Below are 72089 nucleotides of genomic sequence, written 5' to 3'. Positions count from 1 at the left end.
TGGGTCATGCCATGTTGTTGCCCAAATTCGGGTCCAATACCCGGCCCAATTTCCAACATAACATGTAAAAGTCAACGGTGGAAAGTGAAGTGGTGGAGTGTACCTCTTTATCCCACCCATTCAGTTTTAGCACCTCAAATTATGCATCGATTGCCTTTGCTTTTGACCCCGGCTTAGCTTTGTGAGGAGACAAAAGATTGGGTTCTTTGAGCAATGAGAAAGTTGGATAGACAACAACCAATGCTGAGTATAGACTAATACGGGGATGAAGAGATTAATCTTACAATAAAGGGCTACTAAAAGATGAAATGATAAATGCAGACAACTGACTAATAGTAGTCTTTAGAGCTATGTCGATAAATTTCCCTACATTAATCTTAGTTCCTATTATAGGCACAAACATCATTATGTGATTTCCATAACAGATTTGATTTCCTATGTAACAAGTATTACCCAAATGAAAAAAAAAAAAATAACAACATATAACTGTACTTTTTTTTTTTTATTGGCAAAGCAAAACTTTATTGATTATGGCAATGTAGAACATAGATACAATCAATAAAGAGGAGTGAGGCAAAAGCATTATAGCTCTCAATCGGATTCCAACTAGGTTGGCACCAACGAGAGAGCCTCAATCATATGCATGCACACCACCAAGTTGGTAAGGGACCAACCAACCGAGAAAGAATAAAAAAGGAAAAAACAAACTCAAAAGCAAAGCCTGATTTGCCTCTAATTGAGAACAACATCATCAACTGAGAAGGGGAAGTCCTTAAAAGAAGCTTTGAGCCAAAGAGCTAATATGATCTTGATGAGTTCCCACAAGTCAGTAGAATTAGAATGGGCATCAGTGAAAACACATTTGTTCCTATGCTTCCAAAGAGACTACAGAACTACTAGTAGAATAGCTCTCCAAAATTTTCTGAGAAAACACTTGAATTTACCACCCATCCACCAATTGAGTAAGCTTACCATAGATTCTGGAATACACCAATGAAGCCCCCAATCAGGTAACATAGATGACCAGATGATCCAAGAGAATAGGCAATGAAGCAAAACATGAGAAATAGATTTAGGAACTGATTTATAGAAAATGCATAAAGGGGAAACATTGTTGCCAAGAATGCCAAGATTGAGCAGGAATTCAACTATTTTAATTTTGTCTTTCTAGGCCAACCAGCCAAAAAAATGGACTTTGGGTAGTAAGATATTGCTCCAAACAAACTTGCTAATTCTGAGATGAGGCCTAAAAAGAGAATTGCAAAAAGAGTATAAAGAAGACATTGTGAAAGAACTTGAACTTGTGGCTGTAGATGCCCAAACCAAACTGTCAGCACTGTCTTGGCTCAAGGGAGGAGTAGAGGATAACAAAGCAATCAACCGAACTTCATAGTCAATTCCCAAGCATACAACACTCTTCTATAAAGGAAGTTCCAATCACTAGAGTTGGTTTTCCTAGAATAAAAGTGGTGAGGAGAGCCATTCTTATCAGTAGAAGGGTTCCTTCCACACCCTAGAATGCTTGTAAGAATATTTCACAAGAGGATGCCGACATTCTACCTCAATCTTATATTTACTGCAAATAACTTTCCTCTAGATTGCATTAATTTGATTTCCAAATTTCCACCACCATTTGAGTAGCAAACATGCATCAACATCCCTAATCCTTCTAAAGCCCAGGCCCCCTTAGGCAACACTTTTTGTTACCTCTAACCATTTTACCAAATGTACTTTTCTTTTTAGGTCATTACCACCCCACAAGAAAGAAGCCTCAATCTTTTCAAATTCGTGAGCCACACATTTAGGGATCTTAAAGAGGGAAAGATAGTATATAGGTAGACTTGATCAAGGTTAACCTTTCTGCAGAGGATAGCACTTTCAGCATCCAACCTGATAGTCTAGATCTAATATTGTCAAGCATAGGTTTCCAGGTTGATTTTCTACCTGGGTTAGCTCCTAAAGGCAGCCCAAAAAATTTCAATGGCAAGCTTAGCACCTTACAATTCAAAAGTTTTGCAAAGGTATGCAGTGTCTGATCAACCACACCAGCACCACATACAACACTTTTGTGGTAATTAATTCTTAGTCTAGATAGAATTTCAAAGCATCTAAGAATTCTTTTGATAATTACCACATGGTCTATAACAGCATCACAGAAGAGAATTCAGTTATCAGCAAATTGAAGATGCGATATAAGAACCTCACTAACCTCAACCAATACACCTTTAAGAATGCCAAGATTAAGAGTTCTGTTCAGAGGAAGAAGAGTAGAGCATAGAGACTTAAAGAGTCAACTAGCAATGAATGCAGACGTAGATGGCTAAACCCAAAGAAAAATTAATATTTCAACATTTACAATTGTTAGGTTTTTATTCTTGGAAATCCCGTTTGACAAAACTGCTTTCAGTTGTACTTGTATTCGCACTTTTTATTTTAGTGAGTCTATGAGTTTTTAGATACAAATCCAACCTGAATTGTGCATTGCAGAGAAGTTTGTGGTGCTAATTCTTTCATGATTGCCACTTCGCTGACTATGACGGGGATTGAGCTGCCCGGTCAGCTCGTGTGGGTCCAGGGGCAACGCCCTTTGGCAGGTTTGGGGCAGCGCCATGGCTGGTTGAGGGGTAGCGCCCCCGAAGCAAAATGAAAAAATGCATTCAAAAGTTGCCTGTCCGCTCGAGCGGCCGTTTGTATGGTAGAGCGAAGAATGTTGGGTTCCAGTAGTTTAACCTGTCTGTAAATATACTATGAGGCATGTTTTTACGCTCGAGCGTCTATTTCTCCGCTCGAGCATACATCCTGGTTTGGAACACGTGATATAGAGTCCCCGCTCAAGCGTCCATTTCCACACTCAAGCGGACCTCGTGATCTCAGCTTCTATAAAACCTCAAGTTGCTCCAAATCTAGGGTTACGATTCCAGATCTTTTTCTTGGATATTAGGGTTTATATTTGGGGCTATTTTGCTAGTTTTCTTTGATGTTTTATTGAGTATTTAACTCATGGTTTAAAATTGATACATAATCACAAATCAATATCTAGAGGATTTCTAGATTTTTCAATAGGTATCAGAATAGGTCGCTCTATTTTTTTTAAAAAAAATCTATTAAAGCGAGATCTTGTTTGATTTGTGATAACGGATTCAATTCGTGAGGGAAATTCTATGATTCGACCACCGCTACTTGACGGATCCAATTATTCTTTTTGGAAAGCTTGGATGAGATCGCTTTTAAAATCTATTGATGAAAAAGTTTGGCAATTTGTTAGGTTTGGGTGGACCAAACCGACGATTACCGTTGATGGAGTAACTTTTCTCAAACCAATTAATAAGTGGGACATAATTGATTACCAAAATAGTAGCTGGAATAGTAAAACTATCAATTCTGTCTTTTGTGCTATCACACCTGAAGTGTTTAGTCGTATTTGCAATTGTGAAGTCGCAAAAGAGGCTTGGGATATTTTGCAAACTATTCATGAGGGCACTCATTCTGTTAAATGCTCAAAACTTCAAAGGCTCATGTCTAGTTTTGAAAACCTTTCAATAAAAGATAGTGAGACCTTTGATGAATTTTATGCGAAGTTAAGTGACATTTTAAATTTCAGCTTCAATTTAGGTGAAAAAATACCGGAATCCAAGATTGTAGGAAAAATTTTGAGGTCCTTGCCCAATCGGTTCCAACTAAAAGTTACGGCTATTGAGGAGGCTCAAGATGTTGACAACCTCAAGTTGGATCATTTGGTTGAAAATCTCCAAACTTATGAGGTACATAGGAATTTCAAAAAGAAACAAAAAGATGCTATTGCTTTTAGTAGTGCTTATAGAGTTGGAGAGGAGTCTGGTGAGGATTGTGAGATAGATTCTAAGATTACAGATACTTTTGTAAAATAATTTTAAAAATCTTTTCTGAAAAAGAATCTTAATCTTTTGAAATCTACTCATACTCATAAATCCAAAGACAACGATAAACTCAAAATTAATTCTATAGCCAAGAAGGAGAAATGAAAGATATAAGAGAACTCTGAAAGAGTCCAATGCTATGAATGCCAAGGATTTGGCCACTTTGCTTAAGAATGCCCCACTCATTTGAAGAAGAAGAAAGCCCTCGCTATTATTTGGGATGATGAATCAGAATCTGATAAAGATGAAAGTGACAGTGAAGCTCAAGGCGAAGATGGACATAAACAATTCCTTGCTTTCATGGCGGCTTCCGAAACTGAAGAAAAAATAGAGTATCCACAGAGGCCGGTTAAGAATGACACTAATGATGAATCCTCAAGTAGTGATGATGAAGAGCTTCAGCAAGCTTATGAAAAATTGTATAAAGAATCTCTTAACTTATCCAAATTAAATGACAAACTCACTATGAAACTCAAAGCATGTGAAAGTGAGAATGTCAAACTAAAGGAAGAGATTTCCAAGGCTAGGAATGATGCCATCAAGATATCTAATGACCGACAAGTCCTTTATGCAAAACTCTTGACTTGTGAGACAGAGAGGAATGAGCTACAGCAAATCTATGCAACATATAAAGAAAAGATTGAAACTCTTGAGATGTCTCGAGATGCCTTCAAAGAGCTAATCATCAAGAAAGAGGAAAAGCTCAAGTGTGCTATGGCAACCATTGGTCTTTGGAATAAAGGATCAAAGACTTTGGATAATATCATTGGGTTTCAACCAATTTGTTCTGACAAGAGTGACATTGGCTTTGGTGGTAAGAAAGAGCAAAAACAGAGTGCTACCATATCTCATAATACAAGAACTCAAGGACAGGGGGAGCATAAGATTCAACGAGAGGAAAGACTTCTCAATCTTCCTAAAGTTGGTAAGGTCAAAGAAAAGTAGGTACACCCTGTTTTTATTTGTCATCATTGTGGTATGTATGGTCATATTCGCCCTCATTGTTAAGAGTTGCATGGGAGAGTGTCTCATAGAGATGAAGAAATTCTAGCATCTCGTGGGGTAGGAGACACTTCATTGGTGGTAATGAGGTTAAAGATCATGTTAAACCTCGTTATTTAGATTTGCTTAAGACCAAACATGGATCGAGTTTGCTTTTGCCTAGATCTAGGAATAGGAAGTTGGAAACCACATCGAGACGCGTTCCATTGAAGGGGAAGGGAGCCACAATGTCAAGACACCACCCAAGAACCGCAATTCTCACAACTTTGTTCATACTAAAACGGTTTGGGTGAGAAAACTTAACTTGTGTTAATTTTTTTATTCGTTTTAGTTTTTGGGTTTCTGTGTGTTTCCTTTCTTTTTGGGTCATTTAATGTGTGGTATCATTTAGTGTGTACTTGTTCATTTTATGTCTTGCTTTAATTTAGGGAGAGGAAAAAAAAAAAAAAAAAAAGATTTTCTTAGTATGGTTTTGCAAGCTTGAAATTTTTTAGAAATCCTTCGTACATATTAGAATTGATGAAAATATCCATTACATTTTAATATGTGTGTGCTTTCTGTAGTCATTACTCATTTCAGAGTGTGTGTTCTTTGATTAGTATGTCTCATTCTGGTACACACTCTTGAATTAGCAAATATTGGAGTCTTCCGCCTTAGTGTTTTTTTTTTTCTCTTCTATGGACTTCTGGTATTGTATCTTTTACTTTTCTAGAGGAATTGACCTATACTGGCACATCATGGGTGATGTTGAGTCTCTTAACCACCTTCCATCTTTTTGCATCTCAACGGCTTTCGCCTCAATTCTTTGTAGTCCAGCCATGAGGAAAAGGCTACCTCAAAGTCACAAACCAGGCTATCCTTATTGTATCTATGCTTCTCTAGTTCGGTTTCCACACTCTTGAGTGTGTCAGCCGCCAATGAGTGTGCAAAAGAAAGGGGAAAAAATGTGCACAAGAAAGAAAAGAAAAAAATGTGCAAAAGAAAGAAAAGAAAAAATGTGAAAGAAAAAGATTCATTAATTGAGGGGGAGCCTTCGCTTTTACTCACAAAATACCACTTGATTCCTAGTGGTTGACTTTCCTTTGTCGTGCTTAGCTTCTCTTACTGGAGGTCCAGCTTTCAGATTACTAATATGATTTAAATCTTGTGTTTGTCGAATTCCAAGAGTCACACATACACTTTTATTATGGGATCTATGCTTTTCACATAATGTATCACTTTCTTTTATAAGGAATCTTCTAGAGGCTGTGCACATTGTGTTTTTATGTAATTGTGTTTCTTGGATAATCTTGTGTGTTTGAAGGTCTAAATTAGAAATTCCTTGCTTGCTTTATCATATTTTATTTTCGTCTTTTTTCTTCTTGTTCACTGTTTTCAGTGTTTTTGGTTGCTTTTAGTGAGGGAGAGATTGGTTAATCTTGGATTAGTTTGGTAAGAGAGTTTGGCATTAGTTGGTTTGTGTGTTGCTATCCACTGTTTGTTTACTGCTTACTTCTCGCAATTTAATAATTTTTCCATCATCTTGTCTCTGCTTGTGTGGTTTTTTATCTTACTTTCGTTGTTTGAGTTTTCTTTGTCAATTCGTGACAAAAAGGGGGAGAAATGTTGTCGGGTGCATGTGTCTTAGGATTTTATGTATTCATGCCATGTGTCGGGGCCATGTGTCTTAGTTTTCATGTTTTCATGCTATATGTTCTTAAAATCTCCAATTTATATGTATTCATATTTCCATCTCATGCTTCAAGATAATCTTGTCATATGTCTATTTTTTTTTTTTTCATATACTCCTGTGGCACTAATAGTTGTTTTGGAGATTGTGGCACTAATAGCTGTTTTGCAGATCATGACCTTGAGAAAGAAGTTTGCGTTTGTTGGTCATAATGGGTTGGGGTGATTAGGATTTTATTTGTTAGGTGTGTTTTGTCACGGCATTGCCAAAGGGGGAGATTGTTTGGTTTTTATTCTTAGCAATCCCATTTAACAAAACTCCTATCAGTTGTACTTGTATTCGCACTTTTTATTTCAGTGAGGGTATGAGTTTTTAGATGTGAATCCAACCCGAATTGTGCCTTGCAGAGAAGTTTGTAGTGCTAATTCTTTCATGATTGCCACGTCACTGACTATGACGGGAAATGAGCTGCCCGGTCAGCTCGCGAGGGTCTAGGGGGCAGCGCTACGGCAGGGTTGAGAGGCAGCGCCCCCGAAGCAAAATGCAAAAATGCATTCAAAAGTTGCCTGCCAGCTTGAGTGGCCGTTTGTACGCTCGAGCAAAGAATGTTGGGTTCCAGCAATTTGACCTGTCTGTAAATATACTGTGAGGCGTGTTTTTACGCTCGAGCGTCCATTTCCCCGCTCGAGCGTACATCCTGGTTTGGAACACGCGATATAAATTCCCCGCTCGAGCGTCCATTCATACGCTCAAGCGGACCTCGCGATCTCAGCTTCTATAAAACCTCAAGTTACTCCAAATCTAGGGTTACGCTTCTAGATCTTCTTCTTGGATGTTAGGGTTTATATCTGGGGCTATTTTGCTAGTTTTCTTTGATGTTTGATTGAGCATTCAACTCATGGTTTAAGTAATATACATCAAAGGATTATTTGTTTATTCAATAGAAAAGAGAGTGTTGTTTTTCGGCGGATTCCAAGGAATTTGAGCCTGAACCTTTGGTGGATTCTAGAGTGGTTCATCGTCGTGGATTCGACATCGGCGTTGTGGATTCAGCGTTGGGCAAGATAATTCCAAGGTGAAGACGGGACTGAAAGAGACACATAGCGGTTGGTTCAATTTGGGCGTGGATTTGCTAGGTAATTGAGAGTATACCTGTAAAATTCTTTTATGTCTTTTTAGTGGATTATTTTGTGACTTTTGCCCGTGATTTTTTTTATCACAATTGGAGGCTCTCCAATTGTGGGTTTTTCATGTAAAATCGTTGTGTTGATTTGTCTTTGATTGTTTGATTGTGATTACTATTTACTGATTAAAATTGATACATAATCACAAATTAATATCTAGGGGAGTTTTAGATTTTTCAACAATAAAAAGAAAAGCAAGAAATTTAATATTTAATGGGAGAAATAGACCAAAACTATGAACCATCCCCAGATAAATGCAATTAGATTCCAACATAATGCAGCTAAAGCATCAATTGAGATGGTATGATCAACATGTGTAACGAACATACAACACAGTTCCTGACAGGATGGACAAGTATTGGATATCACTGCAAAAGTTAATTTCCAGAACAATGCATTGGGCTAGGATACCAAAATTTAGAATTCAGCATCAGCGACATGTACCGGAAGGAAACGAAGCGGAGAACAGCTACCAAACCAAGCACCACTCATCAACATAAAAAATGGTAACACCAGATTCAATAGCTATCAACAAAAAGTGCAGCAACAACAGACCTACGAAGATATCGGCTATCACTTTACATCTACAAGTCACGATCTCAAGTGCTGTAACAATATGCAACTGTTATCAGCTTAAAACCATATCCGAAATGTATTGACACATGCTACAACATAGGTAATAAGCTAACAGCCAAATAGTAAATGTGGAGTCTAACCAAACACTAGAAAAAATAAAAATAAAAATAACAATAATAATAAGCAACTATGTCTATCACCATGTCAAACCTCATCTAAGATTTGTCCAGCCCAGCAGAGCAGGTTCTATTAGAATCAGCACTACGGTATGTCCATCCCAGCATAGCACGTTCATATTAGACATCATAGCATATCGGGTTCATATTAGAATCAGCATTATGGTATAATCTGGTCCAGCTGTTTAACTGCATCGGCTACATGTTAAGGGATGTGAACTCCAACCCTTGTCACCCTGCTACTAAGACTCCTTTCCAGACCCAAAATTTAAATTCAGCAAAAATAGGGATGGTCAGGTCGTCAAAAGTTAGAATCCCAATGGGACTTTCAACAACATTCAAAGTTTTAATCCTTACCAATGATACACCATTAGAGTAAATTTGTTAAAACACGGTACTTGGCAACCAGCAAGAAAATGATATCAACCAACCGCACAGTAAAAAACAGCATCAACCAATAGCTCCTGCTACATCATCAGCTAGTCAGCCAGCTACATTCAATCTTCCCGGATACAATGTAGAAGGCCAGTACATGGTCCATCACAAGTAAATATAATCCAGTTATCTGAATTTGCATTACCCAACATGCAAAAGAAATTAAATAGGATTTAGAAAAGAGTAATGCTAGAGACCCCAAATATTCTACTAAAAGTTTTACTAAATGTTGGGTCCCACACCCATGTGAGACATTTGGTAAAACTTTTGGTAAAATTTTTGAAGCCTCTAACATTTTTGTTTAGAAAAGGGGTAGAAGAACCAAACAATATTAAATGAGCCAAGCTATAAAGATCAAAGTGCAACAATACCATCAAACTAAAGGATGCATCAAGCACAACAACAAAATAGTCAACCTTAAAAAAGTCTTATTAAATGCAGCCAAGCTATAAAGATCAAAGTGCAACTGTTGGCACTATACAATATTCTTATTATTATTATTGTTATTATTTTCAAGACATTTGGTATCCTCTTATTCATTTGAAAGTTAAAAATAAATTATGAAAATAATGGAGAACATGAAGAACAAAGTAGATAAGTGAAAGGACACATGACAAAACAATGATTATGGAAGGACTAGAAAGGGAAAGAAAGTAGAGCAACATTTGGCCAGTTGTTTAGCTCCTCTACCCATTCCTGAGGAGAGTGAGTATGTATTTCAGATTGTGAGATAGTTCAGGTGTTGCCGTTCAAAGCTTTGGAGGTGGGTCTGCAACATTTGGAGGTGTACTGCTCTGTTTAACCTCCTCTTCCATGAGGAAGGAAGTGTTCTGGTGGCTCACATTCTTTGTGGGTTTCGGCCAGTTGGTTTAGCTCGTCTACCCAAAAATCTGTGGGTAAGTGAGTTTGTTTCAGATATGCTCTTATGCTCCGTTTGGAGGTGTGATGTTGTTTTGCTGTCCATCTTTTGTATCAATGTTCATCTCCATACAGTGGTGTTTCGATGCCGGAGTGTCCATTGTGATCAAGGTTCATGGATGGTTTTGTTGGGTTTGTCCAGCTGGTTGATTGTCAAGGTGGTCTCCGGCATTTTGTCGTCGGAGCTGTGTTTCTTTGATGGTCGCTGTTCTTTGCATCTTTCGATTGTGGTGAACCAGTGTGATGGCGAGTGGTGTTGACCTCCATACCAACGTGTTTCTTCTGCCGTTGATGGAGGTGATGGGCAGGTCGCAGGTTTGAATATTTACGGTTTTTACTGGTGGTTGTTACCGGCGTGGTTGGTATAGTTGTGGTGATTAGTAGTTGCGTGCAATGCACAGTCTTGTGCATGTGTGAGTTTTTTTTTGAAGGAGACGATGTATGGCTCACGCAAGTTAGAGCGCGTGGAGGGCATGGGTTTACCCACATCACGTCAATGGGTCACGTGGGTGTTCTGATTCTCACTGCCCAAGATTGAATTTGGTGTATCTTGCTTCAAAATTGTGGATTTCTTTTGGCTGGTATTCATCTATATATATTTATATTTTATATTTATCTATAGTTTGTCATGGGCCTATATGCACGGTTTTATTGGGGCAGAACAACAAGGAGTTGTTGTGGGTGTTGTATGCATAGGTTATTGGACCAGCACATGGGTATCACGGTGGGTTTATTTTAATTGGACTATTATTTTTTGGGCCCACCGTGATTGTTATGTGATGAATAATTCATGGGCTGTTGTGCCAAGCCGTGGACTTTCTTTATCTGTGGGCTTGTGTCTCACTTGGATTGTGGTGAGGTTATTACATTAGTGGCCTTATTTTGGACTTCATTTATATAATTTAAGTGGGCCACTAATGAGGGCTTTTTGGGTTTATATTTTTTGTTTAGACTCTTGGCAGCGAATCATTTATAGTTAATGATTTTATGATGTTTGATTGTGTGATCCTCATGTGACTCGATATGAGGGAGGTTTTGAGCCATCTCCGCCAAGAGTGATTGAGGAGTCACTGCTATGGGGAATAGTGGTTTGACAACCAACCGAGTTAGAGACTGGGAGATGAGCGGGAGGATAGCTACTGGTTTTCTGGTTGCTTCTTGTCATCATGTGACCTGTCCTAATTGATCGTATTGCCACGCCTGACATGGAGTGTAGGGCCCACTGCCATAGGGTTTGAGGCTTGTGATCTACCAAGGAAGGGTTTGGGGGATGTAATGATTGATCTCATGATTTTGTTGGCTGTGTATTGGTTTGTTGCTGAGGGGCTACTGTCTGTTTCACTTCAACTCCCTAGTCCGTGGCTTGTGGTTTTTGATCGTGCTAGCTTCATGTGACTTTGCTAGGATTTCTCATGGGGTAGATTTTATCCTCTGACATGGCTTTGGTTAAGTGGCTTGGATGTCACGGCTGTGAGGAGTGGGTTGCTTATTGGATTCCATGTTTTATCTGCAGTAGAGACTGGGGGCTTGCGGGGTTGATTATTATCTTTGACTCGGCTTGAGGGTTGTTGTTTGGTCTGTGTGTCTGTTTAGTTTAGTAGCTTAGTGGTGTTTTTTTTTTTTTTTGGTGTATCTCTGCCCATATATCCACCTCAAGTTCCCATCTATTATCTCTGATGGTAGGGGTTACTTGAGGGCAAAAAGAGGATATATGAGCAAAGTTGGGGTTTTTCTATATTTCTGTTGTTCTTGTTTGTTCACCCTATTTTTAGGGTTGCAGTGGTAATTTATGTTGGTTATATTTGTTTTTTATTTGTTGTTGGGCGTGCCTGGGGTATGCCCCTTATAAACTTGTAAATTTTCATTGTCTTTATTTTATGACTTACTTACAAAAAAAAAAAAAAAATGATGATGGAAGGAATGGATAGTTACTAAGTAGTTATTGGTGTATTTTTTCCTCTATAAATAGCCATCAATGACTACATTGTAAGGATCTAGAAATTAAATCAAAAATAATTGATTTCTATTTTTCTTGTCATTTATATTTTCTGCATTTTATTTTACGCACTTCCTTTTCGAATCATTTATTTTTAGCACTTCTTTTTCGAAACATTTTATGCACTTCCTTTTCAAAGCATAGGAGTAGAGGTTAGTAATTGTTACTTTGATTGTTCACTTAATCACCTCAATTGTACATTCAATCATCTTTCTTCGTCTCTCTCATTCTTCAGTTAATTTTTATTTTTTCTACGCTTGGTAATTTTGAAGTCCTCTTCATTGAGGCAAAAGAACCATTAACACAATTGCTTGATAATTGGCTTAAATTTAATCTATAAAGATTTTTCAATCCTTGTTGACAGGCTCGCATGTATGATATTTTCTTTTGTAGGAAAAATAAACCAACAATTTTTGGCACGCCCAATGGGACGTCAAGTGTAAGAAATGAAAAATGAATTGGATTCATCTATTTCAAATAGCCTAGATGAAATAATATAAAAAAAAAAAACAGATCTTCAAGAAGAGATCCATTTTCTTGATGAAATAAACTTTCATCCCTTACAATATTATTTGGTGGAAGAAAAAAGACACCATTTAATTGAAAAAATTCATCAACTTGATATGAAAATTCACCAATGGAATGATGAGTTGTCAACGCTCACTGCCAAGTCTTTGACTGAGGCTTTAATGGCCAGAATTGGTGAATTTTTTCAGAATTTTTCTGTGGTTGAAAATAGCGAAAGTAAAGAGTTGATTTCATCTATGGCTCATGGGGGTCAAAAAACTCATTTTTAAATAGCCAATTTATGAAACTAACATTGCTAAAAAGCATGTTATTGAGCTAAGTATGGTTAAAAATAATGTTCCATATAAGACTTGGGGGGTTGAAAAACCAATTCTTAGAGAGTCAAACCATGGACATAAGATGTCTATGAAAGATTTTTATAAGCCATTAATGGCTAAAATGGAACAACCCATTTGACCGAGAAATGATGAAACTCACATGGAGGATTTTCATAATCCATTAATGGATAAAATAGAAAAACAGCCCATTTGTCAATGAATTATGAAAGTTAATAGGTCAAAGAACATATTCTCAAGCCAAATATGGCTAAGAATGATGAACAATTTAATATTCATGAATCTAAATTTTTTGAAATTATTCAAAATGTCAAATTGTTTAAATTTTTAAGGCCATCTTGTACTATGATTTTTGGTGTTTAAAATCTTTTTTGGATTTGTGGTTCAAATCAAAATTTAATTTTGATGTAATGGCTAATAAAACATCAGTGGTTGAGAATGGCTTATCTGGCTTATTTTTTCAAATTGACGAGCAACTGCCTTTTTTTTTTTTTTTTTTTTTTTGGTACGACACAAAAATGAGGGTATGTGTTCTTGGTTCGGCCCTTCAAAAATTTAAGTAAATATCATTTTTAAGGGCCCCAGGAGGTAATGTTGGCAACATAAACTATTTTTCTTCTTCTTACTCTTATTATTATTAGTAGTATTATTATTGTTATTATTTTCAGGACACGTGACATTCTCTTTTTCATTTGGAAGTTAAAAAAAAGTTATGGAGATGATGGAGAACATGAAGGACAAAGTGAATGAGTGGAAGGACATATGACAAGACAATGATGAAGATGAGAGAAATGAGTAGTTACTAAGTAGTTATTGCTGAAGTCTTTCCTCTATAAATAGCCATCAATGGCTACATTATACGGATCCAGAACCTAAATCAAAGACAATTGATTTCTATTTTTCTTGTCATTTATACTTCCTGCATTCTATTTTACACACTTCCTTTTCGAATCATTTATTTTCAGCACTTCCTTTTCGAAACATTTTATGCACTTCCTTTTCAAAGCATATGAGTAGAAGTAAGTAATTGTTACTTTGATTGTTCACTCAATCACCCCGATTGTACACTCAATCATCTTTCTTTATCTTCCTTCTTCTTCTGTTAATTTTTCTATTTTCTACACTTGGCAATTTTGAAGTCCTCAAAAGAACCATCAACACAATTGCTTGATAATTAACTTGAATTTAATCTATAAGGATTAAAAAATCCTTACCGATACGCTCGCATTTATAATATTTTCCTTCGTAATAAAAATAAGTCAAAAGCAACAATACCTTCAAACTAGAGGATGCATCAAGCATAACAACAAAATAGTCAACCTTAAAAAGTCAGCCTCGGGTAATCAATTCCACCATTCATTATATTGATAATAACATTAAAAATCTAAAGATGTCCTTCTCCAGAATAGTTGCAGCTAAACACAGATCGACAAGCAAAATACGGGCCAAAGATCCATCACATAGTATATCACTATCTCATTCCTACAAACAAAATTCCCAAAAACCAATTAGACCACAAGCTTCTGGATGCAATCAATCTTAGAAAGGAGGTTGTCACATCAGCATCAGAATGCGGAGATGGACTTCGAGAATCAGTAGCTCTACCATGTGGTGAAACACTCTTTGGAGTAGGTGAGCGTACTTTGCGATTGCGCTCATCAGGACTTCCACCCCTAGATGGTGGTGTCTTACGTGGAGAGGGGTTCCTGCGAGGACTAGGGCTACAACGAGTAGGAGAGGCACTTCAAAAGACGCATATTGCATCAAATAATATGTCACAAAGGCATATATATATAGAGAGAGAGAAAGAGAGAGAGAGAGAGAGAGAGAGAGAGAGCATAATAGCTTCCATATGACCGACTTCGACTGCGTCTCTCATCATCATATCTGCCTCTCCCATGGTCTTTGTGATAATCAGGACTTCCATCGTGGCTTCTACTTTGATGATGATAATCTCTCTCCCTTTCCCAGTGCTCGTCACGGTTATATCTACCCCTACTTCTGTTGCAACTTCTCCTCCTGTTATCCTGACCCATGTACTCATCCCTATATCTGAAATTGTTTTCAAAATTGAAAAATCTAGAAATTTCTTAAAAGTTGATTTGTGATTATGTATTAATTTTAAACAGTAAAACAATCCCAATCAAACAATCAAGACAAATTGACACAATAATTTTAACGTGGAAAAACCACAATTGGAGCGTCTCCAATTGTGATAAAAAAAATCATGGGCAAAAGCCACAAAACAATCCACTAAGAAGATATAAAGGAATTGCACAAGTGTACTCTCAATTACCTAGCGAATCCACGCTCGAATCGAACCGATCCCTATGTGCCTCTTCTAACCCCGTCTTCACCTCGGAATTGCCTTACCTAACATTGAATCCACAACGTCGATGTTGAATCCACAATGATGAGCCACTCTAGAATCCACCAAAGCCTCAGGCCCAAATTCCACGGAATCCACCGAAGAACAACTCTCTTTTTTGTATTGAATAAACAAACAATCCTTTGATGTATACTTTTTAAACCATGAGTTGAATATTCATTCAAACATTAAAGAAAACTAACAAAATAGCCCCAGATATAAACCCTAATATCCAAGAAGAAGATCTGGAAGCGTAACCCTAAAATCTTACTGAAACACATATATATAGCAATCTGTTCAGCGATCTTCGCTCGAGCGCTGAAATGGCCACTCGAGTGGAGCGATGCTCAAGTGGAAAAATGCAACTGCAAGTACTTTTGCAGGCAATCAAACTTTTAGAACCAAGGATTCTCTACTCGAGCGCCCAAACCGCTGCATGAAAGAATTATCTTCGCCCAACCGCTGTATGAAAGAATTACATCCGCTTAGCTCGATCCATGTCATAGTCAGTGAAGTGGCAAACATGAAAGAATTATCTTCTAAAACTTCTCTGCAAGGCACAATTCGGGTTGGATTTGCATCTAAGTACTCATAATCTCACTGATATAAAAGAACGAATAAAAGTATAACTGAAAGAAATTTTGTCAAATGAGATTGCCAGGAATAAAAACCTAACAATAATAAAATGACATACACAATTAAATACATATTGGATAATATTTCATAGGAATCTATCTTTTAGCGGGAATAAGCAATTAAGAAAAGTCATACAACAAAACACAAACAGAAAACAAGATTAACAAATAATGCATAAGAAAAATAATAATTCGAGTGTCCAAAAGAGCACCAAGAGATTAAACATACGGAAAGAAACTCATGGAAATGTTTCTACTCTAAAAGAATAATAATTCTTCTTAAAAACATGTAGGCAAAAAATAAAAAGCCTAAGTGTCACTTGACAGTCCCATTTGGCCAACAAATTAAGCCTAAGTTTTTACTTTTTTACTCGATTTGAGCATCACGTGGGGTATTGGCTTTTTTACCATATAACAATTGAGAGAATGACTTTCGTCATTAAGCATTCTTATCAATGGGACATAGGTCATTTTGCATTAAAAATTCAAAAAGCTAGAAAGATTGCCAAACATTATCAGCTAATAAAACCATTAAAAAGTTAAAAACCTACCACAAAAATATATAACTAGGAGTAGACCAAACAAGCTGGCTTAAAATTGGTACCCAAATGAGTACTTTTTTCATCAAATTTGAGTAAAAATATAGTTAAAAGCCTCAATTGGTATGGAGTACTCCAATCCTTGCTCCTTTTGTCATCATATCTTAAATGCAACCTATCCAAAAGCCTCTTTTAACCATTTTTTATGAAAGAAAATCATCTCAAATCCTTATTCTTTGAAATTTCGTTACATTGTTTGTTGGCTATATATTTTGTATAGGCCAATCGTAGCTTGACACGTGGCTCGTAAAAAGTAATTTGGGGAGTTAATACAAGTCTCCAATCAGCAACAGACACGTGCAATTCATATTGGTAATAATGAATTTGCGTAGCATGGAAGTAGTTAGAAGGTGCAAAGTGACGTGACCCAACGGTTACTCTCAATTCAAATTCAAATTCTAGAGGGAAGCCCAACTGCAAGGAAGGCGTAGTGAGAGCAGATTGTTCAGGGCCATAACCAATGATCGTGGAAGGGCATTTCAACAGTTAGAAGTCCACTTCGACGGTTACTATTAGAGAGTTTAAATAGAAGAGAATGCCAACAGAAGGGGACCCGACCCAAATCCAGAAATCAGTTATTTATTTCATATTTTTCCAGTTTTTACATTTTCAACTTTTCAATTCCTGTACTGCACTTCATTTCCTAGGAGTAGTTTCAAGTAGCTCGTTGCTATGAACCTCTTTGAGACTGGGTCATTTCATTGTAGGCTCTCATTTACTTAATGAAATTCAATTCTGAATTATTTTATACTTGTTATTGTTTATAAGTTTCTTCTAAGCAAGCTACCAGTAACAGTCATCTTCATTGAGGCTGAAAGAATTTAAACACAATTATCTGATAATTAGTTGGCAATTTAAATTCTATAAATACTTATTGATCCTTGCTGGCACGCTTAAAATTACATAATTAACCTTCGAAAGCCAAAAAAGCCAACATATATATTTGGCATGCCCAGTGGGACACTTTAAAATGGCTAGACGTAGGAGACAATGAGAAAATAAACGCTTGGAAGAAGGTGTTGAAGAAGAGATAGAAGTTCCTAACCCACATGATAAGGTAATATCACATCCTATGGATGCACCTGTCTCATCAGATCCTCCACAAATGATCGAATAGACTAGCACCTTAGAAAATGCAACACGTGTCCATAACATTGGACAGGGCCATAAAACTAGACCATTAACTGCCCCTTCTACCCAACCAATGCATCTATGGGGAGGTTTAGTAGATGCTATGGGGCAGCAACTAATGCATATAATGGAAAGATGGGCAACATCCTTCATGAATCGAATGAACTCTCATCAACCAACTATCATCAGGCAGGTTGAGGAAAACATATGTTCTTTAACAAAGATTGGATTGAGAAAAATAGCCTATGCAAAATAATGGACAAACCAACGATCAGACTAGTAATCAAAATCATGAAAGGCCATCACCTGTGCCTCAGTCATGGTATGAAGCTCCTTTGAGACCACTGGAAAATCAAAATGTACCATTATCTAGTAGCGAAACCATACAAATTAGTGGGTCTGAACTAACACAAGAAAATGGCATGAGGGTGTTTTCAAATCCCATGTTTGAAACCATGCCTGGTACACAAACGTTCACTAACCTTGTGTTTGAATTTGCACCCAGGAGGTTGGAAGGATTTACTGCAATTGGAAAAGAAACAACACATGTTCCACCTTTTATGGCACCTTTTGCAAGGCAGGCTCCAAGAGGCCAGCCATACCCTCAACAACAACTAGTACAACGAGGGTAGTTAGTCCTAAATGCACCTCTATATGGACCAAGAGGCCCTGAGGCACATGGAGTTCCTCCAAACCCTGTGTTTGCTTCTCTAGTAGTAGTCCAACCAGCACAGAACATGGTTCCTAGGGACCAAATTGCTGATATTGTTAGAGAGATGTGTAGACTCGTGGCTCGGGGGGTCCAAACTCCTGTGTATAGAAAGCCTTATCTAGAATGGATAGACAGGGTACATGAATACCTACGGGGATTTAGAATACCAGATTTTTTCTTTTTTTATGGAAATGAAAACCAATCAATGGTGGAACATATTACCAAGTTTACAGGCTAGTGTGGTGAATTCACCAATAATGATTACATAAAACTAAGACTGTCATGACCCGAACTCGCCCATGTAGGTTAAGGTTATAACCGGCCAATAATCATAAGATTACCTACGACCTCAAACAAAACCAAACATACATTATAAATAAGTAGAGGGAGGCCAGACGGAAGCAGTCTTAAAAATTTTGTCCATTGAGCTATGCTTACATGGCATACCAAAACATTTCCACATATGTAATAATAACTCACACCATAAACCAAAATAAACATCTTGTATATCCAGGATCATACAAACATATGGCCAGCCGAACAGAAGGTATGGGTGATCCAACGGATCCACCAAAATAGCAAAAGAGTAAAATAGAGAACAAAAATGATGTCTCGTGCGTGAGACATCCAGGCTGACTCCACAAAACTTGGACTTCTCTTACAAACTTTACTGAGGTTGGGATTAGACATCTCTTTGCTCACCTACATACATATAAATAAGAGTGACTGAAAGCCTAGTGAATAATACCAGAGTAAATAGGTTATATGAATGAAATTCTCTAATAGGTAACATCCTTATCAAACACATCAAACGACCTTAGGCCCATTCATATTCTTATCAAATATGTCAAGCGGCCTCAGGCCCCAAACATATCAAACGGCCTCAGGCCCAATTCATTCACATTGAACAGCCTCAGGCCCAATCATCGTATCAAATGGCCTCTGGCTTAATCATATCAAACACCTTTGGCCCATTATTTTCATATTCATGTTTATGCGCATTTCATATTCGTGATTATACTCATATTCATATTCAAACAACCTTAGGCCCAATGCATTTGTATTCAGACGGCCTTAGGCCCATTTATATCCTTATTAAATATATCAAACGGCCTCGGGCCCAATTAAAATATATCAAACCAGCAAATCCATGGAGCTTATACGGAAGTAGTAGTTGGAAAGTAACATACTTGGAAATATCTTTACTAAGATATTACTCACAATGTTTTATCGATGGATTTGCCCTCGTACTTGACCCTACATATTTCGTAACACATTGGGTCACAAACAATTCAATCCATACTTAACTTATTTATTTCTCTTGGGCCTTTTGCTTATCCCTTTAGTTCATTTACAATGTTCAATGCATGCCTAAGAGTGCTTAGCAATGAAAGAGAATGGAAAACGGAACATAAAACAACTTTTCAAAATTTCTGAAATAGGGCTCTCCACTCGAGCGACCTGAAAAACTCTGTAAAAGTACTGGTTGCATGAATTTTATGCTCGAGCGAGACTTCTGATGCTCGAGCAATGAATCTTGCAAAACAGGGTTCACTCGAACGCAAGGTTTGCTGCTCGAGCCACCGTGCAAATCTCTGCAAAACTTCTTGGAGCTTAATTTTCACGCTCGAGCGAGACTTTCTCCGCTCAAGCGGACAAGTCAGATTCTGGAATATCCAGAATTATATTTGAAGTCCAAAACACAATTCCAAAGGTCTAATTCATGTACAATACACTCAAATATGCAAGCACACTCCCAAAAACATATATTTGAAGTTAACTGACAACCATAATTCAAAATTCCATGGATTTAACAAATTTCAAACCATAAACTTTATATATATACATTCTATGTTTTATATCTTGCATATACAAGCTTCAAATAAGCTTGAAATTAACCTTCAATGCAAGGAAATTCTTACATGCATGTGTCAAACAACCCTCAATACAACATGATCAACATGCTACAAATCCAAAGATGCAAAATTATGGCCAATTCTTATATGCATGCATCGAATGTTCTCAAATATACTAAATTTAACTTAATTCATGTATTTAGCTTCATATACTTTGAATTCACATTTTTATGAACTTCAACTTATAAATTAGAGTTTGATTACTCACCAAAAGCTTCAATTCTTCCAACTATAGCCAAACCTTGAGCTAATCCACCTAGTTCTTAAATTTCTTTACAAAATGTTCAATGTTGAGCCCTTCCTCTCTCTAAACTCAGCCATTCTCTCTCTAGAGTGTATTCCAAATTTTTGAGCTCCAAATATGAGCTTAAGTGTGTTTAGCCCATATATATACTAAGTGATTAGATTAAGTTAATCAATTTCAATTAAAGTTAATGAGCCTCGCTTAATTATTATAATTATTTTGATATGAATCAATTTTTAATCAAATTTCACCATAGGCTCTAAAAATCATGCTAATCACAATGGTACATACAATTTCAATTTCTGTAGCCTCTACGGTCTTTAATTTTCAAATTATAGTAGTAAGTTGGATAGATTTTCCTACGGTGAATAGATATAGTTTCAAAAACATAATTAATCACATAATTAACACCCAAAATCATATTAAGCACATAACCACAATCATAATCAACGTTAATTAACATAACATAGAACAAGGTTATCACAAAGACTTTTTCCGAACTCTCTAACTGGGGTAGCCTTCATATGGTATATAAACCTTGCACTTGGCTCTATTCAAAATTGGCAACAAATGGAGGAACTGTTTCATGCCCAATTTTTCCAAACAGAACCTGAAGTTTTTATGGCAGATTTGGCAAGATTGAGCCAAATGCCTGATAAGAAGGCTGCTCAATTCATTGCCAAATTTAAGAAGGTATGAAACAAATGTAGGGTCATACTATCTGAGCCTGAATTTGTAAGATTGGCTCAAAATGGGTTGGAGTTTAGGCTTCGAAAGATGTTTGATTCAATTGAGTTTCGAGACTTAGTAGAATTAAGCTATAAAGTTTCCAAATATGAAACCTTACTTGAAGAAGAACAAGACCGTAGCAATGCATCCTATATGACCTATTATAGGGACCTTAACTATGAAATTGATGCAGTAGAAATCATAAGAAAAGAACCTATGACTTGTGAAGCATTGATTTAGAAAGACACTACAATAGACCAACAGTTTAAAAAGAAAGACCTTCATAGGAAATATTTTTTTGACATAATAAAAACAGGTGACATTTTTGATCATTTGTTTGCAACACATTTCTTAAAGTTTCCAAATGGAGTTAAAATCCCAAATTTTGAAGAACTTAAAGGGAAATTATACTGCAAATGGCATAATTTTTTGTCCCACTCAACTAAAAACTGCATTGTTTTTCAAGATAGGATCTAAGAACAAATTCGGAAGGGAAGGCTAAAGTTTCCAACCAAGATTGAGAAAGCTATGGGAATTTGACACCAACCCGTTTCTAGAAATTGGACATGTAACAGCCAATGTTGGCATACTAGATTTCTAGAATCTCTCTTTAAAGGAATTAAAGGAAGTTAATGTGCAGATACATGTTGCTAGCCAGGCTGCCTTCAAGAAGGACACAAGAAGTTCACCAGCCAGTGAACAAAGCTTTCCAGGCCAAAGGGGCGGCTCCAATCAAGAAACACTGGATGATGACTCCCTCAAAGTAGCTGTAGTGCAGAGGATGTGTCCCAAATGCATGTTGAGTTACATATAGCTGAGGGGGCTCTCAATTAATGGGAAACATTACTACAAAGATGTGCAGAGAGACCGAAAACCAGCCAGTACCTATAACAGAAGGCTATATCCAATTGGTCTTAGACAACATTCATCCTTGGTTGGCCCACGAGACACCAAGATACAGTCAAAGGGTAAGATACCTCTGCATGAAACTAGGCCACTTAACTATTACAGGGTGGCCAATCAGCCTGAAGGAAAGCTTGAATTTGGCTCAAGATAGGGAACCAAGCCTAATGATTGGTCTCCAAGAACTTCTTCAAAGCTAGTTTCAAAGACATGGGTAGCAGGCCCAGCAGCTAGAGCAGTGGGTTCATGGGTCCCTAGGGTTCCAGATTGGTTTGTCATGCAAAACAAACCTAAGATGATGACTACCTAGAGAAAGACTTTTGGAGATAAGGGAAAAATGATCAAACCCCCTTTAGTGGCTCCAAATAATTGGGTGCTACTCAGAGACCCAAACACAAGGAAACCAGACATGATTCCCGTAATCTCTAGGTCCTAGAAGAGGAAAATTCTATGAAAGTACACCCAGTATCAAAGGGACCTGAAAGAGAATGGAGAAAACACTTCATTGACACAGTCAAAAGGCCAGAGAGAAGAAGGAAAAGGTTCAAAACTTGGTCCTAAGATCGAAAGGAGTTTTAGCAGGGAACAATTGGCTAAAGTTCGTGCTAAACTAAGAGTCAAAGAGAGATCCAATCTAGTAGGCCTCGAAAGGGCCTTGATGGAGAATGATGACGAAACAGATGACGGACTAGGACAAGAAAATGTATTGGCTGAAGATGAAATGTTCGAAGCTTTCGTGGTTGAGTAGACCTTCATGGTTGAAAAGCCAACATAAATAGACCATCAACAAACTGCTTTGAAGGAACCTACTAACAATGAGGTACCAGAATGCAGTATGGAGGATGTCTTCCAAGCATCAGAGCAAACCAATATGGAAGGGAAGTAAACACAGCTAGTGGTGCAATTTGGCTCATTCCCTCCAGTGCCAGTTAATAGGGTTTATGTGCTACCTCAAGAGTATCAAGCTGACGAGGAGAACTAAGAAGGACAGAAGGATGATCCCATTCCAGTTTCTGGTGAAGATTCACAGTTCAAGATGAATCTAACGTAGCTAAGCCCATGGAAACTCATAAGGATAGTGAGGAGGTGAGCATTAACCTCTCATACCCTTTCAAGTACCCTACAATAACCATGACCCAACATGTTAAGCCCCTATATATTAAGGTTTATTTGGATGGGATACAAATGAATAGAGTGCTAGTGGACAATGGGGCAGCAGTGAACCTGCTTCCAAGGTCTTCTTTGAAGAAGTTGGGGAAGAGAAACCCAGGTTGATTCCAACAAGCACTACCATTGCTGGTTTTGTTGGAGATAAGCAGTTGGCTCAAGGCATTTTGCCTATCAACCTGAGTGTGGGAGCTAGAGACTACATGATAGCATTCTTTGTTATAAACAGCAATGCCAAGTATAATGCTTTGCTTGGCAGAGATTGGATCCACACAAACAAATGTGTGCCTTCCTCTCTACATCAGAAGATAATGATAGCACTGTGTAATGGGAAAACAGAGGAGATCAATGCAGATCCATAGCCTTTTATTGCTTGTATAGATTTTACAAAGGCCAAGCTATACACTGAAGGGGTGGTACCACTCAGTGTGCTGAGGAAGGCTGATGTAACAACCAAAGTGACGGCTGATGAGGAAGTAGCACACCTGAAGCATCTAGTACAAGAGAGTGCTGATGAAGAGTTCATCACCAAAGATGACAATGATGCCTGGTTATAGGTAGAAGGTTCAAGACCAAGAAGCCAGACCTTTGGCTTTAATCAAATTTTCAACATTGGGCGTAGAGTCAATAGTCCAGAAGGTGCAGCAAAAAGAGAGAGAAGCCATGATGATTGGTTGTAGTCAGGATAGTCAAGAGCAACAAAAGGCTAGACCTTTGGCTCTTGGTAAGTACTGTGCAGTGGACATTGAAATGAAAGTCCAAGAAATATAGGAAGAAAAGGCTTTGTGGACAAATTGTCTATGATGAGGAGAGTAGGGATATTGAATCAGGAAGGGTAGAAGCAAAAGAAGATGAAAAGGTTACTTTGAAGGTAGAAGAAGTCAAAGGGTGAGCATCAGTGAGTGCCCAAGTGTAAGATCCCTTGGAAGATGTCAAACTAGGTGAAAGTTCAACATAATAACCTACCTATATCAGTGCTTGGTTAGATCCTAATGATAGGAGCCAGTTGTTGGTTATCCTGAAACAATATAAGAATTGTTTTGCTTGGTCTTATAATGAATTGCATGGGTTGGACAGATCATTAGTTGAACATAGGCTCCCAATGAAGCCTAATTTCAAGCCACACAAGCAAAAACCAAGACGGATGAGCCCTAGAGTGGTTCAAAAGGTGAAAGAGGAGATTGTTAGGCTCTTTAAAGCAGGCTTTATCAAAACAGCCAGGTATGTTGAATGGTTGTCCAATATTGTGCCTGTAGGAAAAAAGAATGGCAAAACGAGGGTATGCATTGATTTTAGAAACCTAAATTTGACAACTCCAAAAGATGAGTACCCTATATCTATAGTTGATTTGTTGGTGGATAGTTCAGCAGGACATAAGATTTTGTCCATGATGGATAGGCATTCTGGTTATAACCAGATCTACATAGCAGAGGAGGATGTCCATAAGACAGCTTTCAGGTGTCCTGGAAACATTGGCACCTTCGAATGGGTCAAGATGCCATTTGGATTGAAGAATCCTAGAGCAAAGTATTAGAGGGAAATGAACACTATCTTCCATGATCTCATTGGAGGATACTTAGAGTGTTATATTGATGATATTTGTTGTGAAATCCCAGTCCATAGAGGAGCACCTAGATTATTTGACAGCAGCCTTCGAAAGAATGAGAGAGTTCAAGTTGAAACTTAATCCTCTTAAATGTGCTTTTGGTGTATCAGTTGGAAACTTTTGGGGGTATATAGCGCACAAGAAGAGAATACAGATTGATCAAAATAAAGCCAAAGCCATCATTGAGGCCAAACCTCTATCAAGTAAGAAAGAATTAAAAAAATTCTTTGGTCAAGTCAATTTCCTTCGAAAGTTTATTTCTAAAACTGCAGAAAAAACTAAAGTATTTTCTTCTTTGTTAAAGCTAAAAAATGAAGAAGAATTTGTGTGGACAGCTGAGCATCAAACTACTTTTGAAGGAATCAAAGCCTACTTGGCCAAGCCTTCAGTGTTGATGCCACTAAGGAGAGACAGACCCCTGAAGCTATACATTGTTGCAGCAGAAGATTCATTGGGAGTTTTTCTAGCTCAAGACAATGAAGAAAGCAAGAAACACGCAGTTTATTACCTTAGTAGGTTTTAAAATTTTTGCGAATGTAAATATTCAACTGTGGAAAAACTGTGTTTAGCATTGTACTTTACAGCAATGAAATTAAGATATTATCATTTGCCTACTGTTGTCTTGGTAATTACAACCACAAATTTGGTTAAATACATGTTATCTAGACCTATGCTAAGAGGGAGAATTGGCAAATGGATTTAGCTTTATCAAAGTTTTATATAGAATATGTTCCCTAAAAAATAGTAAAAAGACAAGTTTTGGCTAATTTTTTGGCAAATCATCCACATCAAACAGAAAGCCAAGAGATAATGGATCTTGGTATGGTTAATGTTGAGCCATGTCAAATGTTGTTCAACGGATCAATGGCCAATGGTCTGGTTGGAATTGGTGTTGTGATTAAGTCACCACAGGGGGTAAAAACCACACATGGTTTCAGAATTGATGAAACTACATGTTCTAACAACCAAGCTAAGTATGAAGCTTTGGTAATGGAACTTGAGATACTTGTTGGATTACATGCTCACATAGTTGATATATTTGGAGATTCCCAATTGGTAAAAGGAATTTTTAAATGTCAAAGTGTAAGCATGTTACTATATTATGTTACTAAATTACATTTGCTTTCTCAGTTTCAAATAGAAAATGTGACTTATATCCCAAGATTCATGAGTCACAAAGCCAATGATGTAGCTCAGAGGGCTTCAAATTTCAGAAGAAGGGGTGACACTTAAATAGACATATGTCAAGCAACATATCAAAAGTTAATACCAACTTTGGCTAAAAGGGGCATTATGGTAGAAGTTAATCATAATGACCTGCAAGAGAAAGATTTGAGGTATCCAATCATTCAGTATTTGATTGGCCCATCTTCGAAGGCCAGCAAGAAGATTAAATTGCAGTCAATGCAAGTTATGGTATATGGGAATGCTCTTTACAAAATGGCGTAGATGGGCTGTTGTTGGAATGTCTAGGGCCAAAAGAGGCACTAACTACCATGACTAAGGTGCATGAAGGCAGTTGTAGTGCCCATCAACTTGGTGTAAAGATGAGATGGTTGCTTCGAAGGCATTCCTATTATTGGTCAACTACCCTTAAAGATTGTATAGAGTATGCAAAGAGATGTCAGGCATGCCAGAAGCATGGCATGATAAGACATGTGTCAATAACTGATTTGTATGCAGTTGCGAAGCCTTGGCCATTTAGTGGATGGGCAATGGATATGATAGGAAAAATGTATCCACCCTCTTCGAAGCAACATTATTTCATTCTAGTGGCTACAGATTACTTCACTAAATGGGTCGAAGCTAAGCCTTATAAGGCTATGGATTAGACAGAAGTTATTGGATTTATCAAAGAATTAATCCATAGGTTTGTGTAGACACCCCATTTTTTACCGTCCTCAAGACTTGGACGTCACCGTTTGAACACCAGGTGATCATCCACGTTTGTTTTCGTCTTGAGTTCCCGGAGGTCTCGGCTACGCGCCTTGCCTTAAGACCTCTCGACTCGACTGTGTTGTGTTTGGTTTTGCACCAAACACTTGTGTTTTTGTTTGGAGGGCAGGGAATGGCTTGTTGGCCATCCCCATTCCTCACCGGTCATGGCTGGAGGCCACCAGCCGTGTCTTCTTGCCACCGGCCATGGTGATGGCCGGTCGGCACTTTGTGTGGTCGATCGACCATTTAGTTGGCCAATGGCCTCCTTTTCTAGCCGGTACCACATTGTTGCCTCTTGCAGGCATGGTGCATGCCAGCTGTGCCAGCTAGGATGCACAGACCCTCCCCCCACACACGTGTGTGGCTATTTTGGCCCCTTTGCCCCCTTTTTTTTGATCCAAACTTCTTCTAGAAGATTGCACCCTTTGCTCAAGCTTCTTGAGGAAGCTTGACCCTTTGTCTTAGCTTCCTCAAGAAGCTTAGACCTTTGGGTTAGCTTCTCTTAGAAGCTTGGTCCCTTTGACCCTTTCATTTAGCTTCTCTAAGAAGTTTTAAGCCTTCGCCTTGTCTATATAAGGAGACCTCTCTTCTCCATTTGAGAGGTTCAGCAAAACCAGACCTTATATGATATATATTTGATATATATCACTCTCTCTCTATATATCTCCCTCTCTCTCTTCATTTGTATGTGTTTGGGGGCCAAAAAGTGTAGTTTGTTCTTAGTTTTGCACTAGAACACCTAGTATTACACCATACTTCGACTTGGGAGGTGTTGAGAGGTTGTTCTTGGAGTTTTGAGCTGGTTTTGATCATAAGGAAGAGGCTGAGGTTGCTGTTCTTCAAGTGTTCTTCAAGGGTAACACTATTTGCTTTATATTCCCCAATCTTGCACTAGTTTTTAACCCACTTTGCACGCTGTTTTAGACTTTGTGTATAGCTTGAAAAAGTCTTGTATTTTCATGCTTAAGATTTTTCATTAAGGACATTTTGTTGTTTGGGGTCGACCTCCCTCTCTTAGGCCTTGTTTGGCTCTTTTTGCGCTCTCTTTGTTAAGCTTTGAATACTATTGTGTTTTGGCCTTCTCACCACTGAAATCCAGTGGATTTTTAGTGGTGATGAAGAGGGTTTGAGGTCTTGCATAGGGGAGGGACACCCCTCTCCCTTTGTCTCTCTATTGTTTGCATTTTTAGCTCATAAAGGTAGCATGCATGCTTAGTTGCTTTTGGCTTCATTTCAGAGATTTTTGGGTGTTATTGGGTCATATTACATCTCTTTTTTTGGTCGGATTCATGCCCCTTTACATGCATAATATACTTTCTTTGCATTTCTCTTCTTTGCCTAGAAATGCATCTTGCCTTTAAGACCATCATGCATGCATGTTCTTGCCTAACTTTGTGAAGTTCTTGGTTATATTTCATCATGCTTGAGGTCTGTTAGGCACTGATTTGATCATATTTGCCATGTTTGGTATAACCTCTTTGCATTTTGGCTTGTGAGCCTTTAGTGTGTGAGTCATGGGCATGCTTGAGTTGGGTTGTTTTAGTGATTTGGAATCATTTCTCATGCCATTTCAGTCCCTAATCCATGCTTTTATGCTTGCATTCATCATCCATTTCATGCCTTGAAGTGTTGTTCTTTTATGCCTTGAAATAGGTCTTAAATGCATGCCTCTTGGTTTGTGTCCCTTAGCTGCCATATCAGTGGGTTTTGGAGGTCCTTTTTGCATGCTAAAACTTTGTTTTGTATTGAAAAGTTCATGCCATGTTTGCTTGGGGTAGGTGTCGAGTAATGCCCTCTTTTGTGCCCTTGAATGCCTCCTATCTTACACCCATCCCCTAGCATGTTTTTGCATCATTCTTCGCATGCTTTTCAGATTTTAACATGAGTGTTTAATGTCCATGTATATCACCTTTGAGTGTTCTTGAGAGTAGCCTTCCATGCTTGGGTTTTTGGCTCATTGGTGTGCACGTTTGCATGAGCACTTGTCCATCATTTTTGGCACTTTTGTCCACTGTTTTGGGGTGTGGCTGAGGCCTCCCATTTCAGTTTAAGACCACCCTTGTATATAGTTGCATACTTAGCATGTTACATGTTGCATTCCATTAGTTGCATGCTTGCATTATGTCTTGTTTGCATGTTTGCATATTGTTTAGTTAGTTGCATCACATAGTCTTGTTGCATGCTTGATATGTTCATGTTTAGCTTGCATGAATAGGTAGCATGGCATTGCATTAGGTGCATTACTTTGCATGGTATATGACATACATCGCATTACATTTTGCTTGGTTTGAGGTGTCAAACCAAGTATGAGGATTGAGAAGTGTTCGTGCTTGCAGTGACGAAACACGTTTTAATCCTCGGTCGCCAATGCCCTTGATCTCAACATGATAGGGCGCTGGCACTCATTTGTTTTGTTGCATGCATTTACATTGATTGGAAAACTTGGTGTCTTAGGCCATCATGCATTGGAATGCGTGATTGGTGGCTCGAGTACCGAGGGCCACACTCCCTTGAATCCATAACATGATTGGAAGAGTGGCCATGCACACATTTGCTGGAAAATTCCATGCCATACACTGCTTGCCCTCTGCTGCTGTCAACTGCAGGATCCTGCAGGAATAAATGGCCGACCGGCCATCTCTAGTGCCGACCGGCCAGCCATGTCCAGCCGATGACACCATCTTTGGTCGATAAGCCTGTTCCCATGGCCGTTGACCTTTTGTTCTGGCTGGTGGCACTCCACAGCACTCAGAAGGAAGATCAAGGTAGTTCTGGGGACTTTCATAATTTTCAGAGGGGTGAGGCAATGTAAACAGAGGCCACAGTGGCATGGTACCGGGTTTTCGGGCAAGGCAGATCGAGCATGCATCATCCACGCATCCCGAGGCAGGGCTGCGGCCACCTTCCTTCTGCATTTAATTTGTTAAATAATTAGAAGTTCTGTAATAATTAATTTAGTAGTATTCCTTTGGTTGTGTAATATTTATTCGGACACTCAGAGTGAGGGCAATTGTGTAATAAGTGTGTGTGAGTGTGCGTATGTTTTCCAGCCCCCACTTCTTTCTTCCCTTTTATTTACTAGCTTTCGATGGTTAGTATTAGGACATATTTAAATTAGCATACCTTATGTTATGCATGCGTGCATTCATACATTTGTCTTGCATGCACTGGGCTTGGCGTATCATGCTAACTGCATTGTATTTCAATTCCAAATTGAATACGTGTTATCTGTTGCATTTCACATGCCATGTTTAGGATAGCCGAGCCTGTCTAGATTGTATCTTTGCATGTGTTGCATTAGCCATTTTAATCATGAACTAGGATCATGCATATGATTACTAACTAGTTTATGTTTTGGCTTGGAGTACTCGGTAAGCATTTATGTTTTAGCATCCTTGCATGAGTGTGAGTGTTACCATGATAACATGCTTACCATGAGGCTATATGCTTACGTGTTATAGCTGCCTGAATGTCTGTGGGTGAAGGTTGGGTTACTTAAATTGGAACAATGCATTGAATGCAAGTTTTAAGCCCACTTGAGGGTGGCAAAATTCATGTCTTAAGCCTACTTGCGGGTAGCACCATCAAACCATTTTCAAATAAACAAACATGACATCTTTTGTTCCAATTTAAGTGACTTAGTCTATACTTGTTTGCTGTGCGCATCACGTAGTAAATCTAGGCTAATAACCGAAATAAGAACGCATAATGTTTTCAAAACTAGAAATCATGGTTAGTGAGAGGGGGGGCTCATAGCTGACCTTCCCCAATCGTACCCAAGTTCCCGAGCCGAGGCAACTTTGGTGATGACAGACACATGACCTTAGGCAAACAAGTCAGGGTTTCCTAAATTCTCCCAAAACAAAATATTTAGGTGGCGACTCTGTATCTAGCAAAGCATTCCATGTTTGGCACTTCTTTACAAAAATCTGTTTCCAAAATGATTTGCCGGATTTGGACTCTTTGGTGATTTATCAATCTCACATTGCACATTGTGAGATCAAATTAAGAACCGACACAAATCGAGTCTGAACTGTAGCATGAGGCCCAAGGGCGCGTCTACAGTTTCTGGCGACTCTGTTGGGGAGTTTAGAGAACTTGACTCGAACGCATGATATCCTGTTTTGACTACACTTATGTGCTTCTTTGCATTGCATGTGCATTTGCGCCTAGGACACCGTGTTTGCCATCTGCTATTCCTGAACGGTTTGCCGGAGGCTTGCTTTGTCAAAGCATGCCATAAGGCTGACCGGTTATGGGCTCTGCCAGTATGGGAGCACAAACCCCGATTTTACCGGGGCACCATTTTCGACCATTCGACCTAGTGCATATTCGGAATCCATAGTGACCATTCCAAGCTAGGACAGGTTTCTTACCCGATTATAGGTTGTTTGAAACCGCTGCGTGCGTAGTGAAACCCTACCCCAACATAGGGGTGTTTTGGTTCTCACTTGTTTGTTATGTGCTTTAGAGTTGGTTTCTACAGGAGAATGCATGTATCAGCTCACAAGTTTGGCTATCAGGCCTGCGGGCACCAGTTCAGTATTTTGGGAATCAGTTATCTGCGGGTATCAGATTCAATTTTCGGGAACAGTGATTGGGAACAATAAATCAGCATTGAGGAATAGTGTATTCAGCTTATCAATCGTGTGTTGTGATACCCGACTGTGTGTTGTGTGTATTTATTTTATGCTGTTATGCTGCCCGTTCGTCTGGTTATTTATTTCCTTATTGCTTTATTTATCTTTTTGCTAGGTAGTTTAGCACGATTGCTTTCAACCTAGTAGATATTCCCAAAGCACTCTGGACTAGAGGTCGCCGACTTAATCGATTTGAGGATCTGGTTGACGGACAACCAGTGTTTTATTCTCTACCCCTGGTTATTAGACAAAAGCCAAGAAGACGTAGTGTGTTTGAGCAGAGATTACCAGAGCAGTGGTCAACCCTACCAGCGGACAATCAGGCCGAGGCCTCAATTTTCACCATAGAAAGGGAATATATACCGGTCATTCAATCAGAACAGAGCAGTATGGCAAGCTTAGAGGAGATGGTGTGCCAGCTCCAAGAGGGCATCAAAATTATGCAACAAGACGCTGTCCGACAGGCGGAGTTCGCCAAACAACAGGCCATGGTTATGACTGAACAAGCAGAGTAAATCATAAGGCTACAGCAGCAAGCCGGGGCGTCTGCTTCACATTAAGCTCCTCCTCCACCAAGGGTTCTGATACCCGAGGAGACACCAAATGTCCAGAATATCCAAGAGGATACAGACATTCCAACGGGGCCGACTCCGCCCCCGATTCTACTGCAACTATCCAAGGCACCCACGCCTATCAATGCACCGGAGTCTCCCTTCGAGTTTGAAGTGGATCCCCCGGCATTAAAGCTGAGCAAGCTGGAAAAGATGTTTAAGAAATCCCAGGGAGTCAAGACCATCCCTGATATTGAGGACGGGTATACCGACGCAGCTGTGACGCTGCCGGACCGATTCAAGATGCCACACATTGACCGATTTGATGGGTCTAGGGACGCCATGGTGTACCTGAGGTTGTTTTCAGATATCTTAAGGCCGATGGGCCTCACCAGACTACAGAAGCTATCTTTGTTCAGCCGGACCCTGTCGGGTGTGGCGGCCATCTGGTACGCAAAATTAGAAGATGATGTCAAGAGAAACTGGGATGAGATGGCTGAGGCGTTCATTGCACAGTACTCTTATAATACGCAAATCGAGATTACGACCCGTGATCTTGAGACAACAAGGCAGGAGCCTAAGGAGAGCTTTTCGTAGTTCATAACCAGATGGAGGGCCAAGGCCTCCATGATGACCCTAAGGCCCATCGATAAAGATCAAATTCAAATGATTGTGCCCAATCTCCAGCCTAAGCTGATGCAAAAATGATCGTGCTCCTCTTCCCTACCTTTTCAGATCTGCATGAGATGGGAGTATAGATTGAGGATGCCTTGAAGCAGGGCTTGATTGACAATGATACAAAGCAACCCAGGAGAACTTTTAACCGCAACACTAATGCAGGCCTGAGCGACGCTACAACTACAAGAGCCTCAGAAGTGACCATGGTCACCACCATTCCCCCTCCAAGAACCATGGCAGCTACGCCGTTCTCTGGTGCGTTCGAAAGTAACACACAAACAGCCAAATACCCGCCCATAAATCAAAGAACCTTCGCTCCACTATATATGCCCCTGTCCAAATCTCTGGGGGTTTTAATCAAAAAAGGGCACTTAAAGCCCCTAGAGCAGAGGCCATTGCTGGAAAAACTTCCCCCTACCCACAACCCAACCAAATATTGCGCATTTCACCAGCAGCACGGTCATGACACCAACCAATGCTACCGATTACGTCATGAGATTCAAGATCTCATTGATAATAGGGTGATTATACCTCCTGAAAAAACTAATGTCATAACAAACCCTCTCCTACTGCACCACCAAGCTCCACCTTCCAAAAGAATCAATTTTATCCAGACTGGGGTTGTGTCTTACGATCCTAGCATATATATCACCCCATCCCACCTACCCAAGCCGGAGGTGCTCCTTCCTAACTGCACTGATTTGTGCATGTTGGACATCTCCAAAACCCAACCTGAACCAATGGTAGTGACTGTCGAAGACAGAACAGGGGAGTTTGCCGAGGAGAATGTGATTGTTGAGTCAGAATATTAGGAATCTGGGAGTTTTGCTGAAGAGATATACAGTCCGAGTGACTACATTTTATCAGTAGGCCAAGATAGATCAAGTGTAGAATGGCCAGAAAGGGCAGAGCTTTGTGTGATACAGGGGGATAGATTTGATCAGAGATCAGAGGGCTTAGCGGTTGTGGAAGGGGACTTTGCTGACCTCCAATTTTTCAATGAATAAGGCCCAGGGGACATGGCCGTCAACTGGTCAGATTTCGAGGAATCAGTAGAGGCTACCGGGTGGCTTGATGACCTACCAAACGTTGTCGAAGAATTTCAGTTGGAATGGGGCCCGTCAGGGGCAAGGACATCAGTTGTGGCCGAAAGGGCCGAGGATCGGAGTGCATCGCCGGAGAACGCCGGTGTTAAGAATTTCGCTCGGGATCTGGGCACTTTGAATATGGGAATTATGGAACAGACAGCTGTACTAACGCAGTTGGAACAGGAAAGGCTTGAGGATTCTGAGAGAATCAGAAAAGCTAAAGCCCATGAGGGGACTGAAAATACTGTGAGTACAAGGACAATAGAAACGGAACCGGACAGGTGTCTGTCGGTTGCCGATGGAATGTGGTGGGAGGACGATGATTTATGTCTTGTCCACATGGATGAGGATTAGGGGAGCAATCAACCAGACGATACCTGGTACATCGGCGAAGTCGATCATATGACTAGAAGCGGGTGGTATTTTAAGCCCCCACATCTAGATCAGCCAGAGGCGTTTGGGAAAGATAAGGAGACGGAGAAACAAAAAGAGAAGCAACTCAAAGAAGAGACTGTACTGAAGCAGTTGAAAAAGATACAAGCAGACATCTCCATCTGGGGACTGCTTATGGCATCACGTGTTCATCGACAAGCCGTCCTATCGACAATGGACAAGGCTAAGCTCTGAATAGACACTACGCCCAAAGAGCTGGTGGGTTTAGTTTTTTCGGGAGGGGCTATCCTGATGTTGACTTTCTCCGACAAAGAGTTGCCACCTAAGGGTGTGAATCATAACAAGCCACTCTACATCTCTGTGGAGTGCAGAAACGAATGGATACCCGTAGTGCTTATCGACACGAGGTCGGCCATCAATGTGTGCCCGGCAAGGACTGCATATGCAATCGGTTTAAAGACCGCGAATTTTGTGCCAACAGCCCAGGTGATTCAGGCATATGATAACACGAGCAAAGAAGTAATGGGGACAGTGAAAATTCAGGCCAAGGTCGGGCCAGGACAGCATGAGGTAGACTTTCACGTCTTAGAAGTTCCAGCGACATTCAATCTACTTTTGGGGCGGCCCTGGTTGCATCAGGTAAAGGCAGTTTCGTCCACCTTACATCAGATGGTGAAATACCCCCATGGGAAGGGAGTAGCCATTGTTTTTGGGAATTCATCGATTCATGCACCACCGGAGGTGTCTACGCTAGTTTTGGAAATTGAGCACGGTATGGAGGATGTGTTCTTGTCGGGTTTTACCTTAGCCAAGGCTCGGGTTGTCCAGAATATTTTGGCTGTTAATGAAGGGGTGTATGTCAGTGCTCAATCAGTATACTTCATGAACAAGCTCCAACACATCCCCGGGATGGGATTGGGAAAGGGCGGCCGGAAGGCTGTTGCAGCGTTGGCCGAAGTGCCACACAACCCACACTCCTTTGGCTTGGGTTATCTGCCCACCAAAGAGGATTGGGTGAGGAAAGGCAGGGAGATTGTCGGGAGAGCTAGAGCGAAGCAGGCAGGGAAGCCTTTTGAGTTAATGCACTGACCCATCCAGGGTACCCTAAACGGACGCTTCGTCTAGGAGGGGGAGGACTTTCCATTTTGTGGCTTCCCAGAGCCATGGTTGAACGCGGAGAGAAAATGCGTGCCGGGGTTTGAGATCTTCTTCGACTTACAGTTATCTGGGGATGACGTTGCCGAAGAGAAAATGGACCCGTTAGCTGAGGCTAAGCAGAGCAAGAAATTGGAGTCTGAGGACGTTGAAATTAAAATGGGGGTAGCACTGGCTTGTCTACTTTCAGATCCTCCGATCGAATAGAAGTGTTTGGGGGATAACTTCTTGGTGTCCATGATCGGGAATGAAACAGCTACGAGTCTACCAGCAAACATTTTGGATGCATCTATCGCACCTTCTCTCATTTGGCAGTACGAGGAGGGATTTTTGTCAAGCAACACAGGGTCAGGTAGTGAGCCGGAGTCTGATTCCACCAAGTCTTGTGAGTCGAAATCAGGTTCCAGCTCGACTGAGTCTGAGTTCGGTATTCCTGGGGGTGATAATCCAGATGCCACAGTCCTGTCTAGGTCATCTTTTTCTTTCTCTTTTGAGTCTGTTGTAACAGAAGAATCAGACGATTTGGATGTGCTTAATGAGAATGATGTGGCTGTGGTTTCTGAGTACTTTTCTGTGCCCTTGATTTATTGCATTAACTCAGACTTTCAAAATTTTGATGAAAACGACGAGGAAGAAATTCCTCTGATTTTGCAACGCTTAATTGAGCAAGAGTAGGCGAGATTTGTTAAACCCTTAGTTGATGAAATCACTACTGTGAATGTGGGTACTGAGGAGGACCCGCGGCTGGTCCAGATCGGGTCCATGTTGTCTTCAGAGGAACACGAGCGCTTAGTCGCTTTATTAAAAGATTTCAAAGATGTTTTCGCGTGGTCCTACGAAGACATGCCTGGAATCGATCCTGAGATTGTACAGCACCGGATCCCTCTTGACCCCGAGGCCCGACCCATCAAGCAAAAACTCAGAAGAATCTGCCCTGACTGGGCCATCAAGATTAAGGAAGAGGTCACCAAGCAAATCGACGCAGGGTTTCTGCTGGTATCCGAATACCCGACTTGGTTGGCCAACATTATTCCGGTGCCGAAGAAGGATGGCAGGATCAGGGTATGCATGGATTTCAGGGATTTGAACAGAGCTAGTCCGAAGGACGACTTTCCCTTGCCACATATCGATGAGTTGGTGGATTTCACAGCGCGGCATGCGTTGCTTTCATTCATGGATGGCTTCTCAGGCTACAATCAGATAGTGATGGCACCCGAAGATCGAGAAAAGACTGCTTTCACCACCCCGTGGGGGACTTACTGCTATAGAGTGATGCCGTTTGGGTTAAAGAATGCTGTAGCTACATATCAACGGGCCGCGACCACAATATTGCATGACATGATCCACAAAGAGGTTGAGGTGTACGTGGACGACATGATTGTCAAATCCAAAGAAAGAGAGGGCCACTACACCGCCTTGCAAAAGTTCTTTCAAAGGATCAGAGAATTTCAGTTGCGACTGAATCCTCAGAAGTGTACGTTTGGTGTTACAGTGGGAAAGATGCTGGGGTTTCTGATTACACAAAGAGGTATCAAAGTCAACCCTTTTAAAATCAAAGCCATCTTAGAAATGCCACCACCAAGGACTGAAAAGGAGGTGCGAGGCTTTCTGGGTAAAGTGCAATTCATAAGGAAGTTTATCTCAAAATTAACCTTGACTTGTGAACCACTTTTTGGTCTCCTGAAGAAAGGAACGAAGTTCCAGTGGGACGGCTGATGCCAAGCTGCTTTTGAACAGATCAAAGAATACTTACAGAACCCACTCGTGTTGTCACCGCCAGAATCGGGGAGACCATTGATATTGTACCTTTCAGTAACTGAGACTACAATGGGCTGTATGCTCGCGCAAGAATCAGAGGACAAAGTGGAGAGAGTCATCTACTATCTGAGCAAGAAGATGCTTGAGTATGAGACTCGCTACACACCGTTGGAGAAGGCTTGCTTAGCCTTGGTATGGGCTACTAGGAAGTTGCGGCACTACCTGTTAGCTCACTCTGTAATGTTGGTTTCACGACTGGATCCCATCAAATATCTTTTCGAGAAACCGGCACTTACGGGTAGGCTAGCTCGTTGGTTGTTGTTGCTTTCCAAATTCGATCTGAAATATGTGACACGCAAGTCAGTCAAGGGAAGAGCAGTAGCGAAATTTTTAGCTGATTATCCGGTGGAAGGGGGTGAAGCAGTCGAGTACTTATTTCCAGATGAGACCATTTTATATATTGAAGACGAAACTTGGATGATTTACTTTGACGGAGCGTCAAAGCAGTACGGGTATGGGATAGAGGTGTTGCAGATAACACCCGACAATTCCCGTATCCCTCTAGCCTTCAAACTCCGGTTCAAAGTCTCGAACAACGAAGTAGAATATGAGGCATGTATTGCCGGTCTAGAAGCAATCCTGGAACTAGGGGCAAAATGGTTAGACGTCATCGGGGACTCGAACCTTGTTGTGTCTCAATCAAAAGGAGACTAGAAAGTCAAAGAAGAAAAGATGATAATGTACCACCAGACCTTGGACTTGTTAATTCCTCAATTTGAGAAGCTAAATTTTGCTCATCTGTTAAGAGAAAACAACAGGTTCGCAGATTCATTAGCAACTCTATCTTCCATGATAGACATCCCGTTTGGAGTCCGAATGCGTCCGATCATCATTGACCAGAAGTTTGCGCCAGCGTATGAATCAATTGTTGCCATAGATGAGGTTCAGGACGAGAACCCTTGGTATTACGACATTTGGAACTTCTTGGAGAAGGAAGTGTATCCGCTAGGGGCAAATGCCAAGGACAAAAGGGCAATCAGAAGAATGGCCATTCAGTTCATCATCTGCGGGGGTAAGCTGTATAAGAGAGGTCATCTGGGAATGCATAAGCTGTGTGTAGAAGCCGAAGAATCGAAGTGCCTGATGGAGGCCATCCATGGAGGGGAATGTGGTGCACACATGAACGGGGTGATGTTGGCTCGGAAGATCCTCAGACAGGGTTACTACTGGTCTACCATGGAGGAGGATTGTATCGGCTTTGTTTGGCGATGCCACAAATGTCAGATCCATGCAAACCGCATGAACATTCCACCGTCAAAGCTATACGATATGACTTCGCCATGGCCATTTTTGGTTTGGGGAATCGATGTGATCGGGGCTGTCACTCCGAAGGGGTCGAATGGACATGAGTTCATCCTAGTCGCGATAGATTATTTCACGAAGTGGGTTGAGGCCCAGTCTTATGCAGTGTTAAAGGCGTCGCACGTTGCAAAGTTTATCAGAAACAACATTCACCTGTCGTTATGGGGCCCCAAATGAGATAACTTCAGATAACGGTTCTCACTTCAAGAAGGAAGTGATTGACTTGTTGGAGAAATACAATGTGGCTTTTCATAAGTCCTCCATATACCGGCCTCAGACCAATAGAGCGGTTGAGGCCGCCAACAAGAATGTCAAGCGCATTTTACAGAAGATGGTGGAAACCTACCGGGACTGGCCAGATAACCTACCGTTTGCTCTGTGGGGCTACCGAACTTCAATTAGAACTTCTATTGGGGCGACTTCGTATTCATTGGTTTATGGGATAGAGGCTGTTCTATCTATTGAAATTGAGATTCCGTCTTTGAGAGTGCTGACTGAGTGTCAGATAGCCGAGGCAGATTGGCAGCAGAGCAGGTTTGAGCAACTCATGCTCTTTGACGAAAGAAGATTGAAAGCACTGTACAATGTTCAAGGTTATCAGCACAGAATTGTCAGGGCTTTCAACAAGAAAGTTAAGTCCCGAAATTTGAAGGAATGAGATTTGGTGCTCAAGGATAACCGAGCTCCCATCCACGACCCGAGGGGCAAGTTCAGACCTAATTGGACTGGTCCTTACATCATCAAGTGTATCTGGTCGGGTGGAGCTGTCGTTCTGATGGACCTAGATGCCCTAGAGTTCTCACAACCGATCAACATGGAAAAGTTGAAGAAATATTACCCCTGAGAAGCTCGCTAGGCCGAAAACCCGGAAAGGCGACCTAGGCAAAAGTTAGAGCATTGAAAAATTTGAAATTATAAAAACTGAGCTCGCAAAGTTGAAAACCACAAAGGGCGGCCTTGGAAAAAGTTAGAGTGCAAAAGGAGAGTGAAAATACTCGAGTGAACCCAAGCCTGAACTACGTAAGGCTTGATTCCCATCTTTGGGATACGTAGACAACTTCATCCTGAAGTTCAGCCATAAACACTTCCCCGATCAACTTTGTCCATTTGATCATCTCAGCCATCTTTGTCTAGTCAGCATCCAAGAGCTTCGGTAGTGATCTCCGGTGCAGTACTTTTCAGACTAGGGGCAACTTTCCAGTTGCTGGAATCTGGGGTTTTACATCTCAGCGACAGATTTCAAGCGTGTCCAGTTCTAATCCATGTCGAAAATGACTTTGAAAAGTTTTGATAAAAGTTGACTTTGTTCAAATTAATCTTTTTACAGCTTAGACCATTTTTGGACCAAAGCGGAAAATGTTCAGTACCCAAAACCTTCAATTTCATTAATTTCAATATAGAGTTCTCCTGCTCTTGCATACAAATTGAAGTTGCATTTTTTTATTACATTCATAAAGAAAACTTGAAAGTACTAATAAAGCAATAAATCCAGGGCATAGATAAGTCAGGTGTTCCTACGTCCCCTCCCAGAGCTGGTCGAAGCCTCTGTTGCCAAGCTGGGCCCAATCTGTGTCTCTTCATTGAGCCAATCTATGCACTCATCAGACAAAGTGCAACTGAAAGTGGGAGCGGGGGCCAGAAGCTCTCTAGTTCCCCACGTCGTGGCATACCGAGCAAGTTGCACACCTCGGACTGGGAATGCAGCTGGATACTCTATTCCCTCTGGTGGGCAAATCTGATCATGGCTGAACTGGCGCTGGAACCGAAAAGGAAAATAGAACACGCAGTGCGCCAAGCCAATCAACTGAACCCCAGTCTGCCGGGACATGCTGTAACTCATAGCCGGTAGGTTGAGCCAAGGGCACCGCCAAGCAATACGGTCCGCAGACAAGCTGCACATCCAATCGAACCACCATCCCTCATCAAGGGCATCGACTAGACGACGTCGGAAGAAGTAGCCGCAGGCTGAGTATGCTGGGCAAGAGTCCACAACCTGCAACTTATCCATCAACCACACCTGGGAAGGGATGAAAAATGAGAGAATAAAGAATAGAGAGATGTACGATGAGAGAAAAGTGAGAAAAGGGTTTTGTGAGAAAAATCGAGCCTGAGGGCCGAGCGATGTGAGCAATACATATGTGAGATTGGGTGGGAAGCATTACCTGCAGCAGTAGTGGACTCCCCGCAAATCTGGTCGTTTCTCGGCGATGAAAAGTGTCCAAACCCATCAACGTCTCAACCAGAGTCATGGCAATGCAGCTCTTGCCCTCCTTCAAACCTTGGGCAACCTCGATCAACCGGACACTAGACCCTCCGGAGCCCGAGACAAACAAGAAATTAGATAGCATGCACAAACAAAGGGCATGTCACCGAAAGCCTTGCCAATGATGGTCACCGCGGTCACCGGCATCAGAAAACCAACAAATCAAACTCGGAATATCCAACATTCCATCACAAATCAAAGATCGAGTGTCATGCATAGTAAGTCCACACATTCGCCCTAAGGCTTGGGCGTGGCCAAAGCGAAGCTGAGGCAGAACTTCTTCGTTGCGCTCGGATTCCATCAAAACTTGGAAGTCTTCGAATGTAGGACATACCTCTTGCCCACCAAAGCTAAAGACATGTGTTACCGGATTCCAAAACCTTGCCGCGGCATAGAGAAACGGAAAGTGCAGCAGGGTACGACTCAGAGTGAATAGTGCATTAATATCGAAGCCCCAAAAATTCAGCTTTTCCGAGCCGTCCAAGTTAGCAATCCAAGCCGTAAGATTCTAGGCAAGAAATTCTTCCATTTGGAGAAAATCAATGTTGAATTGAGAAAAACTACGAAGTTGAGGCTTTTTGTAGGGGATAAGGTGTGAATGGAAGACAGCTGTCAGCATTCTGGTGGTCCTTCCCATACATGGCCGGCCGGCTACAAATAGTGCCGACCGACCACCAATTTTGGTCGATTTATCAAGGCTGTTGGCCAATGGCCATTTCTCAAGGCTGGTGGCTTTCCCCTGTGGCCGGTGGTCTTCCTTCTTGTTTCATGAGCTGTCGATGTGCTGAAAATGCTGAAAATTTGAGGACTGACACCACTTCTAATGCCCTCCGATGATAATTTCTGCGGAGTCACGCCCATTTGCTTATCGAGTTGTACTTCATTTTGTTAAGTCTTTGTTTTGCTTATCAAGTTGTACTCACACTTGGATAGCTTATCGAGTTTCTTTGTTTTGCTTATCGAGTTGTACTCACGCTCGGTTAACTTATCGAGTTTCTTTGTTTTGCTTATCGAGTTGTAAGTCGGTTCACTACCTGATTATTATAATGCAAGTGCTTAATTTTCAAACAAAATTTCAATTTCATTCACATTGTTATGTGATGCCACACGATGCGATGCATAGGGCAACAAATGTAACACCTTTTTGAACAAAATAGCTATTTCATTTCCATCATGTCTTTTGCAAAAAGATACATAGTTTTGAAGAAAGTAAAACCTGCTTGAGGCAGTGCAATGTGATTAAAACTAACAGTAGAAAAGGAAAGTAAAGCGAAAGGAGAGCAGGGCAGCAAAGTGTCAGGATTGATACCAGTAACCTCCCCTTGTGGTCAATGCACCTCCTGCACCCTTGTTCGGGTCAATTATACGGTTTGGCACCTTCGTTACTCGAGATAGTGCAAGAAAGTGCGCTTTGGAATGTTAACTGGTCTTCGTGCTGACCTCGAGCCATGTTTTCTGTGTGCGATGTTCGGTGCGTGCAAGGAGCATCCTTTCCCGTATCCTTTTGTGCCTCGCAGAGTCCGCAAATCGCTTTAAACATGTTGTATTACATTGCTTTGATATGACTATGATTAGCACGCTCGTTACGCATCCTGCTTTCAACAAATGCCTCGTCTTGATTTGGTTGCATCTCAACAAATGCAAGTAGCATGCCTTCACTATACTTATGTTGTACATGCATTTGAATTCCTGCTATACACATTGCTTGCATTATTGCATGCTTTACTTACATGTGTATATGTATTCTCAGGTGGTTACACATTGTATACGTTTTGCGTGTACTTTACTTACATGTGTTCATACCTTGCTTGCCTTGCATGCGTTTCTACATATGCTTTACTTACATGTGTTTATGCATCTTACAGGAGGTTACACATTGCTTGCGTTAACCCGCATGCTTTACTTATATGTGTTCATTCCTGCCATACACATTGTTTGTGTTAACCTGCACACTTTACTTACACGTGTTCAAGTTTCTTTCTATACACATTGCATGCGTTGTCGCATTATGCTTTACTTACATGTGTTCAAGTACCTTTTTATACACATTGCATGCGTTGTCGCGTTATGCTTTACTTACATGTGTTCAAGTTCCTTTTTATACACATTGCATGCATTGTCGCGTTATGCTTTACTTACATGTGTTCAAGTTCCTTTCTATACACATTGCATGCGTTGTTGCGTTATGCTTTACTTACATGTGTTCGAATCCCTTTCTATACACATTGCATGCGTTGTCACGTACGCTTTACTTATATGTGTCTATATTTTCACACATTGTGCACGTTGTCACGTGTTCTTTACTTACATGTGTTTAGGCCTTCATAGCATTGTTATGCTTGCCTTTAGTCACATTGTTATGCTTCCCACTCAATTTGTGTTGTAACGCACTTTCAATTGCATTGTCATGCATACTGCTAACGATATTGTACCTGTTAAGTTTCTCTCTTTTACAGACACGATATTGTACATACGGTTCATTTGAGGCTGGTGCAACCAGACGAATCGGACAGGTATTGTATTCTCCGCGTGAAACATAACGAGAATTACATAATTCTCTTACATCCTTTCTGCATTATAGTGTAGTTGGATTCATGTTAGACTGCTTAAAACTGTTGCATTTATTGTATGTATATGCTTCGTTACAGCTTTCTTTGCATGATCATAAGTTATGCTCAGCTTCTTGCATTATTAGTTGCATTTTGCCCCTGCCTTCGGGCGCATATCTTTGTTTGAAGCTTGTATGCATTGTCCAAGTCTTCGGCCTTGTCAAAAATGGACTGTCTCTGGGCTTTGACACTCACTCCCGTCATTGTTATGACTTTCGAGTTCTGTCAAAGAGGGGCAACTGTAGACACCCCATTTTTGACCGTCCTCAAGACTTGGACGTCACCGTTTGAACACTCGGTGATCATCCACGTTTGTGTTCGTCTTGAGTTCCCGGAGGTCTCGGCTACGCGCCTTGTCTTAGGACCTCTTGACTCGACTGTGTTGTGTTTGGTTTTGCACCAAACACTTGTGTTTTTGTTTGGAGGGCAAAGAATGGCTTGTTGGCCATCCCCACTCCTCACCGGCCATGGCTTGAGGTCACCGGCCGTGTCTTCTTGCCACCGGCCATTGGCGATGGCCGGTCGGCATTTTGTGTGGTCGATCGACCATTTAGTTGGCCGATGGCCTCCTTTTCTGGCCGGTACCACATTGTTGCCTCTTGCAGGCATGGTGCATGCCAGTTGTGCCAGCTGGGATGCACAGACCCTCCCCCCACACACGTGTGTGGCTGTTTTGGCCCCTTTGCCCCCTTTTTTTGATCCAAACCTCTTCTAGAAGATTGCACCATTTGCTTAAGCTTCTTGAGGAAGCTTGACCCTTTGTCTTAGCTTTCTCAAGAAGCTTGGACCTTTGGGATAGCTTCTCTTAGAAGCTTGGTCCCTTTGACCCTTTCATTTAGCTTCTCTAAGAAGCTTCAAGCCTTTGCCTTGTCTATATAAGGAGACCTCTCTTCTCCATTTGAGAGGTTCAGCAAAACCAGACCTTATATGATATATATATATGATATATATCACTCTCTCTCCATATATCTCCCTCTCTCTCTCTTCATTTGTATGTGTTTGAGGGCCTAAAAGTGTAGTTTGTTCTTAGTTTTGCACTAGAACACCTACTATTACACCATACTTCGACTTGGGAGGTGTTGAGAGGTTGTTCTCAGAGTTTTGAGCTGGTTTTGATCATAAGGAAGAGGCTGAGGTTGCTATTCTTCAGGTGTTCTTCAAGGGTAACACTATTTGCTTTATATTCCCCAATCTTGCACTAGTTTTTAACCCACTTTGCACGTTGTTTTAGACTTTTTGTATAACTTGAAAAAGTCTTTTATTTTCATGCTTAAGATCTTTCATTAAGGACATTTTGTTGTTTGGGGTCGACCTCCCCCTTTTAGGCCTTGTTTGGCTCTTTTTACGCTCTCTTTGTTAAGCTTTGAATACTATTGTGTTTTGGCCTTCTCACCACTGGAATCTAGTGGATTTTCATTAGTGATGAAGAGGGTTTGAGGTCTTGCATAGGGGAGGGACACCCCTCTCCCTTTGTTTCTCTTTTGTTTGCATTTTTGGCTCATAAGGGTAGCATGCATGCTTAGTTGCTTTTAGCTTCATTTTAGAGCTTTTTGGGTGTTATTGGGTCATATTACATCTCTGTTTTTGGTCGGATTCATGCCCCTTTGCATGCATAATATACTTGCTTTGCATTCCTCTTCTTTGCCTAGAAATGCATCGTGCCTTTAAGACCATCATGCATGCATGTTCTTGCCTAACTTTGTGAAGTTCTTGGTCATATTTCATCATGCTTGAGGTCTGTTAGGCACTGATTTGATCATATTTGCCATGTTTGGTATAACCTCTTTGCATTTTGGCTTGTGAGCCTTTAGTGTGTGAGTCATGAGCATGCTTGAGTTGGGTTGTTTTAGTGATTTGGAATCATTTCTCATGCCATTTCAGTCCCTAATCCATGCTTGTATGCTTGCATTCATCATCCATTTCATGCCTTAAAGTGTTGTTCTTTTATGCCTTGAAATAGGTCTTAAATGCATGCCTCTTGGTTTGTGTCCCTTAGCTGCCATATCAGTGGGTTTTGGAGGTCCTTTTTGCATGCTAAAACTTTGTTTTGTATTGAAAAGTTCATGCCATGTATGCTTGGGGTAGGTGTCGAGTAATGCCCTCTTTTGTGCCCTTGAATGCCTCCTATCTTACACCCATCCCCTAGCATGTTTTGGCATCATTCTTCACATGCTTTTCAGAGTTTAACATGAGTGTTTAATGTCCATGTATATCACCTTTGAGTGTTCTTGAGAGTAGCCTTCCATGCTTGGGTTTTTGGCTCATTGGTGTGCACGTTTGCATGAGCACTTGTCCATCATTTTTGGCACTTTTGTCCACTGTTTTGGGGTGTGGCTGAGGCCTCCCATTTCAGTTTAAGACCACCCTTGTATATAGTTTCATACTTAGCATGTTACATGTTACATTCCATTAGTTGCATGCTTGCATTATGTCTTGTTTGCATGTTTGCATATTGTTTAGTTAGTTGCATCACATAGTCTTGTTGCATGCTTGATATGTTCATGTTTAGCTTGCATGAATAGGTAGCATGGCATTGCATTAGGTGCATTACTTTGCATGGTATATGACTTACATCGCATTACATTTTGCTTGGTTTGGGGTGTCAAACCAAGTATGAGGATTGAGAAGTGCTCGTACTTGAAGTGACGAAACATGTTTCAATCCTCGGTCGCCAATGCCCTTGATCTCAACATGATAGGGCATTAGCACTCAGTTGTTTTGTTGCATGCATTTACATTGATTGGCAAACTTGGTGTCTTAGGCCATCATGCATGGGAATGCGTGATTGGTGGCTCGAGTACCAAGGGCCACACTCTCTTGAATCCATAACATGATTAGAAGAGTGGCCATGCACACATTTGCTTGAAAATTCCATGCCATACACTGCTTGCCCTCTGATGTTGTCAACTGCAGGATCCTGCAGGAATAAATGGCCGACCGGCCATCTCTAGTGCCGACCGGTCAGCCATGTCCAGCCGATGACACCATCTTTGGTCGATAAGCCTGTTCCCATGGCCGGTGACCTTTTGTTCTGGCCGATCGCACTCCACAACACTCAGAAGGAAGCTCAAGGCAGTTCTGGGGACTTTCATAATTTTCAGAGGGGAGAGGAAATGTAAACAGAGGAAACAGTGGCATGGTACCGGGTTTTTGGGCAAGGCGGATCGAGCATGCATCATCCACGCATCCCGAGGCAGGGCTACGGCCACCTTCCTTCTGCATTTAATTTGTTAAATAATTAGAAGTTCTGTAATAATTAATTTAGTAGTATTCCTTTGGTTGTGTAATATTTATTCGGACCCTCCGGGCGAGGGCAATTGTGTAATAAGTGTGTGTGAGTGTGTGTATGTTTTCCAACCCCCACTTCTTTCTTCCCTTTTATTTACTAGCTTTCGATGGTTAGTATTAGGACATATTTAAATTAGCATACCTTATGTTATGCATGCGTGCATTCATACATTTGTCTTCATGCACCAGGCTCGGCGTATCATGCTAACTGCATTGTATTTCAATTCCAAATTGAATACGTGTTATCTGTTGCATTTCACATGCCATGTTTAGGATAGCCGAGCCTATCTAGATTGTATCTTTGCATGTGTTGTATTAGCCATTTCAAACATGAACTAGGATCGTGCATATGATTACTAACTAGTTTCTGTTTTGGCTTGGAGTACTCGGTAAGCATTTATGTTTTAGCATCCTTGTATGAGTGTGAGTGTTGCCATGGTAACATGCTTACCATGAGACTATATGCTTACGTGTTATAACTACCTAAATGCCTGTGGGTGAAGGTTGGGTTACTTAAATTGGAACAATGCATTGAATGCAAGTTTTAAGCCCACTTGAGGGTGGCAAAATTCATGTCTTATGCCTACTTGCGGGTAGCACCATCAAACCATTTTCAAATAAACAACTATGACATGTTTCGTTCTAATTTAGGCAACTTAGTCTATACTTGTTTGTTGTGCGCATCACGTAGTAAATCTAGGCTAATAACCGGAATAAGAACGCATAATATTTTCAAAACTGGATATCATGGTTAGTAGAGGCCGATCTTCGGATCGGGCAAGAGGGGGGGCTCATAGCTGACCTTCCCCAATCGTACCCAAGTTCCCGAGCCGAGGCAACTTTGGTGATGACGGACACGTGGCCTTAGGCAAATGAGTCAGGGTTTCCTAAATTCTCCCAAAATAAAATATTTAGGTGGCGGCTCTGTATCTGGCAAAGCATTCTATGTTTGGCACTTCTTTACAAAAATCTGTTTTCCAAAACGATTTGTCGGATTTGGACTCTTTGGTGATTTATCAATCTCACATTGCACATTGTGAGATCAGATTAAGAACCGACACAAATCGAGTTCGAACTGTAGCATGAGGCCCAAGGGCGCCTCTACAGTTTGGCATCCCACAGACCATAACTGTGGATAGTGGGACTATGTTTGATGGGAAGATAGTAAGATCTTTCACAGCAGAATTTAGAATTAGTTTTATTAATTTCACCCCTTATTATGCACAAGCAAATGGTCAAGCTGAATCATCTAACAAATCCTTGAAAAAAGGAATATAAAGAGTTATGGAAGACAATCCCAGGGATTAGCATAATTCGTTATTAGATGTGTTGTGGGCTTATAGGACTTCTCCAAGGTCAAGTACAGGAATCACTCCTTATGCCTTAGTATATGGACATGATGTAGTGTTCCTGTAGAAATTAATATCAAATCCTTGAGAGTAAAATGCCAAGACCAGTTAACAATTGAGCAATATCATTAGAGTATGTTCTTGGAGTTAGAGAATGTAAATGAAGCTAGAATTTTGGCATTAAATAATATTTTTTTCCAAAAGAAAAGGACAGTCAAAAGTTATAACAAGAAAGTCAAGCACATTAGCTTTGATGAAAGAGATTTGGTATGGAAGACGATATTGCCAATAGGAATTAAGAGCCATAAATTTGGCAAATGGTCACCTAATTGGGAGGGACCATACCAAATTCATAGAGTCCTGCCTGGGGGAGCCTACCATCTGAGAAATTTAAATAGTTATGTGCATCTTAAGAAAATCAATGGCAGATATTTGAAGCCTTATTATCCAACTATGTGGGAAACACAAGGAGTGTAAGATCATCATACAAAACATGAGCAAAAGATCAGAACATGTTTGGATAAATAAAAATCTTTCATTTCATAAAGAGTTAAGTACATGAAGCCATAAATTGGACCAAAATTAGTGTAGTGTTTCAGTTATTCCCCTACAATGGCCTCCCTATTCCTAAGGGATAGGAACAATTGTATAGTTGTAGCCATTTCTTGCCTCCTATCAGCTAACGCTTGATTGGTAGTCTGTAATTTCTCAGCATTTCGATCAAGGCTAGGTTAACTATTGCTAACTCCTCTTCCAGTTGTGCTTTCATATACAAGAGTTGGGTTCGAAGTTGAAAAGCATAAGAGTGTTGTCCCTTCAAGTCAAACACTTCAGCATGTATTTGGGAGACAAACTCTTTATCCTTCAAGAGCTCTTTTTCTTCAGCCTTGGCCATATGACATATATTGATGTAAAAATCAATGGTGTCTGCTGCCTGGGATAGGTGGTTTGAGAAGGCTGTGTTGAATTGTTCGAAGGCTTTGCAACATTTGAGGAAACCATTTTTGATAATAGGCTTTTGTAGGGCTTCGAATGGAATCCTTGAGAATAATTTCAACAAGTCCAAGCAAGTTCCCAAGTCCACCTGAGGCAAAGAAGTTTCTGTAGTAGTGGAAGAGCTCTCAATAATCTCCAAAAGAGAGTCAGCAAGGATCAATGGCTCAGTTTCACTGCTTGTTGCTCGAACTGATGAAGATATGTCAAATAAGCTAGCCAGTTGGGCTTCGAAAATGTCCATCTCTCTTTCTGACATTGGCAGTATAAAGGAATCACTAGTTGAAGGAATAGATGGAAGCATGAGGATAGGAAAAGGAATTGAGGATTCCCCAGCAGCATCTATGGTCTTGGCTATTAGTAAGTTAAGAGAAGAGGGACTGGAGCTGGATGGTGGGGAGGAAATTGGTGAGCTGCCAGTGTCCTCTTTAGAAGTGTCAGCTGCCACTAAAGAAGAAGTGACAACTGAGGTTTTCTCAGGTGATAGTGGGGTAGCCAGAACTCTGGGAGAAGTTTGTAGAGGTGAAGCAATTGAGATCCGGGGTAGGTTCGAAGAATTGAAAAGGCTAATAGAAAGAAAATATGAAATGCTTGGCCTTAAGGGGAAAAGAAAAGAAGGCAAGGGAAGTGTAGAGCCAGGAAGTGGAAGCATTATCTGGAGGGGTTCTACACTCATTGGCACTCCAAGGTCAACCTTCCATTTTACTTTTAAAGTTGTCTTTAGTTCTAAGGAGGTCAAGAAAGGTCCCTCATCCTTATTCAAGGTAGAAGAAGGTAGTGTCGAAGGAGGAGGAACTGAAATAGTTGCTACTGCATTTCATGAAAACAAAGAGAAAATGTTAAATGTATGCTAAGTCTTGGAAAAGGTAATTGACAAAAGGGACTGAGAGAAATTACCAGCTTTAGTGGTTGTGGTGGTAATGGTTGGAGAGTTGCAAAGGGTATATTGTTCAGTAGTTTTACTCCTCTTCGGAGCCTCCCTTTGCATTGCATCAGTAGTAGCAACTTCTTCCCTCAATATTTGTTGTTGCCTCCTCTTTTCTAACCTCTGAAAGATAATAATCTCTTTGGACTATTCTTTCTCTACTGTTTTGGTAGTTGCCTCATGAGTGGAGTCCATAATAAGCTTAACAGGAGAGAATGTCTTCTTCTTCTTTCTTTGTAATGGTGTTTCTTTTTCTTTTTCTTCTTCTTCTTTTTCTAAATAAGCCTCAGGTACCTCTTCTTCAAGGTCAAGTAAAGTTTTCTTTTCCTCTGTTATTGCTTGCCTATGAGAATATTCAAGGCCTGAGCCCTTTGAGGAGAAGCCACTTGTGAAGCTCTTATATCAAATATTGAAGCTATGAGTAAACAGACAAGGCATCATAAAAAGGAAAGGCATGAAGGGGACAGGGTGCATACCTTTCTTCAAAGTGGCCTTGGTGACCCTAGAAGGAGGAGATGAGGCAGTAGGAGCAGTAGATGAGCTAATGGTGATCCCAGTCTTCTTGGGCTTGACTTGAAAGGGTACATCTAGCCCTACCAGCAGATCCTTGGGGAAATAGTTAGATGCACCTCCATATTGGCTGTCTACCAGTTTTGAAATCTTTTGAAGGCTGTGATATGTGGGATGAAAGGAGTAAATTCAAAGTTGTTCAAGTCTTGTATCAGTATGGAGGTTGCTTTATCCAATTTGTTTTGGGCACTTTCAGTTCTCTGGTTGCAAGATTTGAATTGGAGAGGCTACAGAGAGAGAAGGAGGAATCTACACACACACACACACACACACAGAGGAATCCCCTGAGTAAGCTCAAATTGCCTAGAAAATTGGAAAGGACAATAAGCCTTAGAGATGCACTTATAAGCTCAAGGTTTCAAAATCCCAATAAAGAGCTCCCTGGGAAGCAGAATGGAGGGCCACATATCTTTGTGTAAAGGCCTAGAGCATTTCCTATCAGCCAAAAAATTCCTCAGCCAGGCTGGCCCTGTGTTAGCCTCGAAAGGGCAGAAGAAGGTAGAAAGAGGAGAAATTGGGAGTTGGTAGAAGAAAGTAAGGTAATAAGCAAATCTAGAAGGGTAGAGGGAAACCCTAGCATATTTTTCTCCATAGGTGGTGGGGTTTTGCACTAAGAATCTCAAACACCTAGAGTGTAAATCAGTGAAGTATGTAAAAAGACAGAGCTGCAATACCTAGAGTGGGCCTCCTTTATTAATGTCCAGAGGTTTCTCACAAAATTGAGAATAGGCCCTATAAACAAGGCCTAAAACATAAGGAGTCAAGGCTATCTTCTTCTTCGAAGCAAGAGCCTTAGCAAGGGAGGCAAACCCAAGCATAATCCGCTGAAATGAGGTACAAAAAAGGAACTTACACAACCAATATAGAATAAAAGAAAAGAACTCTCGGTCATTCACATGACCTTCCTTTTTATTCTCAGTCTTTACAAAAGCACTGAAGGAAGAGTTCAAAAATGGAATGGTGAAACCGACCAGAGGGTTTGGGTAACCAGGGGTGAAGGGATCACCAATTGGTGAGAGCCCTAATAGATGGCAAATATCAAGGATAGTGGGGGCCATCATACCACACCGAAATTCAAAAACAATTGAAAGCTGTGTTCCAAAAACAAAGGGCCGCAAGAATCAAAAAAGGGTCTTTAGGGATAACAAACCTGGAGAGGCGAAGGGCGTCAAGGATGCGGAGCTCTTGCAGGTCCCATTCTCTGCCCGGGAAAATTTTGTCGTACCATTCCTTCCATTCGATCCTCAATGTGGGCCAACAGCGATGAGGTCGGTTCATCCTCTAGCTCTTCTAGTCAAGGCCCCCTTCATAAAGAAGGCAATGATCCTCCAAGTGAGGATACAAAGCAGGATGTTGGGCAACGGCTTCCTTGAAGATAGGTCCCAGGACGTATTATTCTTGAGCGTTGTCGCGAGGGATAAAGACACGCCTATCTATGGCACTTGGTCCACTAGCTTTGAATTTAGCTATCTCTTCATCAATATACTTTTTCAAAGCCACAGATGGGCTCATGCGCTCAATAACTAGCACTTTTGAGGAAGAAAAAGCCATTAGTGAGGGGTTAAATGGAGGGCAAAGAGAGTGAGTGTGAGAAAGGAAAGAATTTGAAGTCGACAGAAATGAGAAGTGGGACATATTGGACAAGTGAATAGGTAAAAGCGCGAGGAGATGTGGTTTTTAAAATCTTTCTGTCAAAAAATTAGCCATTTAAGACAAACCCAAGTTTTGACCCATATGTGATTAAGGATTTTATTTTTTAAATTCCTAAAAACAAGAGAAAGAGAGCTACCTCCAGAGCAGTATGTGGAAACCTTATGAAGGAGGGAAACACATTTCAAAATACTTAGCCTGGCTTCGAAAATAGGGAGTTGGCTTTGAAGCTAGTTTTTAAATACTTAGCTTGGCTTCGAAAGCAGACAATTGGCTTCTAAGCCAGTTTATACCTTAAACTCATATATAGCTGGAGTTTGTTTACTTCGAAGGTTTTGAGGGTAATCTCTTAGGCTTTCAACAAAATGAGATTTCCTTCGAAGGAACCTTTATAGTATGGTTCTTGCCTGATCTTTTAGCTTTCAAAATAAATAAGCACTATAAAGCCAGTACTGGATCAAGCAATGTGGGAATTTCAATGACCAGAGGACTTACCCATAGATGAAAGTACTCTCTTGAACTTTTTGTTAAACAAATCCTTTCGAAGACAAATATTACAGAAGAAATTTTATGCTTCAAAGACAATTAAACCAGGCTTCGAAGCGGTCATTGGAACATATTACATGAACGAGATAGGGAATAAGGTCATTCAATTTTGTAAAAATGTGGAATGGACAAAGTTACAAGGTCTTGAAACTTTGTCCAGCAAAATTCAATATATACATATTCCTTTTCTAACATTTCTTCTATCCTATCGAATTTTGGTTTATCTAATTGATGAGCCCTTATTTGGAAGAAGAGTTGCTGGGCCTTCATTTCGAACTTTGTTTACTTAAGAGCTCTCTCTACTTCGTCCATCTCCCCATTTTCATGTGTAATATCCATATTGGTATCTTCTTCATTGGCATCTTCCTCATACTCTGAGCCATGATTCTTGAAGTCTTCATACTCTTCCAGAAGATTCTCTGCCTTGTACTGAGTTTGAATGTAAGCAGCAGAGATCTCCTCCAGGGATTCACTACTGGCAGAAGCATTTTTGTGCCAGTTAAGCAGGAGAGGGAGTTGATCCAGGAAAGTGTGGAGCTTTGCCTAGGCCACAGGGTTGAGGATGTGGCTTTAAGAGACAATGTCATAAGCCCATAAAAGATTCTTTTGAGGAATGTCATCTCGAAGGACCTCAAAGGATAAGTGAGAAAAAACAACAAGCAAGGTCTGGGCTCTATACTATTGTTAAGCAATCAGAGGAACTAGAGCCTGGTAGAGAGAACAATGTTGGCTCTCGAATAGGGTGAGCTTCAATTCCTTAATCCAGTTAGGATTGGGAGGCAGGAAAGGAGCAGTTGGGTCCCTTCCAAATGAAGGTGGAAACTAGGGCTCGTTCACACACTCTAGACAATCAGAGGAACAAAGTTTTGCTTTCTTGGCTAAGCGTAAGGGGCTAATTCCCAAAACTTCAATGGGGTGTGGGGTCTTTTGCACTATTCTGGTTGGCAAGGTAGAGGTATACCATACCGAAAACAAGTTCTCTTCAAGGCAACAAAGACGGTCGAAAGGGACATATGGGTACACTACAAAACTACGCATAGACAGATGAATGAGAGTGGGGTCATCAAATTCAGGAAATCTATGATGGATTTGCTCCCTTGTTGAGGTTGAGTAGGTGTGGGCCAAGTATCCTAGCTAGTATTTCTAGAAGAAAATGAAGCAGTTTCATCCCATGCAGAGAGTTTTTGAGCAGATGAAGAGCTTCTAAGATCCATTTGTGCAAATGCTTGGTCCAAAGGTTCATATGGTGCAAAGGCTTCCATAACTTGTATAAATGGAAGCGGATAAATGTGGCCAATAAATACATAAAAGTTCTTTTGAGGTCAGTCATCATTGTCCAATACCTCCTCGTATGCTCGATCAATGCAAGAGAGGGCTTGATTGGCCGTTGAAGACGTATCAGTCCCTTCGTATACACAGATAGTGGAGGAAACGTTCAAGGGTAAAGGAGAATTTAATAAAGTTTAGTGTTTCATTTCTAAGAGGACGGTTACACTTCTAAGATTAACAGAGTCCATGCACGTCCTAGGACGTGGACAAAGTGCACTGATCCACTAATATCACCAAGTATTGGGTATATTCGTACCGGGGGTAATGTTGGCTATATATTTTGTATAGGCCAATCGCAGCTTAACACGTGGCTCGTAAAGGGTAATTTGGGGAGTTAATGCAAGTCTCTAATCAGCAATAAACACGTGGCAATTCATATTGGTAATAATGGATTTGCATAGCATGGAAGCAGTTAGAAGGCGAAAGGTGGCGCGGCCCAACGGTTACTCACAATTCAAATTCAAATTCAAGAGGGAAGCCCAACTGCAAAGAAGGCGTAATGGGAGTAGATTCTTCAAGGCCATAACCAATGATCGTGGAAGGGCAGTTCAACGGCTAGAAGTCCACTTTGATGATTACCATTGGAGAGTTTAAATAGAAGAGAAGGCCAATAGAAGGGGACCTAGACTCAAATCTAGAAACCAGTTATTTATTTCATATTTTTCCAGTTTTTACATTTCCAGTTCTTTACATTTCCAACTCTTCAATTCCTGTATTGCACTTCATTTCCTAGGAGTAGTTTCAAGTGGTTCGTTACTGTGAACCTCTTCGAGACTAGGTCATTTCATTGTAAGCTCTCATTTACTTAATGAAATTCAGTTTCTGGATTATTTTATACTTGTTATTGTTTATAAGTTTCTCCTAAGCAAGCCACCAGTAAAAGTTCTCTTTATTGAGACTGAAAGAACTTTAGCACAATCGTCTGATAATTGGTTGGCAATTTAAATTCTATAAGAACTTATTGATCCTTACTGGAACGCTTAAAATTACATAATTAACCTTCAAAATCCAAAAAAGCCAACAATTTTAGTAAAATTACAATTGTTGCAAATTTTGTGAAGGATTTGACACATACTCAATTTGATGAAAATTTTGCTCCCTTGATTTAATACATATTTGATGAAATGATTGGAGCTTACTTTTTCGTCTTTTTCATCAAATTTGAATTCAAAGAAGGAATTGGAGATGCTCTAATATGTGTGACTTTTAAGCCAATTGTAGGGCTTAAAAAAAGCCAAATTTAAAAATTAAAAAAAAAAGAGTAGTCTTTGGTTTACAATTGGTTTTTTGGCTTCTTAATTGGGAAAGGGTCAAAAAAGGGTTGGAGCAAAACACCAATAATCATTCCTATATCCTCAATTAAAAATATATATATATATATATATATAATGTTAATCATAATTATCATATGAATAAGCTTGCCACAAAAAAAGGGGTAAAATCTCCTCATGTTGCACAATTTTAAACATAATAGAAACGTACATTTTAAACAAAATATGGTTATGGTATACTAATAAGAATAATCAATTTCCACGTAAAATGTCTACATTAGACAATTTTTCTAAGAGGGCAATCCACTTTATTTCCTATACCATGAGCATCTTATCCCATCCCCCCTTCCCTCCCCCCCCAACAAAAATAAATAAATAAATAAATAAATAACACAGAGAGAGAGAGAGAGAGAGGGGGAGCATACCTTGGACTAGGACTGCGGCTTCTTGACCTGCCTCTTCACTTTGATTCTGATTCTATTATCCTCCCTTTACAACTGAAAACAAAAACCAAGCAAATTGGTCAAAACATCAAAATTATTGAAATAAAGGATATTAGAAGAAAAACTTTGCCATAATGAAGAAAGGGTGACCCTCGATGGGTGAGGCCCATGCAACCCCTTCATCAAGTTTGGGGTTCGAACACCAGCAACTTCCCCTCTCCGCCTCTTACCTACTGAAAAAAAGAAAGAAGAAAATTTCCATATTACACAACAAAAAAAAATATAGCACTAAATAAATAGAATGTAAGTAACATAGTTCTATATGAGTAAAATAAGTCATGGACTATACTTCTATTACAGTTTAGTTAATAGAGGAAACATAAACAATACCAATGTTGTAAAAATTGAACAACACGAGACACATCATATTGCACAAAAAAAAAAACAAAAAACAAAAAATACATATCGCAAACTCGTATTGTTGGTGACTAGAATCGTGAGATATGTTTCTATATTGCATGATTCCATTCATATCATTTCACAATTCAACTCATATCACACAATTAATTAACTTTTGTCTCATTCTTCACATTTTTCTATGTTAACAAACTTTCCTTTATTATCAATCTCTCTGATTAACACTTATTGAACAATCATGAATCATATAGTAAAACAAATCCCATAATAAGAAAAACCAAATCCAAATATGCTCGCAAAAGAAATTGAACTACTCTCTCATGGATCTAATTTGGGTGATAGAAACAAACTTTCACATTTAAGTTTAGACCAAAATTTGAACCAAAAGAATTGTTTTGACCATAACAATAAACCATATAACATGTGTGTTTGAAACTACCATAGAATTTAGAAGATGTTGATTGAATTTTTTAATTAATGGAGTACAAGTACACTAGTGACTTATATACAAATCTAACACTCATCCTAACCTAACCTCAACTATTTAACCTGACTTATAACTGCCTAACCTACTCTAGTTAATATCCCTAACAACCTAAAAGAATTATTTATATCTACAACAAACTAACTTAGCAATGATACACATGCAGTTGAACTGCACTGGGCTTCTTGAGCTTCTTGAGGCTGAGCAGGTGGTGCATGTGATAGAAACAAACTTTCACATTTAAGTTTAGACCAAAATTTGAACCAAAAGAATTGTTTTGACCATAACAATAAACCATATAACAAGTGTGTTTGAAACTACTAGAGAATTTAGAAGATGTTGATTGAATTTTTTAATTAATGGAGTACACGTACAGTAGTGACTTATATACAAATCTTACACTCATCCTAACCTAACCTCAACTATTTAACCTGACTTATAACCGCCTAACCTACTCTAGTTAATATCTCTTAGAACCTAAGAGATTTATTTATATCTAGAACAAACTAATTGAGCAATGATACCCGTGCAGTTGAACTGCACTGGGCTTCTTGAGCTTCTTGAGGCTGAGCAGGTGGTGCAGGTGGTGTAGGTATAATAACCTTATCAATCCCCTTCAAATGCATAAGATTGGGAAGGACTAAGAGTTTGCTTTGAAGATACTGAAAACGAGCCACGGATAGAGGCATAGTGAATATATTTGTAACCTGATCTACAGTAGGAATATAAGCAATGTGCAGTGTCTTGGTAGCAACCTTCTCTCGAACAAAATGGTAGTCCACCTCAATCTGCTTCGTATGAGCATGAAAAATAGGATTATGAGCCATAGCAATAGCTGAAAGGTTATCACACCACAAAGTAGGAACAGGGGCAGGGACATAATGCTCAGCAAGTAACATGCCAAGCCAACTGATCTCAACTGAAGTCTGAGCTAAGGCCCTATATTCTACTTCTAAAGAAGACCTGGGCATAGTAGGTTGTTTCTTAGCAGTCCAAGAAATGAGATTCAGACCAAGATAAATGCAGTGGCCAGTGGTAGATCTCCTATCAATTGTACTACCAGCCCAATCTGCATCTACGCAGGCATTAAAAAGAAAGAGACCCGAGAGAAATGCAGACCATGGCCCAAGGTGCCTTTCAAATACCTGAGCAATCTTTTGACAGCAACAAAGTGACAATTTAAGGGAGATTGCATGAATTGACAAGCAGTATTGATTGCAAAGGCAAAATCTGGTCGACTGATAATGAGATATTGAAGGGCACCTACCAAGCTTCGATAAAGAGAAGGTTGGGAAAAGGGTGAGGCATCTTCAGAAGAGGAATTGGAGCATTTAGAAGACATAGGAAAAGCATAAGACTTACAATTACTCATGCCAGCTTTGGCCAAAATATCTAAGGCAGACTTGTGCTGAGAAAGAATATATCCTGAAGAGGACTTGGTGACAAAAACACCTAGAAAGTAATTAATGAAACCAAGTTCTTCCATAGAAAATGTAGCATGCATTTGCTAAATAAGAGATTGAATGTAAAGAGGGCCGTTGCATATAAGGAGAATATCATCTACATAGATGAGAAGGATAGTTATGGAAGTAGAAGTCTTTTTGACAAACAAGGAAGAATCACAGTGACTAGCAACAAAGTGTTGAGAAAGAAGAAAAATAGAAAATGTAGAAAACCAAGCTCTAGGGGCTTGTTTTAAGCCATATAGAGCTTTGTGTAATTTGCAGGCAGAAAAATAAAGGCTGGGTAGGATGAATAAAACCCTGTGGTTGAACCATGTACACCTCTCTCTCTAGAACACCATGCAAAAAGGCAATGAAAATATCAAGTTGTTTAATTGACCAATCAAAATGAAGAGCAAGACATAGAAGAACCCTGATAGTAGGTTGTTTGGCCACAGGACTAAAGGTTCCATGATAATCCACACCTTCTGTTTGAAGAAAACCTTTAGCTACTGGTCGAGCCTTATACTTGGCCATGGTGCCATCTAAATTTTTCTTCAATCTGTAAACCTATTTGCAACCTATAGCTTGTTTAGCAGATGGAAGAGACATCAAAAACGAAGTGCCTTATCTTTGGAGAGCCTCATACTCATCAAACATAGTAGCTTGCCAAGCAGGAGAAACAATAGCTTCTTTATATGTTTGAGGTTTAAAATTATTAGTGGAGGTAGTAAAAAAAGTAGGAATTCTGGTCTTGGATCTGGTAAGCATAGAATAAGTACTGATAGGAAGACAAAGAAGATCAATAAAATAGAGGAGATAGAAATTTGAGATTCAGAAGGAGGAGTTGAGACAGGTACAGACAGAGCAGATGATTGAGGACCTAGGGAGGTAGGTGACTGATGAGTTACAAATATAGGAGGTGAGGAAGCTGAAGATAGAGGAGAGTTGGAAGGGAATGTTGGAGCAAGAGGAGTGGTAAGAGAAGATAGAGACGGATGTGGTGCAGAAGACATTACTTCAAATCTGAAGAAGCATGCCGGAAGAAATCAAGAAGAGTAGATACTGAGTAAGAAGGCTAAGATGAGGACTGGAAAGGAAATGAGGATTCATCAAAGACTACATGCCTGGAGGTATAAACTTTCCCTGTTTGAGGGTCAAGACACCTATATCCTTTGATAGAAGGTTGATAGCCAATAAACACACAAGGAATAGACTTTGGTTGAAGTTTATGAGAGGTATACAAGGCTTAAGCCAAGGATAGCATCTACAACCAAATGTCCTTAACAACTGATAATCAGTCTTGTGTTTGAACAAAACTTTATAAGGAGTGAGGTCATTCAATTTGAGAGTAGGATGCCTATTCATAAGAAAGACAACTGTAGCAAGAGCATCAAAACAATAAACTAAAGGAAGAGAAAAGTGATGCATAAGAGTGATAGTTGTTTCTATGAGATGCATATGTTTTCTCTCAGCCACACCATTTTGAGAGGGTGTATGAGGATAGGTCAATTGATGATCAATCCCTTTTTGCTTAAGAAAATCTTGAAAAACATGACTGAGATATTCACCCCAATTGTCACTCCTTAAAATCTGAAGTTTAGTGGTGAATTGAGTTTCAACAAAATCTTTAAATTCAAGAAATTTAGCAAACACCTCAACTATTATAATAAAGAGGAAAAAGCCAAGTAAATTTGCTGAAATCATCAATGAACAACACGTAGTACTTAAAGCTTGAAACAAATGCTGAAAATGGGCCCCAAACATTAGTGTGAATGAGGGCTAAAGGCTTATTTATAGTAGAATTAGACAAAGAGAAAGGCAACCTATGGCTCTTTGAAACATAACAATGTTCACTAGAGGAGAGCCTTTATTCAATAAAATAGAAGACTTAGGAACTAAGTGATGATGAGTCAAGATGTGATGCAACTTCTTGGGAAAAGGATGACTAAGTCGAAAGTGCCAATTTGGTGTGACTCCAGGAGATGCAGCAGTAGAACAAGAAAGACAAATGTGAGAAGGAGGTCGCACAGCAGCAGGAGATGATTTGATTAGATAAAGGCCTTGGTAATAGGAGCCTTTATACAAAATCTGTTGTGTATGCCTATCCTGAACAAGAAAGAAATGATTATCAAAAGTAATAGTACAATGATTATCTTTAGTTAATTGATGAACTAAAAGAAAATTGGAAGAAATGGTAAGAACATGAAGCATTTTGGTAAGATGAAATGGAAATAAGGGAGTGAGAATGAGGCCTTTACCAGTATGAGCAATAGGAAGAGTAGATCCATCACCAATAGCTACTTGTTCATGCCTATGGTTGATAGAAGGAAAGATTACTAAGATCATTAGTCAAGCGACTAGTAGTGCTAGAATCTAAAAACCAATTGACCTCAGAAGCTGATGAAGGAGTAGATGCAACATAGGCCTTAGAGTTTCCTGAACTCTGTGAGTTCTGAGAAACTAGATTTTGAAAAGCTATATCCATCTTATGCCAACAGTCTAGGGCAGTGTGATTTATCTTGCCACAGATTTGACAAGTCACTCATGGAGTGGATGAACTGTTTGCATTTGCATGAGCATAGGTATTATAACCTTGTCTGCCCCTCTGAAATGAGTTAAAGCTATTACCTCTTTGATAATGACTAGAATGACTGGTTTGACCTCGAAATCTGCCTCCATCTCTTCCTCTGAAATTACCTCTGCCTCTATAATGACCTCTATGGCCTCCTTGATTAGAAAAATTGCCTCTGTGTGCTGTCACGGCCCCAAACCGCCCCTAGTAGTTTGGTGCCGTGATGGCCAGTAATCCGAGATTACCGAAGGCCAACTTTCAAAATTCATACACAATCAGAGTATAGATATAGGGGGCTCACAAGTGTGGAAGCAATAATCTAAAATACAAGTGGTCCATAAGAGCAGTGCATAAGTCAAATGAAATGGCATACATCTTTACATAGCTTTACAACTTGAATACAAATAGAAATGAAGTACAAAAATACATATTACATCTTGGAAAAAGGCTTCTCAAGCCGACATGTTCAACATACAAAAGCTTCAAAATTGCCGACATAAACAAAATACATGAAATACAAGTCAAGATACATAATATTCAGGATTGCCGACATAAACATTGCTGACATAACATGCATCCAAAACATCTTGCAAAACACACATCTCGGCGTAGCCGACTTCTTGCTTGTTACCTACATATATACATAGGAAGGGTGAGCTTGGATACTCAGTGAATGGTATAAGTAATAAAGGGGTTAAATGAATGATTCCCGAGGTCTTTTCAAAACAATACATAGTATATCTTTGTCAAAACCAAACTTATCACAGCTTGTACAAAACATGAGATAAATCTTGTTCATCAAACTTGATCTTACAAAACTTACTTACATAACATACGTCAAATCTTACAACATAACCTCGGCATAACCTTGGTCCTTCAAAACAAAAGCATAAGCTCGGCATAACCTTGGTCCTTCAAAACTTACTTACTTACTTACTTACAAGACCCGCGCGGTAAACCGCCAGTGGCAAAAGAAGACCAAGCAAGGGAGATATCCCAAACAAGGGTGCTGCGCAAGTTTAGAGTCCTCCAGCACAAGGGACCTATGTTACAAGAGCCCGTAGCCCTTTAACACTTGGGTACTGTGCCAGTTTAGAGTCCTCCAGCACAAGGGACCTATGTTATAAGAGCCCGTAGCCCTTTAACACTTGGGTGTCGCACAAGTTTAGAGTCCTCCAGCACAAGGGACCTATGTTACAAGAGCCCGTAGCCCTTTAACACTTGGGTGCTGCGCAAGTTTAGAGTCCTCCAGCACAAGGGACCTATGTTACAAGAGCCCGTAGCCCTTTAACACTTGGGTGCCACGCAAGTTTAGAGTCCTCCAGCACAAGGGACCTATGTTACAAGAGCCCGTAGCCCTTTAACACTTGGGTGCTGCGCAAGTTTAGAGTCCTCCAGCACGAGGAACGTTCCGAGAATGTCGACAAAACAAAGCTTACTTGATATAATGCCATTCAAAACAAAGTTTATACATGATACATAAAATATGGATATCATTCATGCTTAACAAATACTTTTATCAAAACAAGGCAAAGATTTATCAAAACCTTAAGAACATAACTTTATTAAAAATACCACTCACATAGTTCTTGGGACGTCGGGGTCAAGGCAAAGGTCCAAGTCCTACAACACATGGCAAAGCATACTGAATGCACTTCTCAAAACAAGTCTTACATGCATGCAAATGATCTCGGAAAACATGCTGGAAGTCAAAACACTGTTTTACATGTCAGGGAGACATGCTGGGTACCAACCAGGTCTTTGCCGAGGTCCCACACCTCCCGGCCGAGGTGTGGCTACCTAGGCTTCACGGCATGCGGCTGCATGCCGAGGTGTGCACAAGACAAACTAAAGGTGTAAGTGATCATGCAAGGTAGGCCAAGGTGAGATACGATGCTTGGCCTAAGTGTGGGGTCTAGATAAGAGTGATCTCGGCGACCACACATCGGGAAGTGAAGTCTAGAGATCTGGGTTTCCACCCGTGAAGAACAGGAAGAACATGAACATGAAGATCATGAAGAACATAGATGCTAAAATCATAACTTCTTTATTTACAAAATCTGGGATTTCATGCTATGAGTTTGAAAACATGGACCTGGGTACCCATACTTGAAAATCATGTGAAAACAAACACAAAAACATGGATCTTGGCATGAGCTTTCGCATCAAAACATGACTTTTCTTGAAGAACACATGAATGCTATTTTCTCTTTCTAAAACCGAACTTCAAAACAATGCATGGCTTACAAATCATATTCAATCATGCAATGCAATAACATAAACATAAAGAACAACATGTGCAGATCAAGAATCTAACCTTAGAACACGGATCTAACGGTTCGATCTCTAGGGATCAAGCTTGGAAGTCTACCTCCTCTCAAGAACTCCTCTCCCTCTTCTAGAGCTTCTCTCTCTACTCTTCAAAACAAGTATAGAAACAAAATGATGGGTTTCTCTCTCTGCCGGCTGACTTAACTCTCAGCTCGGACACGTGGCAACGGCTGGTTGGTTCTCTTCAAAAAGATGATAGGTTGACAAGACAAGGCTATGACAAAGTGTATCTAACAAACTACTCGGTATGGCACTCCGACAAGTGGTGACATCGGCTAAGGACAAGGCTTCGGCAACTAAGGTGACAATGACTTCGGCTAGGAAGGACAACACTTGATTAAGCTGTGCCACACCTTGGCCTAGATGTGCCACACCTCGGTCTAGGTCATACCACTCCAAGACAAGGTCACTCAGGTGCAAAGGTAACATCTCGGCCTAGATAATACACATCTCGACCTTGGTGATTCACACCTCGGCCTAGATAATGACATCTCGGCCAATATGTCAAGGCGAAGATGGAGGTCAACAAAGGGGTTCCAAGACACTTCTAGACTGAAGATGACCTCGGCTTGGAATGATCTAGGCGTAACGTAACCTAGGCTTGGCATGACTTTGGCTTAACATAACTTAGGCTTGAGACACCAAGGGAGGATCAAAGCAGACGCACAACACTTAGACAAATCACATAAACACAAAACAAGACAAGATTCATGAATGCAAACTTAACAAGGCAAAGCTATATAAATGAACATGAACATGACTACAACATGAATATGGGTTGTTACAGCGACTTAACATGGCAAAACATGTAAATGCATGCAAACATGACTAAGCCATAAAATGTGGGTTGTTACATGTGCATTGTAGGAAAAAGAGCCTAGAGCTTCAACAGCTTGCGTGTGCTTAAGAGAAGCCTCTACATGAATTGATTTAGGACAAAGTAGAGAGCACAATTGATCCATAGAAATAGGATCTGATCTAGCACATACAGTAGTTTTTAAGGCATTGTATTCATCAGGTAAGCCATTCAAGATCAGAAGAACAAGACTTTCATCATTAACAGGTGAAGATACTAAAGCAAGCTGATTGGCTATAACCTTGAATTGATTCAGATATTCTTCCATTATGACTCATTTCTTAGTAATTTTACTCAACCTATTCTTTAATTGATGTATATGTGATCTAGAGAGTGAGGTAAACTTTTTAGCCAAAGTAGTCCAGACTTCATGACTAGATTGACAATGCATCACATGTGTGAAAACAAATGGAGATAATGCATCACATGTATGAAAACAAATGGAGATAATGCAGTAGTTATACAACTCAGGAGATGAGCGTCAATAGTATTCCATAGAGTGTAAGTCGGATTCAGAACTTCAAGACTATGTGAATCAAGCACAACTAATGAAGGGCATACCTTAATCCATCTATATAACCAAGAAGCTTTGTTGCTCGCAAAATGTTTTGTAGTTGATTCTTCCAAACTATGTAATTGGATGAATCAAGTTTTGTAACGACAAATGCACTGAGATTTGAGATCAACAGAGTAAGATTGGAAAGTAGTGGTGTAGAGACAGGAGAAGAAGTGGATAGAAATGCAGCAATCAGTGGCGGAGTCAAGAAATTAAATCAGAGGGGACACTTATTAATTATAACATTGAAAAGTTTTACAAAATATTTCATATAAACTTTTGCGATTGGCTTCAAGAAAGATAAATAAATATATATATATATATATATATTATTTGTAATTAGAAAATCATGGACAATATATATTAAAAAAAAAAGTCATGGATATAAGTTTAAAATAAATATATAATGATAAAATAATTTTTTATACAAAATTTCAATAAAAATTTAATATAATAGTAATATCACGTCATCATTGACATATAATATCGCCAACCAATAGTAAAGAAACACATAGAGGATAAACTCCACATGTCAAATGTACCTAACAATTCAATAAATTTCAAATTTTTATTGAGATTAATTATAATTGTATGTCAATAATGATAGACATCACGATTGTATTGAAATTTTCATAGATAATAATATGACTTATCGTAATATCTTTATTTTTAATAAAAAAAAACTATTATTATTCTCATAATTTTAAAAACGTCATTGATATTTCACTCTAAATAATATTTTATAATTTTTTTTGTTTAAAATATTTTCTTTATATTTACACAAAAAAAAAAATTATTCCAAAATCCAAAGAGGGCACGTGACCCCTGGTCTAGCTGTGGCTCCGCCACTAGCAGCAATGGTGGAAGGAGAAGCCATTGATGAACTTCTCTGATGCTCGTAAGAGCCTATTGCTCTGACATCATAATGAGAATTTAGAAGATGCTGATTGAATTTCTCAATTAATAGAGTACAAGTACAATAGTGACTTGCATACAAATCTAACACTCATCCTAACCTAACCTCAGCTACTTAACCTGACTTATAACAGCCTAACCTACTCTAGTTAATATCTCTAATAGCCTAACAAATTTATATATCTACAACAAACTAACTGAGCAATGATACACGTGTAGTTGAACTGTATTGGGCTTCTTGAGCTTCTTAAGCTTCTTGAGGCTGAGCAGGTGGTGCAGGTGATGCAGGTTATGCAGGTGGAGTAACCATATCACTACTCATATCCAAACACGTCCTAAAAAAAATCTTTGGTTGCAAATCATTAACCATATCAACCTGAGATCAACTCAACTAGGCCCATAAAAAAAATATTAAAAATTTAAAAAAAAAAATTAAATAAAAGAAAAAACCTACTTTTGCCTTGTTTATATTTGCAATGAAATGTCATTTACCTTTTGTTATTAATTTTTTTTTTAATTTTCTTCCAAATTTCTTACAAGTGTATTTGGGTTTTTTCTTCTAATTTTTCTTAGAGATAACTTTCATGTCATTGATTATATGATTTAATACATTATTCTTGCAATATATTTATAGATTATGTGAAAATATTTATAATTTATTTATATCTATATTCATTTATGTTAATTTATCTTACGATACATTATAAGATACAAAATGATAGTATGTGATACACGATACATAAAAGTGACGCAATCATACACAATATGAATCACAATTCCACAATACTGTATAATACAACTTCATCACGAAATTGATTGAAACATAAATTAGTTCTACATTCCAAAAAGTAACAAAACCTAACATTTGCAAAGCAACTCAACCCAAGACTTAGAAATTAGTAAGCAACGCATTGACAAGAAACTACAAATTACAATATCTACACAAAATGAACCTTTCTTTTACAAGTAAAATGAAAATGGAAAAAAAAAAGAAAAAAAAACATTAAGCACAATAGGAAACTCACATTCGTTCATCATTTGGTCCATACTTAGCGAATTGAACCATTATCTCTCTACCATCAACAACACGTCCTGCCACAGTAACACAAATATATAAACATCACATCTCCACACTTATCCAAACATATATACATGGCTTAATTACACTTTTCACCCCTTAGTTTGACCCAAATTTCACTTTACACTTTTGGAACACTTGTCATCAAACAATGGAGATGGTTGCACATATCTTAAATCTTGAAGATGTTCATATCTTTTCTTATCAGAAATGCAAATTGCTTGCATTTACAGTAAACTAATGTTGAGCACCATCAATTGCATAAAAAGAGCATCATCTTCCCAAGTGATTTATCAATCATGAAGGGCCTAAACCTTTAAAAGTAAACTAAGCTTCTATAAAAACCACCAAGTCCAATAGAAAGACAAATACCATGGAATCATCATAGTACAGATCTGTAACTAATCACATCTAAAACTCAAACTCCTATAAGTCTGTAACAAATGGAACTTTCTCTCTTGCATCTAAAAGAAAAATAACAAAATCCAAAACAGAAGCTATCACAACGTTGATTTTGTCGAATTAAAGACTGGATCGAACTGGGTGTTTCTGAGTTCCAATCTAGAACGACGAGGAAGGGTTTCAGAGTTATGGTTTGGGACCGTGAGGATTTCAGATTCTTGAGGCCATGTGATGTGTGTAGATTGGAAGTATTTTTTAATTGATTTATTTAAAATTTGTATGTAACGCAAATTATGATTTTAATTTGATAGGTAATTTATGAAAAATATAAGATATATTGAGTGTAAATTGTAATCTTAAAACATTTAATAGAGAGCATAGAGAAATTGAAGATACTTAATGATTTTTTTTAAGCGCAAATAGAATGTCTATACTTAACCCACTCACGGGCTAAGCCCAGTTTAGCCAATTTAAAGTCCAAAATCTTAGACTCAAGGGTGATTCTATTTGCAAGAGACTCGTGAGTGTTAGACAGTGCTGAAAAAAGAAGAGAGAAAAAAAATGGAGGCTGGAGGTTGGAACCCAGTGCTGAGAAGAAGACGTGTGGGTAACCAAGGTAGTAGATCAGTGGAAAATGGATTGTTTACTATCTTTGTGGATGAGATTCCAAACTCAATGAACCCTAATAGTCTGTTTACCTTGTTTAACAAGTTTGGAGTAGTTAAGGATGCTTTCATCCTTAAAAAAAAGAAGAAAAACAACGGGATCAAGGTTTGGTTTTGTGAGATACGATTACAATGTTGCAGCTGAAATGGCAATTCTGAAGGCTGATGGCCTGTGGTGTGACAACAAGGCACTGAAAGTGAAGAAAGTAGAGTTCAAAAAAGGAGAGTATAAGCAACATATAATGGCAACTAGAGGAGATAATAAGATGATGCAGCATCAACAGAGGAGTTTCGTGCAACGAATGGTGGAAAGTGTAGGCAAAAGATCCTTTGCATAAGTAGTAAAGAATGGAGGCAGTCATGAAAAGGCGAAGTTTGCAGTTAAGGCCTATGAAATTGGAAATGGGTGTCTTTATGACAGTCTAATAGTGAAGCTTAAATATTTTCTCTCACTTAATGAGCTTAAAGAGGAGGTTGATAGAAGAGGTGTGTAGGATGTAAGAGTCAGAAATGGGGGAGGAATGCTAGCAGTGCTAACCTTCAAATCACAACAACATAAAAAGAAGGAAAGATTAAAGCTAGAAGAGTGGATGTTAGAATGGTGTGATTCTGTTACAAATTGGGAGAAAGGAAAATACATTGCACAAGAAAGGTGTGTGTGGATTACATGTGTAGGTGACCTATTCAACTTGTGGAGTGTTAGTACATTCAAAGACATTGGCAATTTATAGGGTGAAGTTGTTCAACTAGATGAAGCCGTCAGTAGCCAGAATTCTTTTTAGTGTGGGAAAGTAAGAATAATCACTAACAGAATGGAGTTCATCAACATGGTGATTAATGTTGAATGTAATGGAAGCATTTTCCCAGTTAGAGTATGTGAAGAGCTACCAGCAACAGTAAAGCCATGTCATTGCAAACGCTTTTGCCAGGAAAAAGAGGTCGGAAAATCTATTGCTCAAGATGAAGTAGATCAACTATCAAAAAATGGTGGGAGAGGTAAGGAGGAAAATGAAGATCGAAATACAGGGATGGAGGAGTTGAGCAGAAAATGTGATGTGGCAAGGGATGATAAGGACATGGTGGATAGAGATTTAGGGGAAAAGGATGAAAGTAATGAGTGGTTATCTACATCAGTCGTAAAAGAAACAGTGAGTGACATGGAAAATCCAAAAGTCTAAGGAGAATGTATAGAGGATAGGCTGGAGCATACAGAAACTCCAAGAAATGAAATTCAAATAGTTGAAGGGCATATATGCACTCTTGGGTTTATCAGAGGCCTTAGTGGGTTAGAGAGTACAAGGCCCAAGTTAAACTTAGAGGTGGTTTTGAAAGGACCTCAGGCTGGGACATTGGCAAATGGGCCCATCACTGAACCTTCAAACCTAAGTGACTATGTAGCCCAAACTCAACAAAGGCCTCTTATTCTACAACCAGTCCAAGAAAGAGTGATAGAAAAGGGCAACCCATCAAGAAAAGGGAAGATTACTAAACCAAAGATGAGCAGAAGCAAAAAGAAATGAGCTGATTTGAGAAGTAGGGAAAAACATAGTCGAAAATAGACTAAGCAAAAAAGTGTTATGTTCAGCAATTGTCTTCAAAGTTAAGCTATCTTTAGAGCAACAGCAACTGCAATATTATTGTCAATTGAGTCGAGTTCTAACTCAGGGAGAAGGAATAAGTTACTAAGGGTGTGTTTGGTAACGTTTACGTTTTCAGTTTATATTTACAAAAATTTTATAAACTGGTTTTTGTTTATTTTTTATTTATTTTTAGAAAAACATAAACTACAAACTCGTTTGGTAATTGACAAAATGTTTAAAAAAAATTTAAAATATAAAAAAGAGTGAGAAATGGCAAGTGGTGACAAGTGGCGGCGGAAGACAGTGGTGGAAAGTGGTGACGGTGGGTGGTGGGTAGCTGGTGGTGGGTGGGTGGTGGTCGGTTGTCGGTGGGTGGGTGACGGTGGCGGGTGGTGGGTGGTAGCGAGTGGGTGGTGGTGGTAGGTAGATGGCAGATGGTGGGTGGTGGGGAGTGGTAGCGGGTGGGTGTTGGTGGTGGTGGCGGGTGGAAGTGGTGGGTGGGTGGGTGGGTGGGTGGGTGATGGTGGCGGGTGGTGGGTGGTAGCGAGTGGGTGGTGGTGGTGATGGTAGTGGCAAGTGGGTGGCGGGTGGGTGGGTGAGTGACGGTGGCGGGTGGTGGGTGGGTGGGTGGGTGACGGTGGCGGGTGGTGGTGGCAAATGGGCGGCGGATGGCGGTTGGGTGGTAGTGGCGGCGGCGGGTAGGTGGCGGTGGTGGTGGTGGGCGGGTGGGTGACGGTGGCAGGTGGTGGGTGGTAGCGAGTGGGTGGTGGGTGGTAGCGAGTGGGTGGTGGTGGTGGCAGGCGGATGGCGGGTGGCGGGTGGTGACAGGTGGTGACAGGTGGTGGCGAGTGGGTGGTGGGTGGGTGGGTGACGGTGGCAAGTTGTAGGTGGTGGCGAGTGGGTGGAGGTGGCGGTGGTGGGTGGCGGATGGCGGGTGGTGGTGGTGGATGGCGGGTGGTGGCGAGTGGTGGTGGTAGTGGTGGTGGTGGGTGGGTGGGTGGGTGACGGTGGCTGGTGGTAGGTGGTAGCGAGTGGGTGGTGGGTGGTGGTGGCAAGTGGGTGGCGGGTGGGTGGTGGGTGATGGTGGTGGTGGTGGTGGCGGCGGCGGCAGCGAGGGGTGGGTGGTAATGGCGAGTGGGTGGCAGGTGGGTAGTGGTGGGTGGTGGTGGCAGGTGGGTAGTGAGTAGTGGTGGCAGGTGGTGGTGGGGGATGGGTGGTTGGTGGTGGTGTCGGAAGACGGTGGTGGAAAATGGTGGCGGGTGGTGGGTGGGTGGGTGGGTGGCGGGTGACTGGTGGTAGGTGGTAGCAAGTGGGTGGTGGGTGGTGGTGGTAGGTGGGTGGCGGGTGGGTGGTGGTGGTGGCGGTGGCGGTGGCGGCGGCGGCGAGGGGTGGGTGGTGGTGGCGGGTGGTGGTGGCAGGTGGGTGGTGAGTGGTGGTGGCAGGTGGTGGTGGGTGGTTGGTGGTGGTGGGTGGTTGGTGGTGGTGTCGGAAGACGGTGGTGGAAAATGGTGGTGGGTGGTAGCTAGTGTTGGGTGATAAAAAAAAAAAAAAAAAACTCAAAACTCAAAACGGAACCACATTTTTTGTGTTTTCATTTTTTGGCCAAATTTATAAACTGAGACCACTAATTTTAAATTAAAAATTTTACCAAACAAGTTTTTATTTGAGTTTTTTAAATTTTTGTAAATATAAACAGAAAACTGAAAACGTAAGTGTTACCAAACGACACCTAAGTAAAGCTTAAGCTACTATTGAAGTTGGGAAAATTCCAGGTTTGAATTATGAAGGAAAAAAGAAAGAGGTGGTTAGCAAATTAATTGATCTTGAAGAGAAGGATCTAGGGAGAATTGAAGGGGATAGTGTTACTCATTAGGCCAATTAAGGGCAAAGATTAAGGAGATTTGGGATTTGTTAATAGTTTCCTTATGATTATCTTATCCTGGAATGTTAGAGGTCTGAGAAGACCTGAAAAGAGAAGAAAAATAAAAAATAAAAAATTAGTTAGGAAGAGGAAGATTGATATTCTTCTTCTACATGAGACAAAGAAAAGCAAAGTAAATGATATTTTTGCTAAGCCATTATGGCTATGGGAGGAGTTGGAGTGCATGGAGGTGGGTGCAGAAGGAAGTGGTAGTGGAATGTTATGCTTGTGGAATCCACAAATTTTTGAGCTAAATGAGTGTTGCAGTTACAGAAACTTCATACTATTATCAAGTATGGTGCATCATTCTTTTAGTTATGTTATCATAAATGTATATGCACCCAATGATGTGTTGAAAAGAAGATAATTATTGGAGTCCTTAGCTAAGCTTAAACCATTCTTTTTAAGTCTTTGGTGTATAGGTGGAGACTTTAATGAAATAAGATTCATGAGCGAAGGAAAAGGATGCTCTAGAAGGGAAAGAGAGATGAAGGACTTAAATGAATTGATTGAAAATCTGGAGCTGTTAGATAAACCAATGTTAGGTAGAAACTTCACTTGGTGTAATGTGATGGATGAAGATAAATGGAGTAGGATTGATAAATTCCTAATTGATCCTAGGTGGTTGGAAGGATTAAAGTTTAAACAGTGGAGTTGCCAAGAAGCATTTTTTATCACTGCCCAATACTTCTTATGAAAGATGAGAGGGATTGGGGCCCAAAACCATTTAGATTCGTCAACGCATGGTGTTTGCATCCTAAATTCAAAGCAGAAGTAAAGAAATGTTGGGAAGGATCACAAGTTAGTGGTTGGGCCAATTACAGGCTATCAAAAAAGCCAGGAAATCTGAGAGCACGTCTAAGAAGGTGGAACTGTGAAGTGTTTGGAACATTGATGAGCAGTTGAAAAAGTAGATGATGAACTTCCTGAATGGGACTTAAAAGCAAAAGAGAGGAATCTATAGGATTCTGAGATTAAAAGACGGGCAGAAATCAGAAGTTTAGCATGGGATCTAAGTAAGAAGAATGAATCGTTGTGGTATCAAAAATCTAGAATGGTATGGGCTAAAAATGAGGATAAAAATACCAGGTTTTTTTTATACAATGACAAGTAAAAGGCAGAAGAAAAACATGTTGAATTCAGTTAATGAGAATGGAGTACTTCATGATCAGCCTGGTATGATTAAACAAACAGTGGTAAATCATTTCAGTCAGTTGTTTACTAAAGGATGAAGGTGTAAAGCAAAGTTGTCAGGTGTTTTTGCCTCAATCAGTCAAACAGATTCAACTGAATTATTGGAGGCAAAGTTTCTAGAGGATGAAATCTAGGAAGCAGTTAAAGAT

At 40.0% G+C, this 72089-nt stretch overlaps 1 pseudogene; it reads right to left on the bottom strand.

Annotated features, from left to right (window-relative positions):
• Positions 1-14186: 14186 nt before the first annotated feature.
• Positions 14187-66405, bottom strand: LOC114301378 (uncharacterized; annotated as a pseudogene).
• Between the last annotated feature and the right edge of the window lie 5684 nt (positions 66406-72089).

This window comes from Camellia sinensis, chromosome 6 (assembly GCF_055761805.1).
Source record: "Camellia sinensis isolate YWXY chromosome 6, ASM5576180v1, whole genome shotgun sequence".
Lineage (NCBI taxonomy): Eukaryota > Viridiplantae > Streptophyta > Magnoliopsida > Ericales > Theaceae > Camellia > Camellia sinensis.
Note: the sequence above shows the minus strand (reverse complement) of the source record. Positions and strands in the feature narration are given on the sequence as shown.